Genomic DNA, 72,089 nt, shown 5'->3' with positions numbered 1-72,089 from the left:
TATGCGTATCTCACCATAACAGATCAGAGGGCACAAAGTTAAAATTTTCAACTACAGAAATCAGTAGGGAGAACAGAATTTTATCTTTTGTGTTCGCAACAATAATCAACATATAGTTTACTTAAAGTGCTTGCAGCATAAATTGTATATAAAATCAAAGTGCATGGGGATACGTCACAGAGCCAGATATTTGCCATAATAGATTTAAGGAGGTCACTGTAAACCTAAATCAGGTAAGCCTGATGGTGATTTGAAGTACTGTATGGTAACTTCGTAAGAAGAAAATAGTGGGTAAGCCGTAACAAACATTATCTCAAACAATGGCCTGTATACGTCCACAAAATACATTGTGATTGATACATATCTGGTTGCACAAAGAAGGAGTTTTGTGTTATGAATGGCTTCCATAGCAGTTGACATTTGTTGCTAATAAGTGAGATGCCTTCCAGTCGCAGAGTAATAAATGTAACCTAGAAATTCGGAAATTTGTAGTCAGGTCTTATGGGACCAAACAGCGAAGGTCATCGGTCCCTATGCGATCTGTGAGGCAGCACCAAGGACCCCAGTTGCCAAGCACGTCTGTTGCACATATTTTAATCTGGCACCCTCATGTGGTTACCTTTCTCGCCCGTTACAGATTACACACCAAGCAAGTTTGTTTACTTTTGGCGATTGCACTTTGAATGTGGCCTAACTCAGAATCAACAAATTGCTACATGCATGGGATCGAAAAACTACTTGTTCATCTTCAGATGGTTTTTGACAACGAGATGGTATATACTGTTGACAGTTTCTCAGATATATGTGTCTGTTTTGCTCAATGATCTAACGGGAATCACTGTTAATATGCACTACACTAATGTAATTGGTATCTCATCATAGTACCGTACGAGGAATGGCTATCTTTATTATGTGTGAAATCTTTTGTCACATTTAAGTAGCTTTACCGAACTAAAACATAAATACAACAACGTGGCTGTGAGAATGACTGCTTAATAAAACACAGTATTTAGTGATACAAGTTCATTAACACATCTGTGTATTTTGAGTAGCAGTTCGGCGGTATTTTGTTTCTTACCTCTAGATGTACTGGTTACTGAACGTAGCCAGACGTCTTACAACAGCAAAATTCCGAAAGATGTCGTTCTGAGTTCGATGTAGCTGTTTCTAGCTCTCTCACACAGGAGATAAAATTTTCCTCTCGTACCAGTTACGAACTGAGAGCTACTGCCTCTTACTCTTTACGGTGCGTCGACATTTTCATGGGGCAAGCGAACTACTGAAGCGTTCATCGCATCCTCATTGCCCTTGTGATGGCTCATGCTGATAATTTTGCAATGTAGACAACGAGATCAGTTGTAGTTGCTGTCTGAGGGTAATCTCCCCTGTCCGTAAACACATATTTGGTAAATCGATGATACACCAAAGTAGAATTTATTTAGAATTCGTGGTACACCACCAGTATATCAAGTGAATCTTGCAAGATAATTCTCTGTCGTTCTAGGTAGTGATAGAAGCATCACAGCGTCACCAGACATGTTACAGTATGTTGTCAAGACTCTATCATAGTCGTAGAAGGACTATTATGTTCCTGCAGGAAATGCCTTTCTTGAGTGGGTTAACAGTTTAGGAGCACATCTTGTGCATCAACGATGCAGCTGCTTAACTACTTTTCCAACGATGTAAAGTGAAGTATTCTAGTATCTGTGGTGAGGGTGAAGAATGGAAAGTTGCACAGACCACCAAGAAAGAGAGTAAACGTAATCCACTGAGTTACAGATCCATGTTATTGACATCCTCGTGTAGCAGGACATGTGAGCAAATGTGTTTTGATCCAACTTTATGAAATACCCCGAAATACGTCACCTGTTGATATCAGACCAGCATGGGTTTGGGAAGCATCACTCTTGTCAGACACAGTTGGCACTTTAACCATACGGCGTACAAGAGCTCTCAAATTGATTCCGTATTCATAGAGTTCGAAAAAGGCTTCTGATATCATTTGTCATAAGCGGCTTCCAATCACTTTCTTGTGGACTACCGTCTCAGTTGTGCGACTGGATTCGATCTTCATTGCGAAAGGTCACAGTTTGCAGTAACTGACGGGAAGTCACCTCATGGAACGGAAGTGATTTCACAATAAAGTGATGCAGACCTTCTGTATTTCTAGTATACATAAACTACTTAGCTGACAATGAGAACATTTCTCTTAGATTTGTGACAGGTAATGCTGTCGTCTAGTAAACTCCTCAGAAGAGCAAAGCGAACTGCAAAACGATGTTGAGAATATATCTTCACAGTGCAAACCGTGACAGTTGACAAACAATAAAATGTGTGACGTTCTCCATATGAACACCAAAAGAGTTCCGTCAAAGTTTTATTAGACGATAAACTTCTCACATTTAAAGATTGTCGATTCAACTAAATATCTAGGAGCTACAATTACAAAAAACATAAATTTGTATTGTTGTAGGGAAAATACTGTGGGGAAGGAAACCTGAAGGCAGCGTTTTATTGGTAGAATACTTCGAAGATACAACAAATCAATTGAAGTGTCCACCCACAACACTCTTATGTGTACTTCTCGTGCGTATTCCTGGATTATACGTGATCCCTATGAGGCAGGACTGACGGAAGATATCGAGAATGTTCAAAGAAGGGCAGGTCGTTTTGTATAATCACGAAATAGGGGAGACTGTGTCACGGGTATGGTAAACGAGTTAGGAGGGAAATCATTGAAACATAGGTGTTTTACATTTCAGTGAGGTGTTTTAACTAAATTCCAATTGCCAACCTACTACACTGAATGCCACAATATTTTGTTTACCCCGACATACATAGGAGACATGACCATTATGATAAGATACATCAGTGCTTTCACCGTAAGGTTTAGTTGCTCAGTATTTCCACGCCCTTTTTGAGAGTAAAACGGTAGAGAAATAATGTTGCAGTAGTTCAAAGAACCCCGTGCCAAGCACTTAACAGTGAATTTCAGAGTATTCATGTAGATGTTGATGCTGATGTCAAGGGAGCAGGAATGAGGGAGAGATCTAGGAATGGGTAGGATTGCAGAAGTGCAAAATACAAGAGTGAAAAGGTTGCAAAGTATTCTTTACTTAGACCCATGCCGCAGTTGGTTATACCTTAAGACAGAGAGAAAAGGAAGGAACGTCTTCAGAACGGAGAATGTATTACAGATAAGGGGATATTAAAGAACACGGTTTCATAGGTTTCGAGAGGATTGGTAGATGACAGTAAGGAAAAAATGGTTCAAATGGCTTTGAGCACTATGGGACTTAACATCTGAGGTCATCAGTCTCCTAGACTTAGAACTACTTAAACCTAACTAAGGGCATCACACACATCCATGCCCGTTGTAGGGTTCGAACCTGCGACCGTAGAAGCAACGCGGTTCTGGACTGAAGACAGTAGGAGAGCAGGAATAATACGAGAACGTATAGTTTCAATGGAACCGCTAGATTTGTTTATAATGTTTTGAGAGTGTTTAGTAAAAGAGTAACTGAGATGGTAAGCTAACAGAAGCGAGAGACAGTGTGAGGGAGAAGGGAGGAGAAATTAACAATGAATAAATGTAGGTCGAAATCATTTGCATAATTTTTAAAGGACAGAGGATATATTAATGGATGGAGGGGACGAGAGAGATGTATACGAATACAAACGTCTCAAAAATGAAATCGACAGAAAGTGCAAAATGGCTAAGCAGGCATGGCTAGAGGACAAATGTAAGGATGTAGAGGCTTATCTCACTAGAGGTAAGATAGATACTGCCTACAGGAAAATTAAAGAGACCTTTGCAGAAAAGAGAATCACTTGTATTAATATCAAGATCTCAGATGGAAACCCAGTTCTAAGCACAGAAGGGAAAGCAGAAATGTGGAAGGAGTATATAGAGGGTCTACACAGGGGCGATGTACTTGAGGACAATATTATGGAAATGGAAGAGGATGTAGATGAAGATGAAATGGGAGATATGATACTGCGTGAAGAGTTTGACAGAGCACTGAAAGACCTGAGTCGAAACAAGGCCCCGGTAGTAGACAACATTCCATTAGAACTACTGACAGCCTTGGGAGAGCCAGTCCTGACAAAACTCTACCATCTGGTGAGCAAAATGTATGAGACCGGCGAAATACCGTCAGACTTCAAGCAGAATATAATAATTCCAATCCCAAAGAAAGCAGGTGTTGACAGATGTGAAAATTACCGAACTATCAGTTTAATAAGTCACAGCTGCAAAATACTAACGCGAATTCTTTACAGACGAATGGAAAAACTGGTAGAAGCCGACCTTGGGGAAGACCAGTTTGGATTCCGTAGAAATATGGGAACACGTGAGGCAATACTGACCTTACGACTTATTTTAGAAGCTAGATTAAGAAAAGGCAAACCTACGTTTCTAGCATTTGTAGACTTAGAGAAACCTTTTGACAATGTTGACTGGAATACTCTCTTTCAAATTCTGAAGGTGGCAGGGGTAAAATACAGGGAGCGAAAGGCTATTTACAATTTGTACAGAAACCAGATGGCAGTTATAAGAGTCGAGGGACATGAAAGGGAAGCAGTGGTTGTAGCCTCTCCCCAATGTTATTCAATCTGTATATTGAGCAAGCAGTAAAGGAAACAAAAGAAAAATTTGGAGTAGATATTAAAATCCATGGAGAAGAAATAAAAACTTTGAGGTTCGCCGATGACATTGTAATTCTGTCAGAGACAGCAAAGGACCTGGAAGAGCAGTTGAACGGAATGGACAATGTCTTGAAAGGAGGATATATGATGAACAACAACAAAAGCAAAACGAGGATAATGGAATGTTGTCTAATGAAGTCGGGTGATGCTGAGGGAATTAGATTAGGAAATGAGACACTTACAGTAGTAAAGGAGTTTAGCTATTTGGGGAGCAAAATAACTGATGATGGTCGAAGTAGAGAGGATATATAATGTAGATTGGGAATGGCAAGGAAAGCGTTTCTGAAGAAGAGAAATTTGTTAACATCGAGTATAGATTTAAGTGTCAGGAAATCGTTTCTGAAAGTATTTGTATGGTGTGTAGCCATGTATGGAAATGAAACATGGACGATAACTAGTTTGGACAAGAAGAGAATAGAAGCTTTCGAAATGTAGTGCTACAGAACAATGCTGAAGATTAGATGGGTAGGTCACATAACTAATGAGGAGGTACTGAATAGGATTGGGGAGAAGAGGAGTTTGTGGCACAACTTGACTAGAAGAAGGGATCGGTTGGTAGGACATGTGTTGTGGCATCAAGGGATCACACATTTAGTATTGCAGAGCAGCGTGGAGGGTAAAAATCGTAGAGGGAGACCAAGAGATGAATATACTAAGCAGATTCAGAAGGATGTAGGCTGCAGTACGTACTGGGAGATGAAGAAGCTTGCACAGATAGAGTAGCGTGGAGAGCTGCATCAAACCAGTCTCAGGACTGAAGACCACAACAACAACAACAACAACAACAACAACATGTTCCAAGTGAACCCCCACTGTCTCTCAACGAGGAAAAATGAAGAAACAGTCGACATAACGAGACGTTATAAGGATTCTAAGATTTTATCCGGGGTCCCACATTGTTTTGTACATGCGTCTTGACATAGAATCTATAAGCTGTTGGACGTAAACGTCTGAATAAGCAACTTTCCTCCAGGCCTCAAGAACGCAGTCCCAAAGAGAATTGGTTGGTTTCACGGCCAGTTGTCCGTTAATGGTCTGGTGACCTCAGCCCATATTTTTCCAATAGAGTTCTTATCATCAACGCGTGGCAGCCACTCATTGAAGTTGACACCAATCGGACTGGTGAATGGGAGAGTTGTCTTCTTGTAATGTGAAGTCCCCTTCTCCATACAGCATCACACTGACGGAAGCATCACATTTCCCGGCTCTCCAGAGTTCCTTGTGTCCTTTGAAGAATTCATGCTCCTCTCGCTGAAATCCATCCCCAGCAGAAAACTGAAAGCAAAAAGTGGTTCAAATGGCTCTGAGCACTATGGGACTCAACTGCTGAGGTCATTAGTCCCCTAGAACTTAGAACTAGTTAAACCTAACTAACCTAAGGACATCACAAACATCCACGCCCGAGGCAGGATTCGAACCTGCGACCGTAGCGGTCTCGCGGTTCCAGACTGCAGCGCCTTTAACCGCACGGACACTTCGGCCGGCAAAACGGAAAGCCGCCCACTTCTTCTCGTCGTGGTTACGTATTCGTGTCGATGGCGAGCCCCTTGCAGCCTATAAAATACTGTTGTTGCTGATAGAAAACAGCTTCTCGTCACTGAAAATGACATTGTTCCATGATACATTCACAAATGGCATCTGGTATAAAACATTATCTTTGCTGAGCTGTTGTTTCACAGCGGATGGTTGTGCAGTCCAGCGTCCCTCAGCCTTCGGGCAATCGTGGCACTGGAGCCGGGGATGTTGGTCTCTCGCCACAACTGCTTCACATTTTGCTCTTAGAAACTAGCTCCCTGTCCTCCTGCAGTGATGAGATCACTCACCTCCTATCTGAGCCAGGAGCTCTGTTGGTAGTGCCTCTCTCAAAGCAGTTACTCCATCATTTCGTTGCAGTGCTATGTGGCACGCCATACCTACTGCCAGCTTCTCTGATGGAACATCCAGCTTCTTCAGTAAGAGCGACGACTCTATCTCGAGTTGATCTCTCCCGGTGAGCCATTGTAGCTGATGGCCTGTTGTGTATTTCTGTTTGCCGCTCTTACACTGTCGCCAGCAGAGGAAGTAAACATATTTACGTCAGAAAGAGCGGCAGAGGCAGAGCCATGCGCTGCGGCCGTGATGGCCGGTGTCTGGAGGGGGGGTGGGGTGGGGAGGCGGGGGGCTGTTGCCGACCACCGCCGGCTCCCTCCTTTCGGTCTCCCCTCAGCACCAGACTGCAGTTGGCCGGCCAACCCGTCAGCCATCCAGCCTGGCTGCCCGGAAACTCGCTAGCCGTCGCTGGTACAAGAAAATGGCTCTGAGCACAATGGGACTTAACTTCTGAGGTCATAAGTCCCCTAGAACTTACAAACTACTTAAACCTAACTAACCTACGGACATCACACACATCCATGCCCGAGGCAGGATTCGAACCTGCGACCCTAGCAGTCGCGCTGTTCCAGACTGTAGCGCCTAGAACCCCTCGGTCACTCCAGCCGGCGCTGGTACAGGACCAGGACGTAAAGCCACTATCATCCCTTGAAGTGGCAAACGTTTCATCTACCCTATCTAAGCTGTAGTATAAACTAAGGCAGCTAGAGCTTTTCGGCTACAGCCTAAGTAGGCATATCTACTTTTGACGTTTCATTCAGATATTTAAGGGAAAAATGTATGCACTCATGATATAGATACCATAAAATATTTCAACTGGCTATCATTCGCAAGACACAGGACACTATTCTTTCTTGCAAGCTCTTTGCATTAGATCTCGCCTTAAGAAAATATGTATTCTGCCAAGATAACTAAGCGAATTGTAAAAATATGCAGTTTTTGCGGTCAATTGCCAAGTAACTGTGTATACATAGCATATCATTCACATTAAGAGCACTTGTAAAGTGTACTCAATGTCTCTGAAATATTAAGTGCTGGACGACAGAAATTACGTTTTGCTGAGGCACTTCATTTACATCGCAATGATACATCATTTTGCTGTAATTCGCAGTTAAGTATTTCGTAAAGGGCTCACAGAATAGCTTCAATTTCTTGAGCGTTCCCCTAACGTAAGAAGCTCGAGAAAAACGAGCACCAAAATTTTTATATGCCGGTTCTAATTTCTCTTATGTTATTACAGCTGTAATATCATCCTTTGTACGGCGGTGGCAAAAAAAGAGTGTTTGCATTCGGTGGACAAAGATGGTGCTTGAAATGTGGAAATAACATACCGCAGTGAAAAAGTGTTTGATTTAAATTGCATCCCCAACTCGTCCGCTTGCCCCCCCCCCCCCCCTCCCCCTTCCAACCTCAAGGAAAATAAGAAAAACATCCTTGACACTCTCTCCTCTAATTGGTATACTACAAAATTAGCTGCTTTCTATTAACGTTTTCGATGTTCTCTGTCAATCGCTTCAGGTAAGGATCACACAGTACTCAGCAATATCCCAGAAGATTTCGAACAACCGTGGTGGTGGAAGTCTCCTTAGCAGACTTCTTGTGTCTTCTAAGGCTTGTATCCATAACCCAGTATTTGTTTCACCTTCGCCACAGCATGTGGTGTTTCCCAGTTACATTGTTTATATTCGTAACCCCCTGGGACTTTCGTTTTGTCTATAGCTCTAAGATTTGTTTCACTTACCGGTTTGTAGAAACTTGAAGAAACCCTCTTAGTAATCATGTGCATAACCTCACACATCCTATTATTTCGAGTCAACTTTTCACATTTTGCACGGCGAAGATGTATTTTCAACATAATGTTGCAATTCGCTTTGCTCTTCTGAGGAGTTTACTAGTCGGCAGCAGCACCTGCCACAAATGTAAGACAAATGTTCTGATTTTCTGCTAAATAGTTTATACATGTTAGAAATAGCAGAATGGCTACATCGCTTTACTTGCAGAATCACTCGTCAATTCCGTTTCTCTAGATGACGTACCGTGAGATAGTGCGAACTGTAACCTTTCATACAGTAAATTACGAATCCAGTCGCACAACTGAGACGGTAGTCCATACGAAAGCAATGTGGATGGAAGCCTCTAGTTGCGAATGGTATCATAATCCTTTTTGGAACTCGATAAATACAGCACCATTTTGAGAGCCCCTGTCACAACTTCTCATTGTCACCTCCATCTCTGGCGCTAGTACCGCTATCTCAACCCAATAATTTATTAACACCAACAATGAATCACGTACATACCAAATTTGGTTCAAATGAGTCCAGGCGTTCCTGAGATATGCTTTCATGTCACACCTTTTCAGACCAGACCCTCAGCTAGCGGTGTCATCACGCTATCACTGTAAATTTGCCCTAGCAGCAGATGATACATGTCCCAGTTTTGATAAGAATTCCTTCTTGCGTTACAAAGATATGCTGGTATGTCACTGTGTTTGTAACCTTTCTCCCCCCACCCAGCTCTAGGGGTGAAATGTCGCCGTGAAGGCCACCAGTAAGTCCTACGACCAGAAAGTTACAGATTGGATACTAATATCGGTTGTTATAAAATTTCACGTCTTCTCACCCTGTCCCCAGAGCTGCAGATTTTTGGGGTAAATTAGCACCACAATATTTTTATGCCAATAATTATACGTGTAAAGAGTTGTGCTTGTACTAAATTTCAGTGTAATTTCTCCAGACACTCCTGAGTTACGCTAGTATGTCATCTCATTTTCACCACCGCCCCTATGGTTTGTCGGTGGTTCTTACCACCGTAATCTTGGTGGGTATGCGTAGAAAAACTCACTAAAATTTCGTTGCAATGGGATGAATAGTATAGGAGATTATGGACGACGAATTAACGGGTAATCATTTACACAATGAGGTGACACAAGTCATGTGATATCTCCGAATATCATGCCGGATCTCCTTTTGTTGGGGATAGGGCAAAAGCTCGACGTGGCATGGACACAACATTTCGTTGGAAGTCAACTGCAGAAATACTAATGCATGGACCCTCTTTAGCCGTCGGTAGTTTTAAAAGTGATGCTGGTGCGGGATGTTGTGCATGAACAGACCTCCAGATTCTTCTTCTTCTTTCGCTTACGCCATAGTTCCGCAGCGATTGCAGGGTCCGCGTGGTTATAACGGATTTGGAAAGGTTAGATTTAGCGGTGGCCGGATGTCCTTCCTGCCGCCGCCCCATACTCCCAGGGGTGGAATCAGTGTACCCCAGCTGTCTGCATCTAGTGTAAATCGTGAAATAGTGCGAACGTGTTTCAAATGTGTGCGACGCTTGTAACTGAGGCAGAACGTTGGGACCAGCCCGGTATTCACCTAGCGGGATGTGGAAAACCGCCTAAAACCCACATTCAGACTGGCCGGCACACCGGCCCTCGTCGTTAATACACAGGGCGGATTCGATCTGGGGCTGGCGCGCATACCCGAGTCCAGGAAGCAGCGCGTTAAGTGCTCTCAGCTACCCTGGCGGGTGAACAGACCTCCAAATTATGTCCCATATATTTCCAATTGGATTCATGTCGACCGATACGGATAGAAAAATAATTCACCCGAGTGATTCAGAACGTTCTTCAAACAAGTCGCGAACAGTTGTGGCCCAATGACAGGGTGCATTATCATCCATAAAAGTTCCATCGTTGTTTGAGATCATGAAGAACATAATTGGCTGCAAATGATACCCAAGCAGCCGAACATAACCATTTCCAGCCAATAATGGGTTCAGCTGCATAAGACGACCCAGGCCATTCCACGTAAGCACACTCCACACAGTTATGGATCCACCACTAGCTTGCAAAGTGCCTTGTTGACAATTTGGGTCCATGGCTTCGTGGAGTCCGCACCACACTCGAACCCTACCATCAACTGTTACCAACTGAAGTCGGCACTCATTTGACGAGGCACGGTTTTCCAGTCGTCTTGGGAACAATCGATATGGTCACGTGCTCAGGAGAGGCGTTTCAGACGATGTCGTGCTGTTAGCAAAGGAACTCACATCGGTCTTCTGCTGTTATAGCCCATTAACGCCTAATTTCTCTTTACTGTCCTAACGGAAATGTTCGTCGTACATCCCACGTTGATTGTCGGTAGTTGAGTGAAGGCCGTCGACCACTAAGTAGTCCGCGCTGAGAGGTAATGCCTGAAATGTTGTATTCTCGGCACATTCTTGACATGAATCACAGAATATTGAGTTACCTAACAATTCCCGAAACAGAATGCCCCGTGCATGGATCCCCAACTACCATTCTGCTTTCAAAGTCTGCTAATTCCCGTTGTGCGGTCATAACCAGGTCGGAAACCCTTTCACATGAAGCAGCTGAGTAGTAATGACAGCTCCGCTCCTGCATTGACCGTCTATACCTTGTGAACGCAGTGCTACTTCATTTGCGTATATGCATATCGCTATCCAGTAATCTTTGTTGCCTGAATGTATAAATTATAATAAACCAGCTAAACAGTTAAAGATAAGGAGATTTCATTCATGATTCGTTGGAATATTCACTCTGAGATATTATTTCATCAGTTTTTATCCACATCTACTTCATGTACTACATCTTCCACTCGTAGATCTTGTGTAGCTATTCTATCGAAAAAAGAAAACGATAAATTAGTTGAAAAACAGAAAATAATTTTCAGCAGTTGTTGCATTTAATACTATTCATCATTAAGAAGTTCTCAGGATACGAAGGAGCGGATATAGACTTACATCACGATTTAGTAGAGATGAAGAGCAGGCTGAAATTAAAGTGGTAATCGGGAAGAAACAATGCGCAATGAAGCGGAATACGATGTACTTAGTAATGAACAGATACGCTTGAAGTTCTCTGAGCCTATATATATATATATATTGTGATAAGGAATAGCTTAATAGGCAGTCCAATTGAAGAGGAACGGTCGTATCTAAAAAGAGCAGTCAGAGAAGTTGGAAAGAAAACGTAAGTACAAAGAAGATAACTACGAAGAAACCATTGGTAACAGAAGTAATTCAGTTGAGCGATGAAAGAAGGAAGTACCAAATGTTCAGAGAAATTCAGTAACGCATAAATAGAGGTCACATAGGAAGAAATAAGTAGGAACTGCAAGGAAGCTAAGGCATAAAGACTAAACGACAAATGCGAAGAAATCGAAAAAGAAATGATTGTCGGAAGAACTGACTCAGCATACAGAGAAGTCAAAACAATCTTTGGTGAAATTAAAAGCAAGAGCGGTAATATTAAGAGCGCAGTGGGAATTTCATTGTTAAATGCAAAGGAGAGAGCCGATAGGTGGAAAGAATACATTGAAAGCCTGTATGACGGGGAAGAGTTGTCTGATAACGTTATAAAAGAAGAAACAAGAGTCGATATTGAAGTGATAGGGGAACGAGTATTAGAATGAGAATTTGAAACAGCTTTGGAAGTCTTCAGATCGAATAAGGCAGTAGGTGATAGAAAACATTCCATCATAATTTCTAAATTCATTGGGTGAAGTGGCAACGAAACGACTATTCACGTTGATGCGTAGAATGTATGAGTCTGGCGATATATCAACTGACTTTCACAAAAACATCATCCAAACAATTCCGAAGATTTCAAGAACCGACAACTGCGAGAGTTATCGCACAATCTGCTTAATATCTCACGCATCGAAGTTGCTTACAAGGATAATATACAGAAGAATAGAAAAGAAAATTGAGGTGTTATAGATGATAATGAACCTGACTTTAGGAAAGGCAAAGACATCAGAGAGGCAGTTATGATGTTTCCGTTGATAATGGAAGCAAGACTAATGAAAAATCAAGACACCGTCACAGGATTCGTCGACCTGGCAAAAGCATTCGATAGTGTCAAATGGCGCAAGTTTTCGAAATTATAAGAAAAATAGGTGTAAACTGTAGCATAAGACGTGTGATATACAATTTGTTCCGAAACAAAGAGGAAACTATAAGAATAGAAGACCAAAGAGTAAATGCTCGGATTGAAAACGGTGTAAGACAGAGATGTAGCATTTCGAATTTACTATTCACTCTGTGCTCTGAAGAAAGTGAAGAAGAACTACAGAATGTATTGAGTGGAATGAACAGTCTAATGAGTAGAGAATATGGATTGAGAGTAATTCGAAGAAAGACGAAAGTTATGAAGAGTGCGAGAAATGAGAACAGCGAGAGACTTGACATTAGGATTGGTGACCGCGAAGTCGATGAAGTGTAGGAATTCTGCTACTTAGGCAGCAAAATAACCCATGATGGACTGAGTAAGGATGACTTCAAAAGAGACCGACAATGGCAAAAAGGGCATTTCTTGCCAAGAGAAGTCCGCTGATATCGAAAATAGGCCTTAATTTTAGGGAGAAATTTCTGAGAATGTACGTTTGAGCACAGCATTGAATAGTAGTGGCATATCGACTATGGGAAAACCGGATCAGAAGAGAATGGACGCTTTTGAGATGTGCTACAGAAGATTGTTGAAAATTTGGTGGACTGAAGTATACAATGAGGAAGTTATCCTCAGAATCGGCAAGGAAAGTAATCTGTGGAAAACACTGACAAGAAAACGGGACAGGGTGGTAGGTTGTCTGCTAAGACATGATGGAATAACTACCTTTGTACTACAGCGAGTCATAGAGGCTAAAAGCTGCAGAGGGAGGCAAGGACTGGAATACATAAAACAAATAATGGAGGACGTTGGTTGCAAGTGTTACTCTGGGACGAGAATTTCTTGGCGGGCCTCATAAAACCAGTCAGAAGAATCCCGAAAAAAAAAAAAAAATTGTGCAGTTATCGGAGTGGAGATCGTCATGAAGGAGCGACTCAAGTATAAGTTGAGGCTATGGTGCCAATGTGAGAATGATGAAATCAGTGAGTTAGTGCGCATCTCCGTGCAGCGGCCACGCTTCAAATGTTCAGATGTGTGTGAAATCTTATGTGACTTAACTACTAAGGTTATCAGTCCCTAAACTTACACACTACTTGGCTTAGAGTATCCTAAGGACAAACACACACACCCATGCCCGAGGGGGGACTCGAACCTCCGCCAGGATCAGCCGCACAGTCCATGACTACAGCGCCTGAGACAGCTCAGCTAATCCCGCGCGGCCGGCCACACTTCCCGTGCACGTTGTGGAGGAGCATATAGGTAACGTTAGTAAGGCGGTAGCGACTTGGCCGTAGACAAGAATGTCGAACTCTTGTAAGGTATGCTTCATCTCGATCGTAAATTTATCACCTTCATGCGCAGTTTGCGCACCTGTCCAGCCGAGTGGGGAACTTGAGATCCTCAGTTTCCGACGTTCCCTCCAAAACAAAAGTGCCGGTAGCGGTAATGCGAAGAAAACTAAGTGCCATAGAATGAGACCCAGTGTTCCAAGAGGATGAGAGGAATGGCACCTTGGAGGAGCGTCAGGGGGGAGAAACTCACAGTTCCGTTGAACGAAATGTGCTTAATGAGGTGGCGTGTTTTGCCAAACTTGCCAATCCGCTTATCGTCGTGGTTAAAGGCATAAATTATTTCAGTACATACAGTTAACCAGTTAGCGAAATTTTTATGATTCTCTGCAAACTTAGAAATTTGAAAATTCGTGGTAAGGTCTTATGGGATCAAACTGATGAGTTCATTGGTCCCTAAGCGTACCCACTACTTAATGTAGCTTAAACTAACTTACGCTAAGGACAACACACACACACAACCACCCATGCCGGAGGGAGGACTCGAACGTCCGACGGGGGGAGCCGCGCGGACCGTGACAAGGCGCCTCGGACCACGTGGCTACCACGGCGTATTTGGGATTTTGTGTTTCAGATCATTTACCCCATGTTGAAAAGTTCGTTAGCTGAAATGGTGAGCAGTGTCCTGATCCGTTGGCGTAATTCGCATGAGCTACGCTCCATGATTCTCCAGAAAAGACTGTCTGGGCGGTTCAGAAACGAGTCGATTAACAAATATTTGTTCTGTGTACAGCAAGTAGGGAAACCCCTTACTGACTACATGCGGGAAGTGCGTACTACTGTCCCTGTGTTCGACATGCAATTTCCGAAGTGCTACAGCCACAATTGTGCATGACATCAATCCAGAGCATCGCTGTCGGATTTTATTTTCGGGAAAGCCTACTACGTATCAGGATTTAGATCGTCCGGCTTCTGACGTCATTGAGGTTGCTCAAGCCGATGCTAGAACAGGGCACGCTAAGCAAGTCTGACGTGATAGGTCTACTGTTAGTATAACGTTACTCGCAGTAAGGGACAGTGGTTCCATTATGAGGAGCCCATAAATGTAGCCGCTTGTGTTATCGAAAATCTAAATCGGTTGAAAACAGCTGTCTCCAGAGGACACACAGACTTCGACACACTCTCTCTATTCCTAGCACCTATACTCATCTAAAAGCCGCTAGTTTGCATTCCCTCCCTTACACTTGTGCTTGTGTTAATCACGAACCAGTATGTGGTCTTTTTCAGCCTCGTTGCTCGGTATCTTTACTGAGCTGCGACTGGTACCTCAGACAATAGGCTATTTGTACGTTTACACTGTTATGACCTGTGAGTACCAGATGTCGTATGGTTAGCAGGCAGTAACTCTCCATCCATGGCTCGTTGCGCATTTGTTGTTGGGCGAGAGACTTTTCCTGGCCCCTCCAAGTTACGGTCATTAGAGGTCTGCATGTTGTTTTCCCGCTGGTCTCTGATTAGTACGGCCGAACTTCTCTTTGATTATAGTCAAGGACACATCTATTTCAAGTACGCGCCCTCATAAGTTTTGCTTTTGTCAGCGTGCTAACAAGTCAGCAGTTCATTCGGTGGTGGCAGCGTATGGGACGTTTGGTTGGGACAATCTTTCGGTTGATGAGGCTCAGCAAGTGCGAGCGATGTTGAGGCAATTTCCTCTTCTAATACACTTACTGATAAATTGGGTATGACGAACAGATTAGGAAACTACTGCGAAAGCAAAGAGAGCTTCACTCCAAATTTAAACGCAGCCATAACCTCTCAGACAAACAGAAGCTAAACGATGTCAGAGTTAGCGTAAGGAGGGCTATGCGTGAAGCGTTCAGTGAATTCGAAAGTAAAATTCTATGTACCGACTTGACAGAAAATCCTCGGAAGTTCTGGTCTTACGTTAAATCAGTAAGTGGCTCGAAACAGCATATCCAGACACTCCGGGATGATGATGGCATTGAAACAGAGGATAACACGCGTAAAGCTGAAATACTAAACACCTTTTTCCAAAGCTGTTTCACAGAGGAAGACCGCACTGCAGTTCCTTCTCTAAATCCTCGCACAAACGAAAAAATGGCTGACATCGAAATAAGTGTCCAAGGAATAGAAAAGCAACTGGAATCACTCAACAGAGGAAAGTCCACTGGACCTGACGGGATACCAATTCGATTCTACACAGAGTACGCGAAAGAACTTGCCCCCTTCTAACAGCCGTGTACCTCAAGTCTCTAGAGGAACGGAGTCTTCAAGGAGGGTCGTCGAGCAGATGCTCAAAACTGTAGACCTATATCTCTGACGTCGATCTGTTGTAGAATTTTAGAACATGTTTTTTGCTCGAGTATCATGTCGTTTTTGGAAACCCAGAATCTACTATGTAGGAATCAACATGGATTCCGGAAACAGCGATCGTGTGAGACCCAACTCGCTTTATTTGTTCATGAGACCCAGAAAATATTAGATACAGGCTCCCAGGTAGATGCTATTTTTCTTGACTTCCGGAAAGCGTTCGATACAGTTCCGCACTGTCGCCTGATAAACAAAGTAAGAGCCTACGGAATATCAGACCAGCTGTGTTGCTGGATTGAAGAGTTTTTAGCAAACAGAACACAGCATGTTGTTATCAATGGAGAGACGTCTACAGACGTTAAAGTAACCTCTGGCGTGCCACAGGGGAGTGTTATGACCATTGCTTTTCACAACATATATAAATGACCTAGTAGATAGTATCAGAAGTTCCATGCGACTTTTCGCGGATGATGCTGTAGTATACAGAGAAGTTGCAGCATTAGAAAATTGTAGCGAAATGCAGGAAGATCTGCAGCGGATAGGCACTTGGTGCAGGGAGTTGCAACTGACCCTTAACATAGACAAATGTAATGTATTGCGAATACATAGAAAGAAGGATCCTTTATTGTATGATTATATGATAGCGGAACAAACACTGGTAGCACTTACTTCTGTAAAATATCTGGGAGTATGCGTGCGGAACGTTTTGAAGTGGAATGATCATATAAAATTAATTGTTGGTAAGGCGGGTACCAGGTTGAGATTCATTGGGGGAGTCCTTAGAAAACGTAGTTCATCAACAAAGGAGGTGGCTTACAAAACACTCGTTCGACCTATACTTGAGTATTGCTCATCAGTGTGGGATCCGTACCAGATCGGGTTGACGGAGGAGATAGAGAAGATCCAAAGAAGAGCGGCGCGTTTCGTCACAGGGTTATTTGGTAACCGTGATAGCGTTACAGTGGCACGTAAAGTGCCCTCCGCCACACACCGTTGGGTGGCTTGCAGAGAATAAATGTAGATGTTTAGATGTGTAGATTTGAATATAAGATCCAACTGACAGGTGAGGTTCCCATTAGCCGTACACCCACATGACCGAAAGTATCATAGCTAAACCACCCTTTCTCCACTCTGCGAGTATCATTGCAAATGTAGATACATGACTGTGCGGTACATCCATTCATTGTTTATTCTTGAACACATACATCATCAAAATATACCAGACAATGCTCTATCTAACACTTCGAGCATAGTGCTTAATTTGAGATATATCTCTATACCGATGGCAGTGACAGAGCATTCTCGCAGTCTTAGGGTAAAATTAGAGAATGAAAGACCCCCTCACAATGTCACTGACCAACTCGCCCTGCAGCACCGTTGCCGATTTGATCTGCAGCCGACCAGAAGCAGACAGCTACATTCCACGTCTCGAGAATGAATGGACCTTCCCGAGTCCTCGCCCTCCAAGTGCTCAAGATTTCTCGAGATGCGTCCATGTTGAGAGGTTAGCACTCCTTATCGATGTGTAGTAACAGATTTTTGAAATGTTATGATGTAATAGCAGACGGTTAAGAAGAACAAGAAACGGGTGATTTTTATGTGTGATGGAGCTGAAGATGGATGGAGTTCCAAGCATTTTTACGTAAATCAACTGAGCTATCAATTTTAAAGTATTATTCTAGTGTCTAGGATCAGTACCTGGAAGACAGAAGAGAGAACATAAACACATGCACTCCTAAGGCTATAGCGTTCCGCACTTAAAACAGGCTATAATGTTAGATTACTTGTGTTTCCCACCTATCAGTCGCATGGAATGCAGCGCTGTTAATATTCCAATGTAAGAAATATATTCCAAGCGCAAGACATACATCCTTATTTCCAGTTTCTCTACGATAAACTATGTTATCGAAGAAACGAAGAAACTACTTCCTTAAAACATAGGCTCTGTGTGATACGAGCACAATATAGCTTTCCAGAGATGTATAATGTCCACTGTTGAAATCCGATCACATTTCAGAAATTACACTATATCTGCATCAGTCTTATATAAAATGATCGTTATTAATGGGGAATAGCTCTTAAAGGAAAACAGATAAACGCATAGCAGCAGCGTCTGACATTTGAAATTACAAGTTATTCTGCCACTAACTCTGAAAACAGCACATCTGTCAGGCATATGTATACACGGGGACTGCAGTACCTCACAAACACCTGTTGCTAACTTATCACAGCTTTGAAGCTGAAGTCTCAATTTTACACCCAAGATGCGACCGGGGGATGGAGTACATCGCGCAAATCATAGTTCGCTCAGGGGAATGTGTCAAGTTTCATAACACCTGAGAATGGAGTCCTCTGATGACAGACGGGCTTGCCAATAACGATCGAAAGTTGACAGTGCTCTAAATCACATTCAGAATACGTGGTTGTTTACGAGTTGCGCCTGATGCATCCTGACAGAATAGCAGAGTAATTGACCTGCAGCAGCTTCTCCCTCTCTAGAATGCACCATCAGTGTACCATTAAAATGTACCTCGCTACAGATCCATCTCAATCGATCACCCCGTCTACTCTCTGTTATCCTTTAACGGAGATTAATGTAATTTTAGAGATGGATGGTTCTCTGCCTTCCAGAAAAGCGTCAGATACAGTAGTCAACTCGCGTCTATCACTGTTACCTCAATAGAATACAGTATAATGCTGCCTCAAAGGAAAAAAAACTGACTGCTTCCTTGGTTCTCTTCGCTTCCATGTCGACATTTTCTTGGATTCCTCTTGCTGTTGCATACTTGATCCCATGTACAAATTGTTCTCCACCAAACAGAAGGTACGCAAGTACTTCCTCAATGTCCCTGCCTTGTGATGTATATTCGCTCAATTTATACGTATTCTCCTGTCATTTTTCGCAATTCTGTCGATTTTACGCCAGTTCTGTCCATGCGATCATGACATAACCTCTCGTTCTGTGTTCTAAAATTGCTTGTAAAAGTAGTACAGCTTCCAAAAAATGTTCAAATGTGAGTGAAATATTATGGGACTTAACTGCTAAGGTCACCAGTCCCTAAGCTTACACACTACTTAACCTAAATTATCCTAAGGAAAAACAGACACACCCATGCCCGAGGGAGGACTTGAACCTCCGCCGGGACCAGCACAGTCCATGACTGCGGCGCCTTAGACCACTTTTTTTTTTTTAATCTCATTTTGTTCGTATTCGTTCGTTGTATCTGCTTTGGGCGGACGTCGAAAGACACCCATTTCAGTTCGTTGTTGTTCCACTAACTCAGTTTTTTTATCACAGAGCGCAGCTAGCCCTCTGACCGAACACGCTGAGCTACCGTGCCGGCTGACCGCTCGGCTAATCCCGCGCGGCTACAGCTTCCAACACCTAGCCAAATTGCACTGATCGGGAGGCGTAGTATAACACTGGACTCGATTACATCCAGTCGCCTCCACATTTCGAAAGTGTTTGCTCTGTTTTTTGTATGTCTGTGTATATGCAAGTGTAGCTGTATAATGTGACCCCAAGCATGTCAGGATGAGTGTTTTGTATCAGCGTATAAATAAACTATGTGAAGTCCGTCACTAAATAAATTGCTCCAAAAATAAATAAAGTACACTCTTTTCTTTCTCCAGCAGGCCAGAACAGGTTGATTCCTTTTCACATCAATTTTCCCCCTCCAGACCGCCGGCAGGGTGAGTGATTTTTCTATCAGCGTGATAAATAAAGTAGGTGAAACACGTGCCTAAATAAATTGTTCAGAAAATAAGTAATGCCAGTTTTCCCCTCCACACCGCCAGAGGGGTGGGGCAGACGTGTAGCTGAGAAAAACACATAATGTCCTCATGTTGCTGTGCTCCTATGGATTGAAGTCCACTATCATGTGACCTCTAGCGGTGAACTAGAGGACTAGTTCAGTTCTTTGGTCTGATGGATGGGAAGCAGTAGTCTCTTGTATGGTGGGAGCATACAAATGATAGACAATTCCAGCAGAGATAAATGTTTCCATGCATTGTGTAATGCATCTTTAAAGCAAAGCACTTATTTGCATGACCGTATTCTTCGTGTTCATATATTCGAGCATTACTGCTCGCTTCCATTCTTCATGCAATGAGCTGTGGATGCACTCCTCGGCTGAATGAGTACATGTAATACAACAATTAAACCAACCCTACCCCCCGCCCCCCAATCTGGCATCAACACATCGCTAATTGAACACAGACAGCTCAACAAGCACTGATAGACACTTGTGGTTGTAACACCAAACTAAGCCGCTACTGCTTAGGTAGATAATAAATTTAAACAAATTCACACAAATTCAAACAAATTATATTCGAACTGAATGACATCATAAGCAGCCTCTAGTGGGGGCAACACCACACTAAGTCCATCAGCTGCAGGAGTAAGTTCTTAGAGCAAAATTCCTTTCATAATTCGAAATTCCCGCCCATTTTCCATAGGATGACGCACCAGGACCCCATGGTGAACACATTTGATTGTGGTACTACCTCTAATTGTTTAAATAAAGACTGAAAATAAAATGTCCAGCACAGGCCGAGTCCTTTTCCCGCCAGTTCCTAGGAAGAGGTGGCGGTCGGGTGACTGAGGTTAGTGAACCCAAGTCCCCTTTTTTTCCAGCCATTTTCTTAGGTCAGTAGAGGTAGCCCAATTGAGTTATCTTCGAAGTCCCCGCCACGGAGGCATTCACTTTCACGCCAAAAGCCGCCATCTGGAGTAACAGTCATCAGCTGACGACTCGGCCGCCATCTTCGATGACCTCAGTAGGGCAGCACGAAGGTTGTGCCCCTACTACTGTCGTCGAGATACAATAGTATCCAACAAACAGTGCTGTACACATAAACTTTATGTACCTAACTGATATGTTTGTTTACGTGTTTGCCGTTGGACGCCGCATTTGGTGCACTTATATTCTTCCGTGTAGTAATGCGATTTCGGCAGTGAACGGCAATTGTTGCTACGATACATAACAAGTGGTTCCTGCACGTCAGTTCCTTCATGACACTGAAGTGTGCACATCGGTAGTATGGCTTCACGAGTAGAAATATCCATAGAAAAACGTGCTGCAATTGTATCACTTAGCCAATCAGGTTTATCTATTCGCCAAATTGCGAAACAGTGTAGTGTGTCTATAGGGGGAGTACAATACGCCCTTCACAGCCAGAAGACAACAGGTAGCAATAAGGACATACCACGAACAGGACGACCTCGTAAAACAACTAAAAGTGGTGATAAACATATCAGATTCAAAACAGCACCCCAAATTTGTGCAGTATTGGTAAAAATAGACACGATAACAATATCTGTTGCAACAGTAAAAAGGGCACTGACTGTATCCGGCTTGAAAGGATGTGTCATGGCAAGAAAACTCCTTTTAAGGCCCATAAATTATCAGAAGAGACTTGAATGGGCTAGAAAACACCGTAATTGGATATCGGAAGAGTGGACGAAGGTGGTATTCACCGAAGAATCGAAGTTCAAGATTTTTGGAACCAGAATGAGAATATGTGTTCGCCAATTTGTAGGGGAAAGGGTAGCTTAGCAGTGTGTTCTACCTACAGTTAACCACGGTGGAGGTTTTATTATGGTTTGTGGATGTTTTCTGGTGATAGATTTGGCGACATTGTGAAAATAGAAGAACGTATGGCTCAGAAGCAGCACCACCGCATACTTCAGTATCGTGCAATACGAAGTGGATTGCGCTTAATAGTGAAAGGGTTCACCTTACAGCAAGATAATGACCTAAAACATAGGTCGGCATGCCGTACGAACTACATTGCATCGACGGAAAAACAGAAAGTACTGAATGATACGATATGATATGGCTGTACCAAAGCCCCTATTGTAATCCCTTTGAAATGGTCTGGGATGAAGTGGACGGACATATCAAAGAAGTTCATATATCCACTGAGGAACATCTGTCGAATGTTGCTAAGGATGTGTGCAATCATATAGATTCACAATACCTACAACTGATTGCCGCATTTGTGAGGCAGTCATTCAATCCAAAGGAGGATACTTTGATGAAAATAAAATATAAAGATTTTGATTGTATTAGATATGTGGAAGTTTAATATATTTTATATATTTTGAGAGAAATGACGTTCGATTTGTGTTGGAAATCTGAAATACTAGAGTGTATTAAAGTTAATGAGAGGATATATATATATATATATATATATATATATATATATATATATATATATATATATATATGCTTCTGGTAACACAAATGTGTAAGATATTTAATAGAATTTATTTTAAATAGAATTAAACAGAATTACTAGAATTTGTTTTAAAGACATATGCTGCCATTAAATTATGAAGTTGCCTACAATGCTGAAAGCATATAAGATTTATTTAAAACGTGTGTTGCCTGTTAAATAAGAGAATTTTGAAAATAATTTTATTAGTGAATGAAGATATAAAACATAATTAGAACGGAAGTACAAGGAAAAGTGAATTGAATAAAATAAGATTGTAATTTGTAAACTGCAATAAAGAGTAGAGAGGTTTATTATGTCAGAATAAAGGCGAGTGAAACAAAGAGTTGGAGTGTTGTTAGCGAACTGCTTCAGATAGGTCAAAGAAAAGTTTTTCTTTAACTCTAGATGTCCACTGAGTAGAAGTGAAGACTCACTTATGTGACGTATATATATTTAGAATTCTTCTAACGTATTACGCAACATATATTTCAGAACTGTGTGAAGATGTGTATTCCTGACGGAAGTAACAATCTCTTCAAAACACAGCGCTTACTATTACATTCTCCGTAAACAATCTTTTAAAAATTAGACACCTCTCCGGAAAACGATGAGCATGTTTTTCTTATTGTACCTGGTAGTTAACATAATGTACAACAATTAGATTTTCAGGATTACTTTGTCGTTAGTGGCTGGATTATTTATTAGGAGATGTGGACTACATTTTAGAAACATTAAAATATTACGCCTTCTTTTGTGCCACCTTGCAGACTTAACATGACACAGCACATTGTCGCTATGCTAGGTATTACTGCTTCTACCTTCGTTTTTATGTACTGCTAGTTCTATCATAAGTGGACTACTGTTACGCAAGACCGCTATATTTTTAATGGTACTCTCACCGTGTACGATAGCTCACAACCTGAATAGCAAGTTGCACATTGTGCGTGATCACAAGATTTAGTAATTGTTAATTTTTACTATTTATCTCGAGTTGTATATCAAATACACACTCATGACGTGTATTCATATCCTTAAATACATTACGTTGTGTACTTCATTTTATACTCCGATATTTATATCTGCAAAATTGTTGCATACCAAATGCGCATTTTGTCATTTTGCGTGTAAATTCGAAAAATTTTATTTTAGCTTATGGCTGGAATACCACAATAACTACTTTAACGTTTTTATGTACGCATAAATGGATACCAAATTCCACATCTGTTGTACTACATTATTTTATTGAACAGCTAAACATTCACTTATTTTAATTACATTTGTATGCATCGACGCCGACTTGTGACAATTTTTGCCAGTTTCCTTACACCAGATGAACATTAATTACGTAATAAACTTGGTGATGTAATACACAGAATAAAATGTTACTTGCCGTTTAAAACTACATTGCATCGATCAGTTATATCGCTACACCCGTATTCCAAAACACGAAAGTTTCAATAAAGCCGTTTAGTACTGCCATCTGGCGGCTTCCTCACCTAATACGTCGAGGTGTACAGTGGATCAGTTTGCACTCAGATGCCATCAGTTAAAGTAGACCAGATATTTGGTATACATTCTGAAAAACTCAGTTTGTTTTATTTAAAAATGTGTTATAGATATTTTGGTGAGTCCTACTTCTCTTCATTTTTCATGTTATGCGTTTCATGTATGTTATTAATGTTTTACAGTGGGTGCTTGCTTCTTCCTTTTACCCGTAGTACTATACAATTAATAAATAAAGTGCTCAAGAGTTATATCAGTTTTTGAGTGTATTAAAATGACCACAGCATCTCACAAAGTAATTAGCATTTTGCTATCTCCGAATGAGCTTGAACTACTGGAAATAAAGGGTTCTTAAATTGTTTTATTATGTGTTAACACCCTTATTCACTTCCTACAGAGCGAAAAACATCTCCTTTCCGTTACAAAATACCCTGTGCTAAGCATCCAAGGAGATTTTTCTCCCTCTCACTTCGCTGTAAGTAACTTAGCAGACCTCAGCCCATATTTCCATCAACGTCCTGACTGAGCCACACAGGCCCCATCGCCCAAAGCTGGTGACAGCAAATGTACCAGGATGCGACAGTCTCTCTCCGTCGTTTGACAATGTCATTCGGAACACGCAGAGTTACCAGCGTTCCACCGAGCGTCCGTCAGCAAGTTCGGCTGCGCAGTGCCCAGAGTTCTACAGGTCGCATGCTGCATCGCAGCTATCGCTCCTGGAGGCACCTCGCCACGCCGCGCTCGCCGCCCACTTGGCTATGCTGCTCCAGTCGTCCTCCGCAGTGCATTCCATTAGCTGCTCCCACGGTCCTCTACCGGCCAGCCTGCAATGCAGAGTCCTGTGTGCCTCGTCCCAGCCCTCTGCACTCTATTTGCATACGCCCTTCACTCTGAGGCGGTATTACTGTACAGTAAGAAACTGCTGAAAACTAGGCTAAGAGGTATTTGCAGATCAACGATATATCTGTACCAACCTGTATCGTCATACATATTTATTACGCTATTGAACACTCTTTCTGTTGACATTTCACATCACAAAATGTAAGAATTCTGAGTCTCACGGCGATAACATTGAATAAAATGTTCTAGGATTTCCAGCAGTGTCAAGTGATTAAACTGCAGAGATTTCGGCCAAGCACTACTAGGCCATTATCAAGTGATAAGACTGACAGCGTGCTGCTGGTACACCCCCTTATACATGCACTAGATGACAGCTGTGACGTCACCGGTGCTCGCGACATCTCCGTATAGGAGCATACGTTGATTCGGCGTTCAGTGGTCCCGCTTTAAGGACGCTATCACTGGATGCCACACTGTCCTGAAGTGCAGACCACCGCCTGTTGTAATTACACAGTCCCAGAAGCTGTTAGTGCAACCCATGTCGGAGGTTTTGTCAAATTTCATCCGGTGATCGTTTTATAAAGCATGCTCAGCGACAGCAGATTTCTCGGATTCGCGTACGCGATAAAGGTAAATCGTCTCACACTCCTACCTGCGTTGTTTCACAGTGCGTACTGTTTCCCCAACATAAGACTGGCCACACTCGCAAGGTATGTTGTAGACCCTCTGTGTTCTGAGACCTGTTGCGTCTTTAAGTGTTTCCAGTAATTGACGGATTACTGTCGGACGCCTGAAGATCGGTTGATCTCGTGTCGTTCTTGCCTGACACAGAGCCACTGAACGGCAAAGAAAGCGAGTCTTCTTTCCTTCTCCTCGTCTGTGGTCTTACTGCGATAGTTGCTCGAAATTAGCCGTTTTACTGAAGACCTTGCGAAGGTAGCTGAGCTCATGGAGTATGTTATCAGCGTCTGATACCATTCTTTCACGATGCAAAATGGCTCTGAGCACTATGCGACTCAACTTCTGAGGTCATCAGTCCCGTAGAACTTAGAACTATTTAAACTTAACTAACCGAAGGACATCACACACATCCAAGTCCGAGGCAGGATTCGAACCTGCGGCTGTAGCGGTCTCGCGGTTCCAGACTGTAGCGCCTAGAACCGCGCGGCCACTCAGGCCGGCCTTTCACGATGCACCAATGTTTGTAACACAGTGGGCTTCCGTGACAGGTGATAACGGCTGATGGCGTGTAAGGACAGATCTTGTACTACCTCAACGATATAAACAGCAACATCCAGTTCACCATGGAGGTAGGAAAAGACAATGCGTTACTCGTCCTCGACATCCTCGTCTACCGGAAACGAAATGGATATCTTGGTCACATAGTCCACAGAAAACCTACCCACACCGATCTGTACTTGCACGCCATCAATCATCATCACCTGGCACGGAAGCGCACTTTGTTGCAATCATTGATGCATTATACAAGAATGATATCAGATTCTGATAACCTGCCCAGAGCTGAGCCACTTACGTAAGGTCATCAGGAACAACGGCTATAACGTTCATCAAATAAATGAAATGATTTCAAGCAACAATCGCAATAAGGTCACCGACGCGGAGCAGGAACGGAATCTTGCTTTTCTGCCGTTCTGTGGCTTCGCGTCGGGCAAGATAAGCCGCCTGCTCAAACGACAGAAGATGAAATCGATCGTCAGGCCTCCGACAAAAATCTGTCAGTTACTGAGAATATTTAATGACGCAGCAGGTCTGAGAACACCTGGGATGTGCAAATCACCTTGCGAGAGTAGCCAGTTTTACGCCGGACAAACAGTTCTCACAGTGGAACAACACAGGAAGGAGCATGAGAGGTTCTGTCGCCAACGCTACCCTGAGAAATCTGTTTTAGCTGTGCATGGTTTAGAAAACAATCGCCAGATAAAATCTGATCTAATCTCCGTCGTGGCTCGTATCGTTTCTGGGGCTATGCAGAGGAGAAAGGAGAATGAGGGAGAATGAGGAAATCTACCTCTCGATGCAGCAACCAACAATACTGAAGAGCAAATTCAGTGGGCAGGCCATGTAGGCCGTATTGCAGCAGACAGACAGGTGAAGAAAGCACTTGAGCGGAAACCAAACACAGACGCTCCATAGGATGATCAAGGTGGCGCAGGATGGACGACCTGGGGAAGGACCTGGCCACTCTGGAGGTTGAAGACATCTGGGGTAACCGAGAACAAAACAGAAAGTCGGCTGTTTGTGGTAGCAGGGCTTGGTATGCAGAGCCTGTGACCGCTAGATAAGTGTGTATGTATAACTCGTCAATGCTGTTCCAGAGATTCGAACAGTTTGGTTAGTGGAACGTAATCATATGCATTTTGAAATCTGTTAACACTAAATGTGTTTCCAGATATCTTTCAGATCTCTTTTCTGTCAACTGGCATAGGAAGAGTGTATTATTATCATTACATGATCTGCCTGCTCTAAATCCGCACTGTTCATCGATTTCAACTATTTCTCCTTCGATTTTGTTTCTCAAAATCCGACCATACAGTCTTCCTATTGAGCTGATTACTCTGATACGTTTGTTATTACATCCCGTGTTTTCTTCTTTTGTAAATGCAACTTATTACATAAATATTTAAGTCCTATGTTACCTTTTCACGAGTCCTCATACGTTTGTTGAAGACACGTGTCAATCTTTGTACAATACATGTTCCTTATTCCACCAATGCAATTGCTATGTATTCCTATTCAGCGGGATTATTGTGCATAGTCTGCTCGAATGCCATATCTGTTTCATTCTACGTCACTGGTTCCACATTCACGTTACCTGCATCTCTCATCTGATGTACTGTCTCCTTGTAGTTGTTTCTGCTCTCGATCAGAAGTTATCTCTTGGTAAGCCATCGTGAAATTGTCTCCTGAATCGCCAGCGCCAAATTGAGATGTTCTAGGAAGAGTTTTAGTTTTGAAAATGCGTGTTTACTGCGGGATTTTCTTTTCACGGTGCCTAATGGCACAGAAACTGCAACCACTTAACAATGGGATAACGTAGTCCCTTTTACTCTTTTCTAGCTAGCTCTTTGTTGAAACTACAATATAGCTATTGATCTCCTCAAATATTTATCTCACATCACGTTCTTGCTCTTGAAATTTCTTTTTTAAAGTCTATGCTGCATCTTGCGTAGCACTTTCTATCCTCGCGTCCTGTGTATGTAACCACTTCTGGTATAGATTTTTTCTCTTTCTCTTTGTTCATCATGCTGGTTTCTTCTTATTAGGACTCTCCTTTATTCTTAAGGCCTCTCGTGCTGCTGTATGAATGTATCCATCTCATTGTACAATGATGCTGATGTGGATTCATTGGTGTTCCTAATATTATTTAATTTGCAGGCCTTTTCGTCTTGTATGGGAATTTCACAGAATCTTTTAAACTCCCTAATTAATTCTAGGTGCTTCAGACATTTTACTTTTCTCTTCATTCTTACTATGGGTCTTGATTCTCTTATAGTTTATTAGAAATTGTGCCTTGACTGTAAAATTGTCTGCAGCGCATTCTGCACTTCTGTGGACTCTAACGTTTTGCGTATTGAATTTTAAAGTTCCTGTTCTATCATAAAATCTACTGTAGGTTGCATCCAGGTATATGTTTTTAGACCCTTCTGGCTGCGCATTATAGTCTCTCATAAGGCATATCTCTTTCTGTGGATTAACTTCAATTACAACATCCGTCAAATCCTTATCAAAAGTACCTTTGACTATGTTACCAGCGTCATCAGTCGGTGCATAAACACCAACTGTTACTATATTCTCTCTCAAATCCTTATCAAAAGTACCTTTGATTATGTTACCAGCGTCATCAATCGGTGCATAAACACCAACTGTTACTATATTCTCTCGCTAACTTCCTTCCATTTTTTTACGCTACCCTTTATTTTTTCATGTACTACGACTGATAAAACTTTTCTCCCTCCTCTTTCACTTTTACTAACTACACTGTAAATATGGATGAATGACTAACTCAATCATTTCCTATACACCTCATTTTTGTGTCAGAACACAAGTGTTGGTTGCCATTTTTTCAAATTTATAAAAGATCTCTTTCTTCTATGTGTTCAGACCTTGTTGTTCCAAGTTGAGAAGTTCGTTAACCATTCCTTTTGGTTGGGTCGTTTATCCAAAATTCTGTCATGTTTTCGAGGCTTAGTGCTGAGATTTTTAGTAGTGATTCATTGTATATCAAGTGATGGGTTACTAGCCCAACGCTTACCCTGGACAACCATAATTTTCTGTAGAGTTTATTCTCTTAGCCAAGAAGTTCCAATTTCAAGGCGCCAGAAACTCGATTTCCGCCCTCTGCCGTCTACATAACGCACACACACCATATGCCATGCGTTGCCTGAAGTAGGGTGAGATGATAATTTAGTATGAATTTGTCGGGGTTTCAGTGTGTGCAGATATCGTCAGTCCACGTAACCACCGAGGACAAAAGCACCAGACTACAGAACACTCTCCATACAGAAATGAACGGATGCAGAGGCATGCCTCACGATCTATGACATAGGTAGTAGTTATGAAATCTGATAATGAATTTGAGCCGCGCGGGGTAGCCGCTCTGTCTCAGGCACCTTGTCCCGGTTCGCACGGCTCCACCCGTCGGAGGTTCGAGTCCTCCCTCGGTCATGGGTGTGTGTGTTGTCCTTAGCGTAAGTAAGTTAGATTAAGTAGTGTGCAAGCCTAGGGACCGATGACCTCAGCAGTTTGGCCCCATAGGAATTTACCAAAAATTTCCAATTTCCAATGAATTTGAACAATCGAAACGTTTCACATACTTCACAAGCTTCTCAATATGCAGCTAGAATAGCTGATACCCGTAGGAAACAAAATTACCAATGTTGTGTACGTCGACAACGTACCATTATTAAACTACGGCAACTTGGCTCCACGCACTCCGTTTGGCTGTAGGATTGCCGCCGGCCGTTGTGGCCGTGCGGTTCTAGGCGCTTCAGTCCGGAACCGCGAGACTGCTACGGTCGCAGGTTCGAATCCTGCCTCGGGCATGGATGTGTGTGATGTCCTTAGGCTAGTTAGGTTTAAGTAGTTCTAAGTTCTAGGGGACTGATGACCTGAGATGTTAAGTCCCATAGTGCTCAGAACCATTTGAACCATTTTTTTGTAGGATTGCCCTGTTGCCATTCGTCGGCTGACGGGCAGCGTTATGGTTTGTCAGATCACACATACAAACGTCCCTCGCCCCCCACTGCCCTAACGTGAAATGCGCAAATGTCGAATATGTCTTGCTGTTTGACTCCACCTCACGTCAGAGGCAGCTTCGCTTCGGAGCACACACACGTCAACTGCAATTTAGTCATACAGTAAGCATGGCAGCGCAGTATTCGTTTGAAGAATAACTAGACATGGTTTTTGTTTATGGACTAGCCGACGTAATGCGCATGAAGCTCGACAGGTGTATGAGGAACGGTACCCAGTAAGACGTCACCCACACCCACAAACGTTTACAGCAATTCACTAGCGACTTGGCGAAACAGGCTCTTGATCAGGATATCATGGTAAAGGTAGAAGGCCACGACGGGAAGCTGCATTTGAAGAGACTGTTCTAGAGTGATTCGAGGATGCACCTACGACAAGTACTCGAGCGGTTGGACACGACATGGGAGTCACTCATCAGTTAATCTAAGAGGTTTTGAGGGATGGCGGCAAACATCCATTTAGTTTCCACCCTGTCCAAGACCTAAATCCTGCGGCGGACTGCCAACACAGGCTTAGGGTTGCCGGTGGTTTCTGCCACGTGCTGAACGAGATCCCGACTTCCTCGTCATTGTGTTATGTACCGACAAGTGCACCTTCCATCGGGATAGCCCTTGAAACACTCGAAAAGTTCGTGGGAAATCCTCGCTTCAGGGTGACCATCTGATTGTGCCGGTCCGTGTTCCTCCTCGAGTTACCGGGGCAAAGTACCTTCACTTTTTGGAAGAAATTCTACCTGGCCTGCTGGAAGACGTTCCCCTGGACATGCAGTTACGCATGTGGTTGCAGCATGATGGAGCGCCGGTACGTAACAGTCGTGCTGTGCTCGGATGTTTAAGTGAACTATTGGAAAGCCGGATAATTGGCAGAGGTGATCGTTGGACACGGCCCCCGCGATCACCAGACCTCTCGCCACTGAAATTTTTCCTGTGGGGATTCTTCAAGGTTCTGGTTCACCCAACGGGACGCGAACCACCTAGAAACGGAGAGGAATTAATGGATCGCATTCAGCATGCCACCAATCACATCAGGGCACTTCGGCAAAACTCCGTTAGACGTAACCAAGCTTTTGTCGCGCCAGAGGGTCACCATTTCGATCACCTGCTTTAGATAAACAATGCCCTAGCTACAGAAAAGGTCCTTTTCCGGACCGGCGTAATTTGTAAAAGACTTTCTGCACGCAAATTAACAGCTGTTGACGGGTTTGTTCCCGGTACGTCTTACCATGGAACTGCAATGGATGTGCCGGCACCCCGGTGGATTCGCCTCCAGGTCCCCAGAGGGGCGCTACCACCGAGCGTGCGGGTCGCCTTGGATACATCGCGATCTCCGGCAGTCAAAGCAGTCGTGGTCATCCGTTGTCCAGAGCATCCGGCAACAGAGCAATCCCGCGGCCAATGGGAGCGCGTCTCGCTAAGTTTCCGTAGCTTAAAAATTGTGCGTTGTCGACCTACACAACATCAGTAATTTTGGTTCCTACTGGCAGCAGCTATCCAGGGTGACGCAATTCTTCTCCATACTATATATTTATAATCTCTTCCCTTTTGAGCTGAAAAAGAAATTTGTACAAGCGCCTGCAGTTCAAATTGTTGATAACAATGATGCTACCCTTAATTGTGGTTATCACAAGGGAACGTCCTCATCGCAACCCCTCCCCCAGATGTAATATGGCCCACTGCCCATCAAAAACTGAACACAGATCAAGCATGAAAACAGTAAGAAGGTGTATTGAACTATGAAAAATACCAAAATAGAAACACTGAACGGTCCAGGCATAGCAACATTGAGGAAAGTGTGTCAGCCGTGGAGTCATGGTTAAGTGTGAAGTCGGCCTTTGGCTGTGGTGAGGCGCGCACGCTTTGTTTGTGTCTCGCCTGCTGTGCTGCTAAAGAGTGAGCGCACGTTTGTTTACCTCCACGTATCAGCTTGTCTCAGAGTCGGACTTCCTTGATCATCACGAAGTTTTCTTGCCACCAAGCCCAATTACATTGAATTCTCCATTAGGTCACGAACGACCGAAGGCGTATCAAGTTGAACGTTTTTTATGGATGAAATGCGTCTCCCGCCACGAGATGTTTTCGGAATACATTTTTCGATCCTCAGTACTACTGTGTACACAAAGCTGGAGAATAACGAACTGTGGGCAGACGTTGTGCGGCGCCACGCTAACGATCTCAAGTTCCGATACACTGACGGATATATGGGGCTGTCGTGGTTGAGCACGCTGTTTTTGGCCTCAGAACGTTGAAGGGTTTCCAACGCCCGTTCGAGGTACCGTCGGACGCTGTGGTGGCCGCTTTCACATCTTACAGCAACGGCGTCAGTCACGTGGTTGAACGTGGAGATTAGCCGGCCTTGGTGGCCGAGCGATTCTAGGCGCTTCAGTCTGGAACCGCGCTACCGCTGCAGTCGCAGGTTCGAATCCTGCCTCGGGCATGGATGTGGGTGATGTCCTTAGGTTAGTTAGGTTTAAGTAGTTCTAAGTTCTAGGGGACTGATGACCACAGAAGTTAAGTCCCATAGTGCTCAGAGCCATTTGAACCATTTGAAACGTGGAAGACATTTGAAACATACTGTGTCTTCAATGGCCTCCATCAAATAAAAATGGAACTACCGAAACAAGTTCCTTCCTACTTGGTTATTGGTGGCTGCAGGGCTGTCGTCATATACAATGGCCAGCCGCGCACCTGTACAGGTTGGGCCAGGAAGGCCATGTCCTTCCTGAATGTCTCCGACGTAGACTGGCTCAGACACCGAACGGAAACGTCACTCTTCCTGCGGCGCACACTATGTTACCTCTGTCTTACGCGTCTGCGGCGGTGCTGCCTGCTACGCCCCCTCTGAATCAGTTGGAACCGGTGTCGGCTCCTCTCGACGACGCGATGGACGTTTCGCTTGTGTCTCATACAGTCCTGTCGGTGGCAATACAAATGAACGACGACCGTCAGCAGGCACCAGCTGTCTGTCCCGACCACATGGTTGTTGATCATGGAGCTGTACTTCCCTCCGCCTTTCTGCCATCAGGCCACATGTCGGACGATAGCCACGCGACACGGAACAGCATGTTAGGAAGCAACGGTCGCCAAGGAAACGGAAGAGAAAACGCCGTACTTCTGATGATTGCGCCCATCCAAGTCTGCACAGGTTGACGGTCCGGCAACTGATGGTGCTCTGTCCTCTGACGCCCAGGCACCTGACAACGCGTCGTCGGCCCCCGCCTCCATCTCCAGTCAGCGTCCATCTCCGGACACTGACCTTCCCCCACCAGCGTCTGACGCGGTTGCCTCCGTTTCTGTGTCTGAGCTACCTGTGGGCGCACCTCTGATGGTGTTCTAATGAATCGGCCCGGTGCCACGTCTGTCTCCAGGGCGGACGATGTCGGTACTGGGGATGGACATTCTGGAGGTGTACAGAACGATGGACCCCCCTTGGTCGAGTCGGCTCCCTCCCCGACTCAGTGATGTGCCGTGTGCCCTTCCCAGGGGGCCTAACAGGGAGTTCCCTGTGCTTCCCCGTGTTTGAATCGCCTGTGCTCCTGGTGATGACAGCTTTCCCGACTTATCGCATAGACGGGGTAAATGTCAACACTTTACTCCACGTTATGCTGTATGCCACGGACGTTGACGTAGCTCTTCTTCAGGAGGTGCATGTTGCAACTTTCTGTATTCCCCATGGTTTTATAGCACATCTCTCTCATGCCACCCTACTGATAGTGGGGGGGGCGATCCTTTTACGTGACGGTATCCTCGCTGATGCAGTTGCTTAGTTCCCTGATGCCAGAGGTATGTGTCTCTAGTTTAGTGGCGTCAGGATCATCTATGTCAACGTTCCACCTTCTTCTCAGTCACGTCTGTCTTCTTAGGTCGGCAGGGTGCACTGATCACGGGAGTCGATTTCAACTGACCCCAGGCACTCAAAGAGCAACTACCACGTCATTCTATTCTCTGTGCGTGGCGCTAGCGACAATGCTCCAACACTTCAGCATAGTGGTTCAAATGGCTCTGAGCACTATGGGACTTAACATCTATGCTCATCAGTCCCCTAGAACTTAGAACTATTAAACCTAACTAACCTAAGGACATCACACAACACCCAGTCATCACGAGGCAAATCCCTGACCCCGCCGGGAATCGAACCCGGGAACCCGGGCGTGGGAAGCGAGAACGCTACCGCACGACCACGAGCTACGGACCTTCAGCATAGTGGATTCTTGGAAGCTGGGAAGGCTTCTTTAATTTCAAAAAGGAAAAAGGAAAGTGCTCACTGTGTTGAACTAGGAAGCGGATGAGCTGGGATAAAAACCATCTTGTGCCATTTATTTTTATTCTTTTCACAACTTTATGATCTATTCGTCCAATCATTGAAATGTTTGGTCTCTTTCTGTAATCTTGGCAGCTGTCATACAATACGTTGGTTATAGAATGTAAGTCATGTGGTAAGAATGCATTACTGTTGCAAATAAATGCGATGAATAGAGCAGGCGAGATACCACATAGACGTCTCACAGAAATGAAAACAACAAATAATCGGATGTGAACTATATTGCAACGAAGGAGTCAAAACTTCCAAAGCTGAACACAACTTCAAAATCGTTAAAAGCACATGTATTGACAGAGTACTGAGAAACTGTGATTGAGAAGCTCTTGCGATCATTTGTTGCAGCTTATGTGACGAAGTACTGTGTTTTCACCATATCCGTGGGAGTGATCACATTCACCTTCATACGAACATCTAAATCGGGTAAGGAGGCATATCTCACTCACTCACTCACCAGGCATACAAATTAGGTCCTATCACATGACACACGTACTGTCACTAATGCCGTGTATGACACACCAGATGTGTTGTCTGGTGGAGGATTCGGTTGACTTGTCGCCTTGTCATCAAAGGTTAGCGGTTCCCCTTCGAAACCCACTTCCTACCTGCTGCTAACAGTGTAGTTGTGCAGAATCAACTTTCATTTATAGGTCCCTTCATTACACCTTCCTGTTACAAATGGACGTTACACCACGGCACAGGCACAAATTTGAATGCAGTGAACAGGGAATAAAATAAAGAAAAGAAGGCACAAGGGAGCTTTCAACACGGGTCGCCCACTTTGCAGCCCCACACGGTCACCCACTTAACCATGACGCCGTTGCTTCTAGGCTTCGCTCAGTGTTGCACTTCTTGCTCTTGGACCATTGACTGTTTCTATTTTGCTATTTTTTTCACAATCCAGTACACCTTCTTCCTGTTTTCATGTATGATTTATGTTCAGTTTCTGACGGGCTTTCCGCTGGGCCCTCTTACCACTAAATCTGAGGGCGGTGAGATGGGGAATTTCCCTTGTCAGGAAATTTCACTACGCTAAACACTTGTGTAGTATATACACATGACACTCGAAGTTTTTGACCATATTTTACCAGCTTATGAACAGCTGTTCTGGCTACGTGCTCAGAACCGCAGAGATTTCTTCACATTCTTTTGCTTTACCGTGTTATGAACGTATATATTCCCTCATATTTCTCCTCGACCTTAAAGCACTTTTTGGACGACGCAACAGGAACACGTCATCCCATTAGAAGAAAATTCCTTCCATCCCATTCTACAACTCCTTTCAGCAGCAAGAAGCAGACCCTCGAAAGAACATTCTTATCATCTCAGAGATCTGAACGACATATGCAATTTCCAAAGATTATTAAAAAAACAACATCGTCTGCCCAAATCCTGCATACACCCCTGACTACATTAAAACTAAGCACCCTACTTTCCTATCAGACAATCCTCATTTTCCAAAGCCTTTCTCCGTGCCTGAAATGAAAAATGCCACTTTTGTACACTTGTAAATTCATTTTATTTCTGTTATTGTTATTAATATTACTATTATTAACCGTGGAAACACTAGCGGTACGTTATTGGTTATTAATCGGTGCTGCTGTCCACTTTGTTAATAGATTCAATCAAATCAATTTTCAAATGATTTTTAATCCGTTTACGACATTTAATGACTATTTATTGCATAAAAATTACCGGAGTTTGTATACAACCCTGGTCTTATGTAAATCACGTTAAATAAATTAATTAATAAAATAAATAACTAAATAAAGTAAATTAATACATGTGTAGCTTGGAGATGATGCCAGTGATTGCCTTGTAATCGTATGTCCATAAGCACTATTGCATGTCTGCCCTTGATAGTGTCAACGGGATAATTAGAGAAGCACAGTGACGCTCCGATGCGTACACGCATGCTGGTGTGCGTGCGTGTCCAGTCTCTCGCGTACTAAGCAGCTGCACCCAGGGACGGCAGCGGAATACTCGATTGTTAGGACCTGAGACGGATCCACCGGTGGAACCTCACTAGAATTCTCACTGGCAACAGCTAGTCGGCTGGAGAAATCGTGTGTCGCGTAGCTGCTATGTCATTCACCGCTAATTTATCGTTGTTATACGGTCCCACGACTTCTTTCACCTGCGGCCTCCAACCTGTGTGATAGCTTGTCGTTTCAATCATTTAACCTTTCGTGCATGGAGTCCGAGCAGGACCCAGTTAGTCCGGCGGACTGCTCCTGCTCGTGTTGTGAGTAAAAATTCGTAAGTAAAATTGAGTATCTGCCCTCTGTCAGCAGTTACGTAACATCCACAAGGAAGAGCCTCTGTATTGTCCTACCACGTAGTTTTAGAATTCTAAAGTATCTATACTCCATAAAAGAGCTTTTTATGTTCCTGTTATGTATTGACTTCTATACAACTTTCGTCTGCTACCTTTGTCTTTGCTGGCCCACTTCTTGCTCTCGACAGAGTGTTCGCACTGAAAAGGTCGGTGATGGAGATGCTTTCGATGCCGTGGAAGAAGAAGTCGGCGATTGCTGTTCAGAAGAGGGAAGTTGATGACTTTGATATTAATCAAGATTTTTTAATGACGGAATACTAAGGTAAGCATTGAATAGCCGCCCGGAGTGGCCGAGCGGTTCTAGGCGCTACAGTCTGGAACCGCGCCACCGCTACAGCCGCAGGTTCGAATCCTGCCTCGGGCATGGATGTGTGTGATGTCCTTAGGTTAGTTAGGTTTAAGTAGTTCTAAGTTCTAGGGGACTGATGACCTCAGAAGTCGAGTCCCACAGTGCTCAGAGCCATTTTAACCATTTTTGAAGTATTGAATAAAATAAAATAACTTAGTGAAGCGTTTGAAATATTGTGCCGCCTAGTTGAACGTTCATAAAACAACTCTTGCAAAAAAGCGCCATATAAAGCGCACCCAACAGGAGTCTCTAAAGAGTGCTCCAATGTCAGTAAGAGCCAGAAAGTAAAAACGTCCCAAACAAATACAGCCTCGAAACTTCCTGGCAGATTAATACTGTGTGCCGGACCGAAACTCGAACTCGGGACCTTTGCCTTTCGCGGGTAAGTGCTCTACCAAGCACGACTCATGCCCCGTCCTCACAGCTTTACTTCTACCAGTACCTCGCCTCCTAACTTCCAAACTTTACAGAAGCTCTCCTGCGAGGTAAATACAGCCTCGCGTGGTCCTAATTATGATGCAGCTCTATGCCTGGATGTTTCCCAACTGACCATACTCACACACATGATGTATAAAAAGAGTGTGTAAGAGTTCTTCTTGAGAATTAAAAGCTTATTCAGTAAAACATTTGATATTCCAACTAACTTCGATATTTCCTTTTTAAGCTTAGACAAACCAAGTTCCATGACTGCAAATGAAACGTTATACACATTCATTCCATTTCAATTGAAAAGTAATGATTTTCGAAAAACATGTCAAAGACAGCAATATAGCTGCTCGAACCAGAGTGACTGAGGTTAGCCTCGAATGTGTTAAAATACTACATTAGTGTACTACATGTAGCTGTACTGCTAGTAAGAAAACATTACGAGACTTACTGTTTCCTGGCTTACATTCTCCATAGATGAGTAGTACCCCTGTTTTTGTACATTGTTGTCACACAAACCTTCAAGTGAAAACAATTGAATGAATGGTCGGTGTGCATTTTCCGTCTTTTTACATTCTTTAGTTTACTGTCAGCTAAAGTATGTGGACAACTATGAGCTACTACAGGAGATTCAATGACAACTTTGTGTTATGTTTTTAATAATGTACTGCTTAAGTGAGCGGTATGTTTGTGAACAGTTCTTGACGTGAGGGTAACAGAACAAAAAATACAGTGTTCATTTTAAGAATGACGTATTTTTGCTCATATCTTCGTAACGATCAAAGGTACAAGAAAGGAAACCGTGGTGGTCAATGTCCCCCAAGTAGTTAACAACATTCGCTTGATATATATTTTTATATTTTCCTCGTGGACAAAAAATTATGTGGGCTGCTCAAGATAAATGTGACACCCTGTTCATTCACAATGCTTCGAGTACCACACTGGAAATGCTTTTGCCAACGCCTCCTCAACCTCTGGTTGCATGAATGGTGACGTGCTTAAAGCTGAAGTGTATGATTTTTGCTAGTCTACGATGTTTCAGGTTCTAAATTTTCTTCATGGGCCTCTCGTTGTGTGCAGGTATGGAGCTCTTCCTGTTTTCCTACGTTATTTTTTATTTATTTATTTTAACTATCATTTTGGCTGCTGGGTGTTGAGCAATTTAACACCAAATTTGTTGCATGTTTCTTGAAGCGGCCCCCTCTCCACTCCTAACAGAGACGTCGATGTTACTTACCTACAGATACAGAATGTAAATGTAATAAAGTGTGGGATATGTACTGTAAGTGTACAATAATCCGAAAAAAGATGGGAGGTGAAATGGCTATCGAGAATGTGAAAAGTCTGGACTTGATCCTTCGATTTCGAAACAATCCTCAGTATAATGACATTGTGCTGTAATGTTGTCAAGCTAGTCATTAACGATAACGAGCCCATAAGCCATCACGGAGAAGGAAACAGATTCCGAACTACAACTGTTCAAAAATGATCCAAATGGCTCTGAGCACTATGGGACTTAACATCTATGGTCATCAGTCCCCTAGAACTTAGAACTAATTAAACCTAACTAACCTAAGGACATCACACAACACCCAGTCGTCACGAGACAGAGAAAATCCCTGATCCCGCCGGGAATTGAACCCGGGAACCCGGGCGCTACTACAACAGTACGGTGTCTGTGTCCACATAATTTTTCTACGCTTACGATTCACTTATTGTACAAGATATCCTTCGAAATACTCTCCTCCACAGCTGATACACCCTCCCAACGCCGTTTCCACTTCCGGAAGAAGTCTTGGTGTACCTCTTGCTGGATCGCGCGAATGAATTTTCTTTTATCTCGTCTATCGTTGCAAATCTTCGTCCTTTCAACGGTGTTTTCAGCTTCGGAAATGAAAAAATAGTCCGCAGGGGCCAGGTCTGGAAACTACGGAGGATAAAGCAGCACGGTGATTTGGTTGTTTGTGCAACAGTCAAGTACCAACAGGGATGAATGAGAGGCTGCGTTATCGTGATGTAAGAGCCATGAAATGTCGCTGCATTTCGGGCCGTTTCCTTCTCACATTTTCTCGCATGTGTCGCGACACGTCCCGATAGTATCATCGGTTAACATTTTGTGCCTGCGCCACGAAGTCAAAGAAAATGTCAGCATGGCTTTGACATATGGCCTGATCGGACAAGCTTTTCGCGGTCTTCATTTCCGGATCCATTGTGAAGATTGAACCTTGGTTTCAACATCCCGTCGCGTTATGATTCTCTTAAGGTACATCTTGCGAGATCCAAAAACTCTTCACAGACTGCGAGGTGAAGGTCTTTCTGGTGTTGACTCATGAACCGTGGGACGAATTTGGCGGCAACACGATGCATTCCAAGACGCTGTGTCAGGGTTTCATGACATGATCCGACAGAAATGTTGCATTCTTCTCAAATATCTCGAACAGTCAGTCTTCAATTGGTACGCACAATTTCGTTGACGTTACTGACATGAGCGTCGTCGGTAGACATAGAAGGTCGTGCTAAACAAGGGTCAGCTTTAACTTCCGTCCGGCCATTTTTGAACCGTGTGAACCATTCGAGTACGGCTTAACCACTCATCACCGAACGCTTCCTATGTCAATTTTTGTCTCCCTATGAAGATTTTCTTGAGTTTCAGACAAATTTAATGCAGACGCGTTGCTCCTCTGATTTTGCCATTTCGAGATTCGAAAACTGTGCGACACAACGTTTTACTCAATATAGCACAGAACAAAAACTAACAGACAAACTGTTATATGAAACTGTCTGTCAGGTCATAAACACAGAGTTCATTGGAGAACGAACACCTATATCCTTCGGTGAGATTTCTGATTTCCCTTATTTTAATATGATGATAGTTTCTCCCTATGTAGTCCGGCGTCAGCAAAATATTTTCGTATTCGAAGAAGGAAATTAGTCATTGAAATTTCGTGAGAAGATCCCACCGCAACGGGAAACGATTTTGTTTTAATGATGTCCATCCCAAATGCTGTATAATGTACGTGACACTCCCTCCCGTGTTTTCCTATAATGCAAAACGTGCTACCCTGCTTTGAACTTTCTCGATGTACTCCGTTAATCCTATTTGGTAAGGGTCCCACACAACGCGGCAGTACGGTACTCCAAAAGAGAAAGGATAAGAGTAGTGTAGGCAATGTCTTTAATAGACCTGTAGCATTTTCTGAGTGTTCTGCCAATAAAACGCCGTCTTTGGTTAGCGTTTCCCACATCATTTTCTACACTGAAGCGCCAAAGAAACCGGTATAGGCATGCGTATTAAAATACAGAGATATATAAACGGGCAGAACACTGCGATGCGGTCGGTAACGCGTACATAACACACGGGTCTGGAACAGATTTTAGATCGGTTACTGCTACTACAATGGCAGGTTATCTAGATTGAAGCGAGTCTGAATGTGGTATTAGTAGCTGCATGAGCGATGGGAAACGGCATTTCTGAGGTAGCGATGAAGTGGGGATTTTTCCGTACGACCATTTCACGAGCATACCGTGAATATCAGGAATCCGGTAAAACATCAACTCTCCGACATCGCTCAGGCAGGAAAAAGATCCTACAAGAACGGGACCAACGACGACTGGAGAGAATCGTTCAACGTGATAGAGGTGCAATCCTTCTGCAAATTGCTGCAGATTTCATTGCTCGGCCATCACCAAGTGTCAGCGTGCGAACCATTCAACGAAACATAATCGATATCGTCTTTCGGAGCCGAAGGGCCACTCGTGTACCCTCGAAATTGCACGAGAAGAAGGTTTCAGCCTCGCCCGGACTGTCAACACCGACATTGGACTGTTGATGACTGGAAACGTGTTGCCTGGTCGGAGGAATCTCGTTCAAATTGCATCGAGTTGATGGCCGTGTACGGGTATGGACACAACCTCGTGAATCCATGGATCCCGCATGTCATCAGGGGACTGATCAACCTCATGGACACTCTATAATGGTGTGGGACGCGTGCAGCTGGAGTGATATGGGACCACTGATACGTCTAGATACGACAGGTAACACGTACGTAAGCAACCTGTCTGACCACCTGAGTCCACTCAGTAATTGTCAATGTCAATAAAATTTGCCAACAGCCGTGTACTTTAAGATATTATTTAATTTTATTGTGAAGGCTACCATTTTCGGAATTTCATTATGCCATCTTTATGCCCCATATAAAATCCAAATAAACGAACTTGTATAGTGCCATAAATCACTGGATATCTTGAATTCAATCGTTATACAATTGCTTCATTTTTAAGACATGACAGATAGTTAGTTTATTTGGATACATTCGTATGGGGTGTGAAGATGGCATAATGAAATCCCGAAACTGGTAGTCTTCACAACAAAATAAAATAATATTTTAAAGTACATTGCTATTGGTGAATTTTGTTGACAATGACAATTACTTAACCAGCCAATGTCCCCTCGCCTTGATGAACCACCAGATATTGCATCTATTCATGTCTATTGTGCATTCCAACGGACTTCGGAAATTCCAACAGGACAATGCGACACCACACACGTCCAGAGTTGCTACAGAGTGGCTCCAGGAACACTATTCTGAGTGTAAACACTTCCACTGGCCACCGAAATCCCCAGACATGAACACTATTGAGCGTACGTCTTGCAACATGCTGTTCCGAAGAGATCTTCACTCCCTCGTCCTCTTACGGATTTATGGACAGCCCTGCAGTATTCATGGTGTCAGTTCCCTCCAGCGCTAATTCAGCCATTAGTCGAGTAAATTTCACGTCGTGTTGCGGCACTTCTGCGTACTCGCGGGGGCCCTACACGATATTAGGCAGGTGTATCAGTTTCTTTGACCCTTCATTGTGTGTGTCCTTTCCAATTTAACTTGTTTGTGATCGTAATTTACGGCATTTAGATACGATTGGTTTACCGTGTAACAGAAGTATACTTTTACCACGTGAATGACCTCACACTTTTCATTATTTAGGGTCAATTGAAAATAATTTTCACACTATACAGATATATTATGAAAATGTTTTGCAGTTTGTTTTGATCTTCTGATGACTTTAACAAACGGCGAACTGCAGCGTCATCTGCAAACAACTAAAAATGGCTGCTCATATTGTCTCCTAAATCGTTTACATAGTAGGTAAGCAACAGCAGAGGGCCTATGCTTCCCACTACCTCTGATAACGTCAGAAATCACTTCTGTTTTACTCGATCACTTTCAGTTATTACGAACTGTAACGTTTCTGACAAGTAATCACGAAATCAGTCGCATAACTGAAACGACATTCCGTAAGCACGCAATTTGATTACAAGCCGCTTGTGAGGTACAATGTCAGAAGCTTTCTGGAAAGCTAGAAATACGGAATCAATTTGGAATCACTTGTAATAACACCCAACGCTTCATGCGAGTAAAGAGCTAGTCGTGTTTCACAGGACCGATGTTTTTTTAATCCGTGTTGACTATTTGTCAATAGACCGTTCTACTCCAAGTAATTCATAAAGTTCGAACACTATATATGTTCCAAAACCCAGCTGCATACCGGCTATAATTATATGGCCTGTAATTTAGTGGATTATTCCTATTGCCTTTCTTGAATACTGGTGTGACTTGTCCAACTTTTCAGTCTTTGGATACAGATCTTTCAGTAAGCGAACGGTTGTATGGAGCTATTGCATCAGTGTACTCTAGAAGGAACCTAATTGGTATAATGTCTTAACCGGAAGGCTTGCTTTAATTGAGTGATTCAAATTGCTTCACTACTCCGAAAAAATGTACATCTAAGTCACTCATGTTGGCAACTGTTCTTGATCCAAAATCTGGAATATTTACTCTGTCTTCTTTTATGAAGGAATATGGATAGGCTGTTTTAGTAACTCTGCTGTAGCAGCACTGTGATCGATAGTATTTCCGTTGCTATTGCGCGGAGAAGGTATTGATTATGTCTTGACACTGGCATACTTCACACACGACCAGAATCTCTTTGGATTTTCAGCCAGGTTTCGAGACCAGGTTTCGTTGTGGGAACTATTATAAGTATGTCGCATTGAAGTCCGCGCTAAATTTCAATTACACACTCAGCAGTGCACGGGCGCGGGCGTTGGACATCAAAAGAAAGCAGAGACAGGCGCGCGACGGGGGAGCGGCAGTTTCAAACGTGGCGCCTGCCCCAGGCGCCACCTGACGTCACCGGTGCTGCCACGGGTAATAGCTCCGCTAGCTGCCCGGGTCGACTTACGCGCGCGCGCCACATTGGGTCTATCTGATTGGCTACTGATGATGTCATCATGCCCATACAAGCGAGTAACCGTAGCAGCCCCGGCAGTCAGTGAACTCCTGACGACGATGGCGGAGATGGTCTTCGAAAGCTCGAGGATTTCATTAGAATTGACGCGGCTTGAAAACCGAGAAAGTTTTATTCCCATTCTATGAGACTGGTGTCTCGCCTATAAATTTAATTTTCACAAACATCTCTTTTGCTGAAAGTTATGTGTGTGTTCTCTTGGACCTTATGGTTCTCATTTCTCAGTGCCTCTTGTACTCGTATATTATTTATAAACCAATATTCTCCACTCCCCGTTATTTCTTATCCAGAACTTTGCCCAGTCTATGTCACAGCAATTCTTATGGACGACGTGCTCTTAACTATTGGAACTAGACTGCACATGTTTGGTACGTTGATATGTTTCCATGACGTGAACAGCTTTCACGCAGAAACTTCTGTTGACGTCAGTGTGCGGCATTGTTAAGGAGGAGCAGGACAGTGTAGTGCTGAGTGGCGCGACGCGTAACGGTTCCAGTCCACTGCCTTTGCCAGTTCCGCTAGTCTGATTCGACGCGGCCGACAGCCAGCCAGTGCTGTGGGCTACATCAGTTCACCGCGCAGGTGGGTAGTGTCACTGCAGGTGGAAAGCAAGTAATGAAAACGCTGCTACTCACAGAGACCCAGTGTGGGTGGTAATTATCGTATTGCAGCGAAACTTGACAGCTACTGTAATGTGTTAACGCTGGGAAAAAAATTAGGTCGAAGTTTAGCTATCAGGATGATATCTGGTACTGCGAATTCAAGAAAGGCATATAGAAATTTTTCCATACGTAATGGGATGGGAATGGGACGTGGGAAGAAAAGATTAAACTTGTGAGAAAGCCATAACGCTGATTTTATTAATAACCACTGCTTTCACAATTTGTACAATATGAGCATCAGAGGCGTCGAAGAGATACTCTACAGCGCCAGATTTTTACCTGGTTGCCAAAACTGAAACTAATTTTTTTTCTAGCATAAAGCAGTTCCACATTAACACATTAGCGTATCTACCAACTTTCGCTGCCGTACTGTAGTTACAGCCCAAACATGACCTCCGTGAGTAACTGAACTTTAATATTGTAACCACCCGGCACAAGAATTATGGACACCAATCGCTCTCATGGCAGCACACGTGAAATGCGACATGCAGTTCATTGCTCTGTAGCACGCGCGTCTTGCCGTCATCTGCTGTCACTGAATTATTTCCGTATGTAATAAGTTTAGAACAAAGTTACCCGATGTAGAAATAAAACTTCCAATATCACGCTCGCTGGTCAACAATAATGTCGAAATAAATATGGTTTAATTCACAATAAATAAGAAATAATTAGGACAACAGTACAGTTAGATCAAAGGTACACAACAAATATGAGGAATTAATGAAAACATTTTCGCAGTTACTAACAACGGTCAACGAAAGTTATTGTGCTAAAATAGTTTCAGCATTCTTTCCACGTATTTGTCATTCACAGTAGAGTCCCTATGAACAAAAAGAAGGACATCAACATCATCTGGCTCTAAAAGTGACTGAACCGTGTTGAGAGGGAACTAGGTGGAACTATATTTGAGAACCTATATTTCCTCTTCTCTCTCATAAATGATTAAATGTTGTTTCTTCGATCTGATTAGCATAAAGAGTAGACAGAACTATCTTATCGAGTGGAATGAATTTATTAATAAGTTCAGTCTGTGACTGTTGGTCCGCTACTAATAGAGTGATGCATAAGTGAGAAGAAAAATGTGCTAGTGTTAGGATGGGAGAGCAATGGTTCTTTAAATAGATCGGACTTCGACAATCAAAATCTGGAAGAAAACGCAGATTCTTTTATTGATCATGCAGTATGCATTTAAGGCTGCAGCAATGGCTGCTGATCATTTGCATCACCGTATTAGCATTACCAACGTCGATTTCGCTCCTCGATCACTCTTCTGTGAAACACATTCCAAAACAAGATTAGGACAGGAAAAATTAGTAGTATAAACCAAGATTGAGGTTTAGATCAAACGTAATTAATACAAATTTTACAGCAGCATCATTTTCTGATATCAGTGCAGACAGATCAGGCGCCAATAGATAAGAGATATAAAAGAAAGAAGTCAGATTTATCAAATGTTTCTCAGCCAAAAACATGACGACACTATCATAGAGATTGTAATGTCTATAACATCTGAGATCTTGAGAAGCTGACGATTCCATTTTCTTAATCTTTAATATCCTATTACAAACCTGAGCTGGATGCTTGGGCCGGCCTCTGTGGCCGAGTGGCTCTAGGAGCTTCAGTCCGTAACCGCGCTGCTGCTACGGTCGCAGGTTCGAATCCTGCCTCGGGCATGGCTGTGTGTGATGTCCTTAGTTTAGTTAGGTTTAAGTAGTGATGACCTCAGATGTTAAGTCCGATAGTGCTTAGAGCCTTTCTTCTTTATTTTTTTTTATGCTTGATTTTTCAGGTAAGCTTCTGAATAGTCGGACAACTTTTGTCCGTTAGTTTTTAAGTAAGCAGCCAAATTAGCTTCCATTTTACAGTTTTGGTTAAAAATATCTTGCGAACTCGTATGTTGGAATATGACTGTCTTCGGCATCTGCCCACCAGACGAACTTCTTTTACTTCCGCTGGTACTGGAATCCGATAAAAACATTGTCTGTTTATGGCTCGCACTTGGCTCGCATCATAAGACTTTTTACCTGATTAGAAAAATACAATTTTAATATGTTGTTATCTATTAAGCACAAGTATTAATCCTATTCCGAATGTGAACGTGCCATTGAAAACAAAATCAAATGGTTCCTTCTTGAAGACTTTAGAATTGTTTCACGGAACTTCAGGGCTCTGACAGTGTCACTTCCAGATTACACCGGGCAATCTGAGAAACTAATAATGTATTCCCTAACATTATGCATTCATTTTCTATGACAGGAAACTGAGGAAGAGTGTGATAATGCAAACTGGTCCAAATACATTCTCCGCTAGAGATCATAAAAATGGTTCAAATGGCTCTGAGCGCTATGGGAGTTAACAGCTGAGGTCATCAGTCCCCTAGAACTTAGAACTACTTAAACCTAACTAACCTAAGGACATCACACACACCCAAGCCCGAGGCAGGATTCGAACCTGCGACCGTGGCGGTCGCGCGGTTCCAGACTGAAGCGCCTAAGGCCGCTCGGCCACTCACGCCGGCTGCTAGAGATCAGAAATGAGCTCCATATACTCACTTTAAATTTTTCAGCGGGCCCTGTGACGTCATCTTCGAACTCACCATCTCCGTGTGCTCGTAGAGACTACTCGTTAGCCGCCGCAGCTGCCGTCACTTTGTCTATTGTCGGATACGGGTGGACTCACTTTCTCTGTAAGGAGTCTAATGGCGGACTCACGGCAGTTCCAGTACACAGACAACTTTTCTGAAGGAAATTGACGCCATTGTGCTGTAAATTATCACTCATTTATTTCACAGGATCATGTTTTCAGATTTACAGCCATTCTGAAGTGCAACTTGAAATATCACTAAATGTCCAATTTACCTAGATGGTATAAGAAACTGTTAGAAATGATTATTATTATATATCAATGTAATGACTGGTCTGATCGACATAATTAATGTACGGGAGTAACTTAGGAAGTGGAGATGAGGGGCACACTTAGGATGCAAGGTCAAGCGCCCTGTAATGTCACTCCTTAAATAACAAGTACCAAATGCACTGTTTATTCAAAACAGGTGAGAGACAATCAACATGGGCATCTTTTATAAAATATTATAGATATCTTGCTTCTCAAGCAAGACAGCAGATAACAATTACTAACAGAGAGATGACCTACAGAGATTTCAAATAAATTACAGTCTGAACCTAACTGAAAGAAATGGCACAATTAAAAAAAAAAAGAAATTTACAATATGAAGGTGATTTACGAAAAGCATCAGTTCGTTTAGAACCCCCAAAAACCCAACCAGCACAACACGTGGCTATAATTACAATTCACACTCAACAAATTTAAAACCTTTCTTTTTAAAAAAAGAAGTACATGAAATAGGTTATGTTTATCAAACGGGTGGTGACCCCAGGCTACCCTGGAAAAGGGTGACTTAACTGAAATGACGGAAGCAGCAGACCAGCCGTCCAAACAACACCTAAACGCCGAGGCCGAACCGGGAGTCACTTCCCATTAGACGGTACGTCACAGCTTCTGTGCACCGAAGCAGGACGTGGCACCGCACCCACGCACCCCAACTCGCAGAGACTGGAACACAAATAGACCGCAACAGACACGGCAAACACCAACTAAACAACAATCAATATACGTTAATAAATCGATTAACAATAAAATACACAAACCAAGATTGACTCTTGTGTGAGTGCATTCAATAAGTGCACGTATATTAGGAAGTACATATAAATGACTAGATTTACAAATAAAATTTTTACTGATAAGAGAATAACTGGTTGCAATAGAAGTGGGTGAAATTCTTTTTCTTTTACAGCAATATACCAGTGACTTTGCTTGATGGCAATAACCCAAAATCAGGCGCACGACTTCGTGTTTATCTGCTTCCTAATAGTAATCCAGCCAGCGGATTTTAAAGGTAGAAGTAACTGATGGTCTCCAAAATAAGTTCACATATGCCAAGAAGTATATATAAATGACTAGCTTTACCAAATACAAGTTTTACTAATAACAAACTAAGTGGCTACAATAAAAAATGGGTCAAATTCCCCCTTTTTTACAGCAATATACCAGGGACATCGCTTCATGGCAATAACCCAAAATCACACGCACGCCTTCGTGCTAATCTGCCTTTTAATAGTCATCCAACCAGCGGGTTTTAAAGAAAATAGTAACTGCTGGTCTGCATACAGTCAGACTCTGAGGGCTGCTCTTACTTCGACAACACGTACATTAGAACCAACCGACCAACAAGTACACTCGCTGTAACGCAAATCGTTTGACGAAACGAAGGCACCAAAACCACTTACACGTAAGATGGAGAACGTTGTTCGAGATGGTCTCGAGGGATAGGTCTCTCCGAGAAAACAGGCGCCAAAGCAATGCGACGAGCAGCGCCCGAAGTTGGCATCAGACAGGTCCACCACAAACTCGCGACCGTCCTGCAAGGTGGACCTACCGCGCCACCACTGGCTGAGCCCCGTGTTTGCTCCGTCGTCCCCTCAAGCACGTCCTAGCGCCTCGTAGCGAGTCCCACGACCAAACCCCATACCGGTGTGTGTGTGTGTGTGTGTGTGTGTGTGTGTGTGTGTGTGTGTTTCGAAGACAGCTGTAGTAACTTTTTCTTTTTTATTTTTTTTTAAATATTTAGTACCTACTCTGAGAATGTCTGACGATTACGTTGACAGGCGTTACTGATTCTGTAACAACAGAGACAGAAAATATGACATGAAGATGAAGTGCAGTCTCTAAATGGTGATTAGTTATCAAAATAAATTTATAAAAGTCTTCGAAAAATTATAGAAACGAATTTAAGGGGAACCTACAAAACTCGCTGTTAGCTCTCAAACGCAAGTTGCTATGACCAAAAAATACAGAAGTAGCTCGCTTTTTGGTCCCATGGATGTAACACTGACATTAATTTGTGCACAGTTTTCGTCTGACGCAGAGCGTATGTTTTCTCGTGACGAAAGTGGAATAAGCTATGTTGTGAACAACTTCGTACATAACAGTAAGGTGCGCTTCATAGTGGTGCGGCAGCTCTCGTCATAGGACAGCTGGACAGGAGCAGAAGTGATTAGCGAACGAGATAATACAACAAACAGAAGATTTACATATCTTGTATTTATATAAACATGTAAAGACCCGTGTGCCGGACCGAAACTCGAAATCGGGACCTTTGCCTTTCGCGGGCAAGTGCTCTACCAACTGAGCTACCCAAGCACAACTCACGCCCCGTCCTCACAGCTTTACTTCTGCCAGTACCTCGTCTCCTACCTTCCAAACTTAACAGAAGCTCTCCTGCGAACCTTGCAGAACTAGCACTCCTGAAAGAAAGGATACTGCGGAGACATGGCTTAGCCACAGCCTAGGGGATGTTTGCAGAATGAGATTTTCACTCTGCAGCAGAGTGTGCGCTGATATGAAACTTCCTGGCAGATTAAAACTGTGTGCCGGACCGAGCACTTGCCCGCGAAAGGCGAAGGTCCCGAGCTCGAGTCTCGGTCAGGCAAACAGTTTTAATCTGCGCACACTCCGCTGCAGAGTGAAAATCTCATTATGTAAAGACCCGTTAGTAATGATCAACAAGAAATAGAGTCCACCTCACACAATAACAACTAGGATGAGATTCACTGTCCTAAGCAGATATGTACAAATTCTCCTTCCAGCTTGCCTGCCCCTGTCTTCGACGCAACCATTCAGCAGTTCAGCTGGTCGCGATGGAGAAGCCAGAGTAGAAGTGTTCTGAGACGCAGTGGGTAAAGCAGGCCAGTTTTGGTTTAAGCAAGCCCGGCAAGCTTCATGGAACCCTCTCAGCCTGCTACACCAGACAACACGTTGCGCTATCAATCCAACGTATCTAGCCAGGTGTATGTTGGCGTAGGCAACTTCACTGCAGCTCATTAATCACAACGATGGGAGCAGCAAAATGAACAAACTTAAAGAAGATTCGAGAGAAATTAAAAATTGAGCAATGTATACCAGTCATGAAACAGAGCCCAAGTCTAGCAGGGGAAAAACTGTCAAGTGTTTGTGAGGCAATTTCAAACAAATCGGTAGGTATCTTGCAATAGAAACTGTGTAAAAAGTTACTAAACACTCATTCGCGAACCTCAAGTTTGTTAAGACATATTTGTAAATTTGACAGTCATTGTCCTCACTCCATAAATATTTTGAAAGACGACAAAGACTTGGTGGCTGACAAGTGTGTGGAAATATATGCTAAGCTAATTTAGCAGTAGCTTTCGAAATTTAGCCGAAATATTGACTGAAACAGGAAAAAAATGGATTTTAAAACCCACGTTCTCGTGATATGCACCACAGTGAGAAGAAAGCTTAGTGTGGACGAAAGGCTTCTCCTGTCAGACATGTAGTTTTTAGGTTAACATGAAATGAAAAACGAACTTCGTCTTTGCTAAAATGCCTTTGGTGAATTTAGAATGAAATGTTTTCCAACGAAACCGCTGAGCCGTGGTGCCTTTGAATTAGTAGACTGTTCTGTTTGGAAAGGTTTTCAGAAATTACTGCAACCAGTCGCCTTTTATGTAGATGTATTTTATTTAACCATGACCGGTTTCGAGCTGCCTAGCAACTCATCATCAGATGGTATATACATTTAGTGCTTTTTTGTACCCATTGTGTGGGTGGTTGAGTATCTGTGGCTAGACAGAAACGATCTTTGGCTTGTTTATAATGTGTAAATCCTGTATTCGTATCTGTGGCTAAGTGTGTTCAGCGATGTTTACGAAAAACAAGATATATGTTTCCAACAGTGCCTCATAAAAGTAATATACATCTAGTGAAAGTTTTAACTTGTGAAATTGTGAAAAACAAGACACAATGGTTTCAAAAATACGTCCTAAAAGAGATATATATACCTGCAGAAAGATTTATCTGTAAGTAACACCTCAAAACGTAAATTAAACTGTAAATATTTCGTGTAACTGTACCACATGTAGTGATTATTTGCTCTTATACGTTAAACATAAATTATGCTGTAAATATTTCGTGTTACTGTACCACATGTAGCGATTATTTGTTCTCGTTTCTGTCTAGCCACAGATACTCAACCACCCACACAATGGGTACAAAAAAGCACTAAATGTATATACCATCTGATGATGAGTTGCTAGGCAGCTCGAAACCGGTCATGGTTAAATAAAATACATCTACATAAAAGGCGACTGGTTGCAGTAATTTCTGAAAACCTTTTCACACCACAGTCGCAGTGTTCCACATCCACAATGGATAAAAGTCTTGTTCTGTTTGGCACCACTGGCCCAGGTGTTGTATCGACTATCCTTCTTGCGGCCCTATGAGGAAGAGTTGGTATCTGTGGGCTGTGTCCTTAGAATGTCTTTGCTTGCCGATGTACAGGGTGCAGCGAAATTCGCACACTCGGGCTTCACAGCGCTACTCCTCACATGCCAGCGGTAAAAAATGTCTGTCGCAAAATTTCGTCAGGCAGTACATCCGGTAGAAAATGGACGTTAAAGAGTGGCAATTTTGCAACACTGTAACCACATGTATGGTAATTACCTTTGTTTTCAAATATCGTTTGTACTGCACAGGTGGTGCAATGTGTAGAGTTTTGTGTTAGCATGCAGGAGGTCTTGGCTTCGATTCTCAGTTGAGGTGCATTTTTTTTATTTCCTAACTTTATTCTGACATATCATACTGTAATATAAGCTGTTTCTTAGGTCACATCTATACTAATTCTACAACATTTTGTGACTCTGAACGTGTAAGTAGGCTGTTTCTATGAAAGTAGGCTGCTTAGGCTTTTATGTTGGTAACGCCACGTAGCGCTCTGTATGAAAATCATTGACTGTACTGTGTGCAGTCTGTGGCTGGTTGGCATTGTTGAAATGTTCGCTATTCTAGTGTTGGGCAGTTGGATGTGAACAGCGCATAGCGTTGCGCAGTTGGAGGTGAGCCGGCAGCAGTGGTGGATATAGGGAGTGAGATGGCGGAGTTTTGAGAGCGGATGATCTGGACGTGTGTCCGCCAGAAAGAGTAATATATATAAAGTGACTTTTGAACACTATTGAGGTAAATACATTGTTTGTCCTCTATCAAAATCTTTCATTTGCTAACTATGCCTATCAGTATTTAGTGCCTTCAGTAGTTAGAATCTTTTATTTAGCTGGCAGTAATGGTGCTCGCTGTATTGCAGTAGTTCGAGTAACGAAGATTTTTGTGAGGTAAGTGATTCGTGAAAGGTATAGGTTACTGTTAGTCAGGGCTATTCTTTTGTAGAGATTATTGAAAGTCAGATTGCGTTGCGCTAAAAATATTGTGTGTCAGTTTAGTGTTGTTCAGAATAAGTAAAGAGAGAAATGTCTGAGTACGTTCAGTTCTGCTCAGCTGTTTGAAAATCAAATAACGTAAGACACGCATAAAGACACGGAAATGTGTACTATAATAATAACATAGCTACTATCTCGTACTAAGGTCAATAAATTGACTGATATTCTGAGAACCAAGCGACGGCAATGTTGTGTAAAACATGCTCGGACTTCTCGCCGCGTCAATTCAGGGTAAAACCTCGAGTTTTCGACGATTTCCACCATCGTTTCGTCAGGAAGAACGCTTTTGATCAGTCAGTTGCTCCAGAGGAAGGTGATGGTGAAAATCATTGAAGGTTCGAGGGTTTACCCGGAATTGCATGGTAGTAAGTCCGAGAATGCTTTATATAACTGATATTTTAACTCTACAAACTTTATTTCCAGACGTAATTTCTATTATTCCTTTGCACCCCGATGGTTGCTGTGTTAAATCTAAGTTTCGTATAAGTTTCTCCATTACAACTATATTATTCATTTTTTTAGAAAATGTACACTACAAATATACAAATGTTCATAACTTAAGAATAATTGCAGAATGTGATGCCACACAACGTGGCACTACAGAAAACTTGCACTAATAGCATAGGCACGTAGGGAACACACACAACACACATCTGTAAGTCCACGATATTGAAGTTGAGAAAACCGTCCCGAAACACATGTGCTACAAAACGCCAATATGGTATATGATCACCATGCACACGTACACAAGGGGCTGGCATACTCGGGATCAGGTGGTCGAGTAGCTGCTCGGGTATAGCCTCCCATTCTTGCACCAGTGCCTGTCGAAGTTTCTGAAGTGTTGTAGAGGTTTGAAGACGTGCAGCGATACGTCGACCGAGAGCATCTCAGACGTGCTCGATGGGGTTTACATCTGGAGAACAGGCAGGCCACTCCATTCACCTCATATCTTCTGTTTCAAGGTACTCCTCCACGATGGAAGCTCGGTGGGGCCGTGCGTTATCATCCATCAAGAGGAAGGTGGCACCCACTGCACCCCTGAAAAGGCGGTCATACTGGTGCAAAATGACGCCCCGATACACCTCTGTCAAAGACATGCAGGGGTGTACGTGCACCAATCATAATCCCACCCCACACCATCAAACCACGACCTCCATACAGGTCCAAGGACATTAAGGAGTTGATACCCGGTTCCTGGTTTGCGCCAGATGAAAACCTGGCGAGAATCATTGTTCAGACTCTACCTGGACTCATCCGTGAACATAACCTGGGACCACTGTTCCAATGACAATGTACTGAGTTCTTGACACCAGGCTTTACGGTCTCCCCTGTGACCAGGGGTCAGTGAAATGCATCTTTCAGGTCTCCAGGCGAATACACCATGTCTGTTCAGTCGTCTGTAGACTGTGTCTGGAGACAACTGTTCCAGTGGCTGCGGTAAGGTCCCGAGCAAGGCTACCTGCAGTACTCCGTGGCCGTCTGCGGGCACTGATGGTGAGATGTCGCTCTTCTTGTGGTGTTGTACACTGTGGACGTCCAGTACTGTAGCGCCTGGACACGTTTCCTGTCTGCTGGAGTCGTGGCCACAATGTTGAGATCACACTTTGTGGCACACGGAGGGCCTGTGCTACGACCTGCTGTGTTTGACCAGCCTCCCGTCGCCCTAGTATTCTACCCGTCATAACATCATCAAAATGTGTTCTTTGAGCCATTTTCAACACACAGTCACCATTATCACGTCTGAAGACTACACACTCACTCGCTGCACCGTACTCCGACATGCACCAACACACCTCTGCGTATGTGGACTTCTGCCAGTGCAACTGTGCGACGACCGCAGGTCAAATGAACCGCATAGTCATACCACGAGGTGATTTAAACCCGCTAACCGTCCACCAGAGCGTTGTTTCACCATGTATCAGCATTATCCTTAATTTATGAGCACGAGTGTATGTCAGTTTCTAAGCAGACTAGGGGCCTCATTCAGCTTCGCCGCCCCGGCATTCCAGTGGGTTTACTTAGCAACTTCTCCTGCATGTTTCAGTAAGAGAGAATGAGTCGACGAGTCTGAAGCGTCCACAGCGCCACGGTTCTCAGACGCGTTATTCTCGCGAACCTACAGCGGGAGTGAAGGAAGCCCGCAACACAGTCTCGTACTCGCACCGTTTCTAACCTCTAAGCGCCGCACCGCTCCAGTAAGCACTGCCCCATACTCGCCATTCATAGACTGCAGCTCATAAAGGCGACCAGTGCTATTACCACCTTAGCGCTCCAGTGCTTGCGAGCAACACAGCCTGGCCCTAGCGGTGACGTCACGGGCTCGCTTCGTCCGAGACTGTTGAAACTCATCTCGGAGCTGTGCGGCCGCTGCCCGCGGTCTTTGGCCTTTGTAGACAACTCTGGCGTAGAGGGCGGTTACCGTAGGCGGTGACCGCAGCCGCGCACTGGCAGCCACAGCTGATGCACCGCCGGCGATAGGACACGGCTGTGGCCAACGCTGCATGTCGAGTGGGAGCACTCGTCTGGCAAACGCCTCGTCTCGCTGAGCTGCTCTCTGTTGTACTGTGAGCGGAATGACACGTCGCCCTGGGCCAACTACAGCACCAGAGGAAGAACGCTTCTATTGAAGCACAAAAAAGATGAATAAACTTCTGTTTCAAGGACTCTCGCTGAAAAGTGGAGTACCAGTTGCCTCATTCTAACTTCCTGAGACGGTGGCAGTGGGAAGGAGACGGAAAAGTAATAAATACTGGCAGATAATAGACAGTGGCTATGGACAGAAAGATCGAATGAGACAATGGCAGTGTGAGAGACAGGGAGACAGTGGCAGTGGAACGTAGTTGACAGAACAGTGATAGAAAAGAGGGAGGAGATACTGCCAGTGATAGAGTAATAAAGAAATAGGGAAAGTGAAAGGGGGTGAGAGCAGAATCTACGACACTGAGAAGGGACTCCATCAGTGGGAATGAATGCGATAGGAACAGTAAGAGAGAGAAAGAGGAAGACAGTGACAGAGGAGACGGTAGTGGCAAGACAGAACGAAGGAGACTGTGGCTGTGAGATAGGAGACAGTGAGAGTGAGATGTAAAGGAATAATGACAGTGAGTTGGAATGTGTTAGTAAACGAGAATGGGCAAGTGGGAATGGATGGGTATGAGCGTCTTAAGCGGCCGACTCGTTGGTGTGAGGGAGTTAGGGGTGCTTCTGGATGTGAGAGGTGACTTGCATTTGAAAAGAGCACGAATATGTTCGCATGCCGAAATGTTTGGGAAAATTTTTAAAGATAGTGGGAAAGGCAGCTAGTACCTCACCTTTCCGTCAGTCTTTTAAACAGAAGCATAGTCACCTTTTATGTGCTCCGATAGAATCATTTGTTCGCTGGTTCCTTTCTTTTCCCTGTTACAGCAAGGCAGCTTATTCATATGTAAAGAATTTTTTGTGTATGATTTTAATATTTTACTTTATTGAGACTGAAATAAAACAAAATGAATTTTACACCGGGTTTTACGTGGACAAAAATTTTCCATGTGCTTCAGTAATCAACATGAGGCTCCCAGCACCCTTTTGATGATAACGTAAACACTTGGCAGCACACTTTTTCGTGCTACGTCACTTTATAAACTACGTTTTCACCTCACACCGGATTATACATATAGGGTAAATCTGAATCTAAGTATCTCGGGAACGGATAAAGGAATCTTAGTAATGTATGTTAAAAATTACAACTGTTTTATGTGCATACCCGTCTTATAATTCGCGGCTCGGTTTTGGTATCAAAAAACAATTTTGGGGTGTTTCTCAATAACCGGTAAATATCTTCGAAAACGGCAAGATGGATATTCCTGATAAATGCCTAGGGAATATACAGTTAAAACTTGAGCGATTTCTGTGATTAGTTGTTTGGATATCCGCTGATGACGGCGAAAACATGTTAAAAAATGCTTTTTTTCGTGTTTCCTCAGGAATCGACCACGAACTAAATGGTGCCTGAATAAGCCCTTTAAGGCGCACCGTAGACCAAATCTAATGCAAAAAGAGCCAACTCATTTGCTCCATCTGCATAAGTTGGTGTGTAATATTCACTGTAAGATACAGGGTGTTTCAAAAATGACCGGTATATTTGAAACAGCAATAAAAACTAAACGAGCAGCGATAGAAATACACCGTTTGTTGCAATATGTTTGGGACAACAGTACATTTTCAGGCAGACAAACTTTCGAAATTACAGTACTTACAATTGTCAACAACAGATGGCGCTGCGGTCTGGGAAACTCTATAGTACGATATTTTCCACATATCCACCATGCGTAGCAACAACATGGCGTAGTCTCTGAATGAAATTACCCGAAACCTTTGACAACGTGTCTGGCGGAATGGCTTCACATGCAGATGAGATGTACTGCTTCAGCTGTTCAATTGTTTCTGGATTCTGGCGGTACACCTGGTCTTTCAAGTGTCCCCACAGAAAGAAGTCACAGGGGTTCATGTCTGGCGAATAGGGAGGCCAATCCACGCCGCCTCCTGTATGTTTCGGATAGCCCAAAGCAATCACACGATCATCGAAATATTCATTCAGGAAATTAAAGACGTCGGCCGTGCGATGTGGCCGGGCACCATCTTGCATAAACCACGAGGTGTTCGCAGTGTCGTCTAAGGCAGTTTGTACCGCCACAAATTCACGAAGAATGTCCAGATAGCGTGATGCAGTAATCGTTTCGGATCTGAAAAATGGGCCAATGATTCCTTTGGAAGAAATGGCGGCCCAGACCAGTACTTTTTGAGGATGCAGGGACGATGGGACTGCAACATGGGGCTTTTCGGTTCCCCATATGCGCCAGTTCTGTTTATTGACGAAGCCGTCCAGGTAAAAATAAGCTTCGTCAGTAAACCAAATGCTGCCCACATGCATATCGCCGTCATCAATCCTGTGCACTATATCGTTAGCGAATGTCTCTCGTGCAGCAATGGTAGCGGCGCTGAGGGGTTGCCGCGTTTGAATATTGTATGGATAGAGGTGTAAACTCTGGCGCATGAGACGATACGTGGACGTTGGCGTCATTTGGACCGCAGCTGCAACACGGCGAACGGAAACCCGAGGCCGCTGTTGGATCACCTGCTGGACTAGCTGTGCGTTGCCCTCTGTGGTTGCCGTACGCGGTCGCCCTACCTTTCCAGCACGTTCATCCGTCACGTTCCCAGTCCGTTGAAATTTTTCAAACAGATCCTTTATTGTATCGCTTTTCGGTCCTTTGGTTACATTAAACCTCCGTTGAAAACTTCGTCTTGTTGCAACAACACTGTGTTCTAAGCGGTGGAATTCCAACACCAGAAAAATCCTCTGTTCTAAGGAATAAACCATGTTGTCCACAGCACACTTGCACGTTGTGAACAGCACACGCTTACAGCAGAAAGACGACGCACAGAATGGCGCACCCACAGACTGCGTTGTCTTCTATATTTTTCACATCACTTGCAGCGCCATCTGTTGTTGAAAATTGTAACTACTGTAATTTCGAAAGTTTGTCCGCCTGAAAATGTACTGTTGTCCCAAGCATATTGCAACAAACGGTGTATTTCTATCGCTGCTCGTTTAGTTTTTATTGCCGTTTGAAATATACCGGTCATTTTTGAAACACCCTGTAGTTACAGTAAGACGATCCTTCTGTTGGGTATACAAATGGTCCCTAGCCCAAAGGCTGTCCAAAACACTTGACCCTATCTTTCCATCACCAACAGAATCCGACTTGTCAGCCCCGCAAAGATCGACTTCTTACGTGCATCGGGCTTTGCAACATATTGGTGGCGCATGCTGTCGGTTGCGTAGCGATGAGCGCTAGAAATCAGGCTGGTTCTGGACGTTTGAGAACTTATTGACAACTCGAGACACTTAGACAGATCTCAAGATGTCAGTAGAATGGAATTCAGAGAAATGAAATTAATGAATGACTGGGAATCAGTGAAGGTGGAGTGATATGAAATCACGTTAAGAGGGGTAACCACATTAGGAGGCTGTTTGACACTGATCTTTTCGGATTTTTTTGAGTGACAATAATTAATTAGAATTTAATCAGTTTCTGACGTAATTTCATTCATATTTCGAACAGTTTTTGTGAATGTTTTGGAATAATGTTAGTCAAAAATATAACAAAATTATGCTGTGATGTCCACTTAAGGTTGTGAATATAGTGTAATTCTCCAACTGCGTGCAGTGTAGCCATGCCGATTTTCATCTGAAATTAAAAAGATTTTGAATTTACATTCATTCTACGCTCACCAAATCTAAACGAATGCGAATTTCGCTTTGAAATTTTAAAAACGTATTCTTGGATAGCTAATCGGCTTTTGAAAAAAAAAAAAAACGGCTTTTTGAACCTCCTAATGTGGTTTCTCCCTTTATGATGCCAGAGGGAAGAGCTGAACAAGAAACTAGCAAAAACTTCATGATTAATTCGTTCCCAACCAGGGGACAGACCCGATTTTCATGCTTTTCATGAACAGTCATCTTAACAATTAGGTTTTCTGAGGATGTATCTTCATTCATCCCTGGGATCCGTTCATTTCATTACAGATAAGGTGATTCCACTGATGTACTATATATAACTTGTCGCTAGGCAAACCATGGTGTTCCGCAAGTTCCACTCCCACAGAGACGCTATTTTCTCATATTAAGAAGGAGTGCTGGTGATACTAGCAATAAACTTTTTCAAGGTATGTGACTGCCTTGTCAGTGTGTAAAATTCTCCAACCTTTTAGCCACTGTTGGAAATGGCCTTCCTCAGGGTGCTGTCCTAATAGTGACAACAGCTGCGGAAGACTAAGCTTATATTTAACTATCGTGATACTGTTATTCAGTTTATGCGTATGATCATTTCTGGAAGTGAGCTTATGTAACCTAACAGATGCCTTAGTAAAGTTAGTTCCACAGAGTACTTAACGTAGAGTACGTAATGTAGAAAGAATGTAACACAGAAAAATTGCTTATGTCGAAAATTTACGACTGGGCATGTTACAATGTTATGATTAAGTTTTTTTTCTACGTGAAAGATCTTATGTATCTGTGTGTGTGTGTGTGTGTGTGTGTGTGTGTGTGTGTACTTGCGAGGGTGTAAGTAAGAGCGTGCGAGAGTGAATGTTTTGAGCTTATTTTATTCTTTTATTTGTATGTGTGCGTGTGTATTTTTGTGGTATTGGGTCACTGACAGTTCTTTGTTGACAGAGAACAGAGGTCCATTGCAGAGAGCCGTGCATTCGTTTATTTTTTTTTTTTTTTACCTTCTGCAGTGGCTTTCTGAATATGGTGGTAGCCGAGTTCATTTTCGTATTCTTCCTGTTGTATTACTACCATTATGTTGCTCTTGTTATGCGAGTCTCTTTCGCATTGTTTGTAAGTTTATTCATTGTTCTTATGGACGCTTTTTCCTTTCTTATTTTCCTTCTTCATAAAATGTTTCTCTTGTTTCCCTTTATTACGCCTCTAATATCTTCTGCAATTAAACCTCTCATCAGACCTGCACTGAATTTTGTTTTATTATGTATTGACTTTCTGTAATAAGATTCCCCAAAATGTTATGCGTAACGCATGTGTGTTGAAATTGTATTTAAGTCTTTTTGTAGTAGATTTACTTCTTGGTTGGTGAACTGTGTGTCAATTAAGTTGGGCCACACGTTTATAGAAGGTGTAACACGTGCTGTGGTTTCTGTGGCTTTGAGAAAGATTACGTGTATGTGTGGCTGTGTGTGTTTGTGTGTGTGTGTGTTTTTGTGGGTTGCATCGCCTGATAGGTAGAGAACAGAGTTCCACTGCAGAGAGCTGTGTCTTAGTTTCCTTCTACTATGGATTTATGTATAGGTAGTTTTCCCCAGTTATTAATTTATGTGTGAGGCTGTTGCTGCTTGATTTGTTTTTGATTGGTGTTGATGTCTGTGGGGCGGTGGTCTATATACATGAGATGCTGTGCGAAAGTAGAATGATGCTGTTTCTTTTTAGTGCTTTTCTGTGTTTGGATGTGTCTACTGTATATTCACTGTAGAAACAGAAAATGCCAAAAGTTAAATTTCATTTACCCCACCATACATATACGCAATAAACTACAGCAATTCCTGATAGTCAGAAAACTCACCACGACCAGAAAAGCCACACACATAAACTAGAACTGCTCTAAAACTCAATAAACAAGCCAGCTACCGTTATACACTGCACAGACACAATGAATAAAACTACAAAAGTGAACTACAGTTAATCAAAGTTGTGGGCAATGAAGATGACACAAACTGATGCGTACTGGTCGTCTGGGTAGTGGCACAAGTCCTATTAGGCTCAGGTGTTCCGAGGTGGACGAAGAACCTGTGACAGTACAAACAAATTAGTGACACACATATATACATCTTATCGCGCTGTGGTACTTAAGTTGTACAGCAACTGTTTCAATCACTGTAGTAAACACTTGTCCCTATGCGAATGTTGTGGGTGACTCCACTCTCCACTTGTAGTCAAGTGTCTCCAGCTGTTCTCCGCTACAAACTGTAGCTATGAATTGCCACACTGATACTTGGTACTAGAGCTGTCGTATGCCAACGCCGAACATGAATCATCCGTTGCTAACTGTTGTCGCTGCTTATCACAACGCTGAAGTCCATCTCAGTGGCGGCGGCCGTAGTTGTTATTGGCGGCGAACTTCAAAGCGCCTCCCACGGCGCCGGTCGGGAATCGTCTCAGCGTATCAGCTCCGGTTGCGCCCATTGGCGAGAACACAACAAAAACGTTGCAGACAAGCTGAACCACAAAATTAAAACAAAACATAAACCGGGACCTAGCACACAAAAGCAAACAGATCGTCACCTACACACAAACACAGTCACAGAGAAGTCAAAAACACGGGACACACACAATCACAAATGAACAAGACGTACTCACAACAAGACGCAAGTGGTACATTCTGAATTACAGCAACAAAGCAGCTCAGTATACTCACGAGAAAGTGAGAAGTGGCACGCCAGTCTCTCGCTCTGACAACATTGTCAGTCAGATTAATGTTCATATTTTAGATCATGATCTCTATGTTCCACAGTACTACATTTGCAATATGTGGTAATGGCTTTTCACAAGAGGAAAATTGTGGTCAGGATGTTCATACAACTGCATGTGTAATCTGGAGAGAATTTGTACCCAAGGAGCCATAGTGGAGGCGGCGGAGAACAGTGAGAGAGATGAATTGGGTGCCGTAAATACCGAGTGCAGTGACCGGGATGTGCGAGCGATTCTGGGAAGCAGCGCTCAGTGTGTCGTACCTGCAGAGGGTCTTCTGCCCGAGGCCTTCTCAGCCTTCCACTTAGGGTCTGAGAGAAGGGCACCAGTTTGCAAAACATTTTACATGGACTAGGCAGCAGTCAGTCGTGAAGACGACCAGTTGGCGGAAAGTGGGTGGAGAAAGCCGTTTAAGAGAAAGACTGCTGCCAGCTGAGACTTTGTGCAAACAATGGGAAGGTCAGAAAACTCACGTTAGAGGTTGGAACCTTATGGACAGAGCGGTTGATACAAGTGTTTAGTGAAGGTAAGGTTGTAACCCCCCTGATGAGAGGAAGTCACCAAGTTCTTTTGCGAGAGGCAAAAACATATATTTCATGGGCACGACTGTCTTGGAAGTTCAACAGTCTTTCAAAAATTGGAAATGGTCTGCTGGAAAGATCAGATGTGTCTGCAAATGAGGGACTGTTGTAGATGTCTTTTTCCAAAACATGGCCATGCTTATCGAGAGAACGACGCCTCCCTTGTGTAAAATCTTCTTTCTTAAGGCAAGAGAGATTTTGTGTCGTTGATTGGCTCCTCTCAGGATATGCAAAGTGGGAGCTTGATCCTTCCCCCCCTCTCCTCCCCCCTTCCCCAAGGAACCACGGTCCTGTGTCTGGATTTGATGCAATCAATAGGGTAGAATCAATGTATATAGGATAGTTTGATTGGTTTGTGCATTGTGAGGCCGTTTTCATTTTTGCTAATTGGCTCCCGTTTAGAGGTTTGGTTGAAAGTGATTAACATTCTTTGCCTTTTTTCGTCGTTACTTCTCTGGTGTAGAGCTTCAGATGTTTCCCTAATGGATGAGACTTGCAGTCTGTATCTTATGATCGACTACGAGCCAGTGGTAGTTTGTAGCTTTACCGGCAGCGGACTGCATATCATCCCGGCCATACTGTGTGTCACGAGAGTGAACTTCTTCATCCAGAGTCGGCCGTCTGACGTTTGAAAATCCCAGCATGCACCTCATGCCTCTTAGTCGAACTGGTTTTGCCAGACTAGCGAACGGTTGCACCTCACACTGAAATCCGGTAGGAGGGAGTTTCCCTCGTTTTGATAATCAGAGCGCCAGACGCATAGTTTGGAAATTTTTCGTGGACGCAAACGAACATTACAGCTGTCGTAGCGCACCGCTCCTCACCCACAGCGCGCTGTTTTCTGCTGCCGCCTGAATCCAGGTGAGTGTAAAATACTGCTGCACCGGCATACGGTTGTTAAGGGATTTGCACAGTTCCCTGTTCTCAGATGAACCGTAGTTTGTGCTATACTTTGTCGTAGGTGATATCATTTCAATAGAGTTGGCTCTCACAGTGGATTCAGGTAAAGAAAGTCAGATTGCGCTGTAAAAGGGATTAATTCAGGGGATAGTATTTATAGCTTCCACCTCAATATATGCTTTACCAATCAAACATAATTCATTTTCTGATCAGCTAGTTGTACTTACAAGAGGATTAATAAAACTTGTCATTATTTTGTAAACTTAAATACGTCACTGTTCTCATTCATTCTCCTTCAACTACTCATTCTATTTTATTCTGGTGATACATGGGTACAGCAGCAATTTAAGGTCCAGTTTCATTAAGTTAGTTTATGTGATTATTAATTTGAGTTCTGAAAGTGACCACTGCCATAGGCAACAAATGTGCCACGAGTAAATTCACGAATTCATATATTAAAATTAAGGTCGTAGCTCATGATTTGAAGATGATTGTGAAGATAATACTTTTAGTTTTGCAAAAATTATAACATTTAGCTTCACTCATATATTTATGATTAAAGCAAGCGACAGTTTGCAAAAGGACTGACAATGACCTACAAATCAAACACACCCACCAACCCACCCACCCACCCACACACACACACACAAACACACACTCAAAACAGTGTCACTTACACTTTTCAAAGCCTAAAACCAATATAAGATACAGTAGTTTTGTAATAAAAAAAATTATATGTGTTATCCAAGAAACTACAGAGTGGCACTCATAAAACAGTCCCGAACCGGAATGCGAACGCGAGTGAGTAGCACTACTCGCTTGTGGCTTTCTTTGCCACCTTCCAACAGCAGTAGCGTGTCAGTAGTTCATACGGAAGGTAGGCGTTACAAACCCTGTACTTCGCTGTCATACCATACGCCATTGAAGAACGTGTGTTCATTGTTGAAGAATATGTGCGGTCTGAATCCATTAAAGTTGTTTGCGACGCTTTTCATGAAAAGTTTCCTGAAAGTAATATTCCAGCAAACTCAACGATTTAGGACCTAGTAAGAAGGTGGCGTTCGACAGGTAGTGTTGTCAATTCAAAGAGAAATAAGGCACCGGCTGTACGTACACCTGAAGTTGTGGCAAACGTGACGGCACACATTGAAAGGAGTCCCTACAAGTCAACACGACGAATATCACAGCAATGTGGAATATCTCGCAAATCGTGTCAATGCATCCTTCATGGCTTAAAAATGAAACCTTACTGTGTGAGTGTTGTTCAGCAAATAAAATAAGCGTACAAGGGCAAGCGTACACATTACTGCAATTGGCTGCTGGAAAATGGTGCTGTGGGACATCTAGATCCGTTCCTCCTGTTTTCGATGGATGAAGCTTGGGCTACAGCGACTCACCATGGCATACTGCAAAAGCCGGTCCGCAGCTCGTGGTCGTGTGGTAGCGTTCTCGCTTCCACGCCCGGGTTCCCGGGTTCGATTCCCGAAGGGGTCAGGGATTTTCTCTGCCTTGTGATGACTGGGTGTTGTGTGCTGTCCTTAGGTTAGTTAGGTTTAAGTAGTTCTAAGGTCAAGGGGACTGATGACCATAGATGTAAGTCCCATAGTGCTCAGAGCCATTTTGCAAAAGCCGTTACACGATTTAAAAATTGTATGGTTTGCTGTGTCGCCGGCCGGTGTGGTCAAGCGGTTATAGGCGCTTCGGTCTGGAACCGCGCGACCGCTACGGTCGCAGGTTCGAAACCTGCCTCGGGCATGGATGTGTGTGATGTCTTTAGGTTGGTTAGGTTTAAGTAGTTCTGAGTTCTAGGGGGCTGATGACCTCGGTGTTAAGTCCCATAGTGCTCAGAGCCATTTGAACCATTTTTTTGTGCTCTATGTGGTAACAAAATTATTGGGCCATTGTTCTTCAACGAAACTGTCAACACACATGTTTACTGGCAACTCTACAATGAATTTTCGGCTCTGTTAACTCCAAACGAAAAATGTTGTGCATATTTCCAGCAAGATGGAGCAACTTCTCATCCGTAGGATGTGTCCTTAGCTCGTATACATGCTGATCTTACAGAAGGGAGGACCATTAGTAAGGGCTTGTGGCCACCCCGCTCTCGCGACTTTTCACCATTTGACTTTTACTTCTGGGGATTTCTAAAGGCTAGAGTCTACAGCAACAATCCCAGAAGCCGGCCGCGGTGGTCTTGCGGTTCTAGGCGCTCAGTCCGGAACCGCGCGACTACTACGGTCGCAGGTTCGAATCCTGCCTCGGGCATGAATGTGTGTGATGTCCTTAGGTTAGTTAGGTTTAAGTAGTTCTAAGTTCTAGGGGACTGCTGGCCACAGATGTTAAGTCCCATAGTGCTCAGAGCCATTTGAACCATTTTTTGAACAATCCCAGAACACTTGACACATTAAAAAACAACATACGTGAAGAAATTTCGAACATTCCTCAAAGAGTACTGAAAAGTGTTTTCCTTAATATGCTTCGATGTGCACAACTTTGCTTCGATGTTTGTGGAGGTCATTTTGTACACAGACTTTAAATTCCTTTCTAAAATTTGCTAGAAGTAAATGTGTTACTTAAACCGTTAACAATGAAACTGTACAATAAAAATGTACGAAAGCAAAGATGTAAGTTGATTTTCTTCATTCATGTTCCTTTCAGTGCAGGGGCCGGTTTTATGTGCGCCACTCTGTATCTCGTGATTGCATAAGTTGCATGTGCTTTCATGTTGTGTGCTAATACTGCTGCTACTCCCTATATAGAGTAAAGGAAGATCATGCTTGTCACTGTTCGAGATGAACGGTACTTGGGAAAGATGAGAAGACCTGAAACACGTGGCGAGATGTAAACTGGATTACATTATACTTAAATAAGGATTTACAAGTCAGCTGATACCAAAACATAAGTAGGTATTTACGAACTTCCAGCATGCTGGAGTAGCTGTAGGGCAGCAACTTTGGTTAATCAGTAAAACGGAAAAATGGGCAGAGTTGCAAATTTTACAGTTGTTCACTTGAATACTAGTTTCGTGCATGTTCTGTATCTGCTCATTTGCACTTTGTTTTACGTATATATTCGTTATATTGACACCGTTCTTATATTTTGGGAAATATCATTTCGACTACATGGATGATTCGCAAGTGGGTCCCGACCAGAAGCTAATCATCAAGTAAATGATATTGAAATTTGCACCTTTACTGTTTTTCCGTTACATTGACTAGTAGGTACTGTGAAGATCTGGGAAAAACGACTCCAGTGTTAATGTGGGATAATCTGGCAGTCAGAACTAGAAGCGCGAACTGATGCGGATGAACAAACTTTGTGACTGTCACCGAATATGGTTTCGTCCCTGAAACTGCCCAGTCGGGTTGCCTTCTGAAAACAACTGTTACCTCAAATAATATGCATCTGTTGGTGACGTCGATCTTTCCAGTAACCGCTGTATCAGGCCTACAGTAAAGTAAACATACAGTTGCTAGCTCCCTCTCATGAAAACTGATGGCCCACGTGGTGCGCGGCGGAGGTGAGTTGCTGTGTATCGGATTTGTGACTGGCGCCAGGTTGCTCTTGCCGTTTTGATCGCCGAACTGGCGTTGTGCTGCTCGGACATACTAATGCAAAGTTAATGGTTGGTATGTGGGTGGCCACATCAGTGAACTGCAGGTTTTGCAGTTGCAAATTACGCATGAGATGTCTGAGTCATCAGTTTGAAAGTATCGTATTACAGTCATTTGCGGGGCCATTGATGCAAAATGCAGATACCTGGTTCTTGAATGGAGACTTTCTTTATGTTCCATTTTCTTTTCTTGTGTTACCCCTTACGTCTCCTATTAATTGTTTTAGTTAACGCTGTTGTCTTGGTTGGTGCTCATCTTGCGTAGGCACGCTCTTGTGGGGGAAGCTGTGAAGGGCGTGCAGTTAGATTTTGTTCCATCGTTGCTGTTAGTGGAAGCTCCTTTGCTTAGCGTTGTGGTGAGTGTTCACCAATGGCTTCGAGAAAGAATCTTATACTGATAAGAGGTGCTATTGCGAGGGCAGCGACCAGGACCGAAATTCTGTGGAAACCCTTGGGCTACAGGGGCGCCAAAAGCTAACTACGGACTTTCTGTGATGGATCATGTGCCACCATCCACGGGCGCGCCACAACGTCGGTGTTGTATGAGTTTAATGCGATGTCAGGTGTTCCAACGTTGTCGTATGGTACTTTTGGTATTCTGCCTACATCTACATCTACACAGATACTCTGCAATCCACTGTACGATGAGTGCCGGATGGTACCCTGTACCACTACTAGTCACTTCCTTTTCTGTTCCACTCGCAAACAGAGCGAGTGAAAAACGACTTTCTGTATGACTCCATATGAGCTCTAATTTCTCGTATCTTCGTGGTCCTTACGCGCAATCTTTGATGGCGACAATAGAATCGTTAGGCAGTCAGCTTCAAATACCGATTCTCTAAATTTTCTCAACAGTGTTTTTCGACAAGTACGTCGCCTTCATTCCAGGGATTCCCATTTGATTTCCTGAAGCATCTCCGTAACACTTACGTATTCTTCGAACCTAGCATCACGCCTCTGAATTGCTTCTATGTATCCTTCAATCCGACCTGGTACGCATCCCAAACACTCGAGCAGTACTCAAGAATTGGTCGCACCAGTGTCCTATATGCGGTCTTCTTTGCAGGTGAACCACTCTTTCCTAAAATTCTCCCAATAAACCGAAATCTACCATCTGTCTTCTCTACCATGGTTCTCACATGCTCCTTCCACCTCATTTCGCTTTGCAACGTTACGCCCACGTCCTGGTACCGTGCGCCGCGCGATTTGAATCGCCGCCAGACGTGATGGACGTCGAAGACCCCTAGAGGTCTCTGCACCATCGCGCCGTAAGCTGTGGCGGCGCGCGCCTCCTGGCCTGCATTTAGTGTGGGGGCGCCACAGTGGAACACGTGGTCCCAGCGGCCAATAGCGGCGCCACCGATAGAGTATTTAAGCGCCTGCCTCTCACTCAGTCAGTCCTTGTCCTTCCCCCTCCTCCAGTTCCCCCCCCCCCCCCCTCCTCCCCATTTGCCTTTGGCTCGGGAGTCTCATCTTTGTGCCGCCACTTTTGTGCAGTGTTCTACAGTGAGTATTCTACAGTGAGTGTTCGGTGTTGTGTTTTTTGGGAAGTGTTGCGAATGGCTATCATACTGTCGCTGGGTGGGCCTTTTATCTCTTGCAAACAGAAACCAGACTGTCGCCGTGTTTTTTAATTGTGTGTGTACTATGTTACTTGTCTGATTCCTGTGTCTTTTATTAGCGTTGCCAACCCCTTTTGCTTTCTGTTTTAACTTTCCGCATTTTTCCGCCATTTTATACTTGACGTCACCATTTTATCACTTGTTTTTCTTGTTTCTTTTCTTCTTCCGTTTTTTAAAATAAAAGTCTGTAGGCTGTAGAGCAGTGTACTAAGCTGCTGCCAGCCCGCCCCCTTTGGGGGGAATTGAAAATCAATAAAAGAAAAAAAAAAAACTCAGTCAGCGCACTCCACCTCGCCTTCCATATACACCTCCCATCCCCCACGCGGATCCTCTATGATCTCATTCCTTTCCCCCATCTGCTCCTATTCCTCGAACATATCCGCATCCTCTACACCTCCCGCCACCTTGAACCCCCTCACCCCCTAGTTGCTCCTCTCCTCTCCCATCCCCGCCCCCTGCCACATCTTTATTGTTGTGTCCCCCCTACACTCCATCTCTACACCCTACATCTCCTTTCCCAAGGTGGCTTCCATCAACTCCCCCTCTCGGATGATGCCCTCTCTCCCTCCATTTATCCCTCCTATCAACTCTGATCCTCACTCCCCCTCCTTTCCTCTGTCCTTTTCCCGGGCTCCCTTTCCCCCCCTTCCATCCTCTTTCTTCCCCACCTCCCCTCTCTTTGCCCCCTTCTCTCACCCGAGTCCTTTTACATTTCCCTCCTCTGGCTCCTCTCATTTCCTCTCGCGTCTGCCCTTCTCCCCCTTTTTTAATCCTCTCCCTCCCTGGTTCCCCCCCCTTTTTCGTTTTTTTACTTCCTCCCTCCTTGTTCTTCCCCCTCCTCCAGGTTCCCCCCCCCCCATCTGCCTTTGGCTCGGGAGTGTCATCTTCGTGCCGCCACTTTTGTGCAGTGTTCTACAGTGAGTGTTCTATAGTGAGTGTTTTACAGTGAGTGTTCCGTGTTGTGTTTTTTGGGAAGTGTTGCGAATGGCCATCATACTGTCGCTGGGTGTGCCTTTTATCTCTTGCAAACAGAAACCAGACTGTCGCTGTGCTTTTTTTTTTTTTTTTTTTTTTTTTTAAATTGTGTGTGTACTATGTTACTTGTCTGATTCCTGTGTCTTTTATTAACGTTGCCAACCCCTTTTGCTTTCTGTTATAACTTTCCGCAATTTTCCGCCATTTTACACTTGACATCACCATTTTATCGCCTGTTTTTCTTGTTTCTTTTCTTCTTTCGTTTTTTAAACTAAAAGTCTGTAGGCTGTAGAGCAGCATACTAAGCTGCTGCCAGCCCGCCCCCTTCGAGGGGAATTGAAAATCAATAAAGGAAAAAAAAAGAAAAATACTCAGTCAGCGAGTCTAATCTTGCGTACTTCGCCTCGCATTAGACAGCTTACTTACTTTCTTGTTCTGTGTACGAGTGGACGTGGTATTAGCTTTTCTTGTGACTCCGTTCTTTCGATCTTGTTGTTGTTCGTTCTGTTCTCCGTTGGTCGTGTCTGTCCACTCCCGTTGTGTTGTTGTTCGCTGGCCGCTCCGCGGGTCCCGCCGCGCTTTCTGTCACTTCAACCACGCGACCGTTCCGGTCGCAGTTACAACACAGGTATTTAAATGACTTGACCGTGTCAAGCAGGACAATAGTAGTACTGTATCCGAACATTAAAGGTTTGATTTTCCACATTTAGGGCTAGTGCCATTCATCACACGAACTGGGAATTTAGTCTAAGTCGCCTTCTATCTTACAACAGTCACTCAAATTCGACACCTCACCGTACACCACAGCATCATCAGCAAATAACCGCATATCGCTGCCCCTGTTAGCCAAGTCTTTTATGTGTATAGAGGACAACAGCGGTCCTGTCACACTTCCCTGGGGCACTCCTGACGATACCCTTGTCTCTGATGAACACTCGCCGTCGAGGACAAAATACTGGGTTCTATTACTTCAGAAGTCTTCGAGCCACTCATATATCTGTGAACTTATTCCATGTGCTCGTACTTCCGTTAACAGTCTGCAATGGGGAGCCTTGTCAAATTCTTTCCGGAAATCTAGAAATATGGAATATTCCTGATGCCTTTCATCTATAGTTTGCAGCATATAATGAAAGAAAATGGCAAACTGAGTTGCGCACGAACGTTGCTTTCTAAAACCATACTGATTCGTTGATATAAGCTTCTCAGGCCCAAGGAAGTTTAATAAGTCCGAACTGAGAATATGCTCAAGGATTCTGCAGCAAATTAAAGTTAGAGATATTGGTATGTAATTTTCTGGGTCCGTTCTTTTACCCTTCTTATATAATGAAATCACCTGGAATATTCTACAGCAAGTAGAGGGTTATCCGTTATATCTCTCTGTGTTGATTGCTGGAAGTGTGTACTATGGTGGCGTTATACACTCTTGTGCGGGAACACGATGACAGATTTTACGCATGTGTGCCGATAGCGCTAGATTTTATTGCATTTGGGAGTCTTGTTAAGACTCATCTTTAGGGCACTGCACGCGCGGTAAGAGCGGACGGTTTTCCCCGACAGTGGTACCACATGCGAACGTATTGGAAGACTTATGAACCCTGGTGAAAAATACGAACAAGCGTATTTACGATCAAATTAAGCTTGAGCAAAAGACTGACGATTTTCTAAGTGTTACAAAGTCTAGTCTGTGTGGATGCGCTGTACTGGTTGTTAGTGTATTATTTAATTTAATTACAAGCACTAGTATAAAAAATTGCTTTTTTGCCCCCAATAGCGCTGGCCCCTACATTCTAAAATAAGATGTGGACTATGGTCCCTATGGTTAGCGTACTTATTAATTGTGTAGCATAATTGCTACGTATGAAAATCTACGACTGTTATACTGGCCTGGTTGAGAATAAATCTTTCTTAAAGTGTATTAAGCTATTTAAATTCCACTGATCGAAACCTGACATTTTGGCCGCTGATACTATGGCGTCTAGAGAGCGTAGAGCGTGACACTGTACAATTAATGCGGTGCAACGGTCACTGGTAGTTCTGTGTTATGTCTGTGTTGTTCCAGTGGTGACTGATTACCAGGGTCTATTAGTTGTTACAGGCAGGGTAATTTGTTATTGTGAAGTGATTCTCGTTGATGAGAAAAATCTAAACAAACTATGAATTCACTTGCTTCAATTACTTTATGGCTGAAGCCCATTAAAATGGAAAGTTAAGAATTGACATTAATAATCACATATTGAGTGTGTACTGTCACATGATCAAAGCTTAATCTTAGAGGTATGGAAATATTTGGAGAGTTTTGTTAAATCACAATCTGTAGTTTTTAGACAGTTTTTTAAAGGTCATACAAATCTGTTAATATTGCATTTATGAAATGTTAAACGTAGAATCCTTTCAGAGTAATCTTGATACAAAGTTGATTATCATTCGATATTCAGCTCATATATTGTTTTGCGTGCCGTATTTAAAAGGTTAGTGACATTCCGATTGGGTCGTGGTTCTTAAACCGATCTCTGTAACTGGAAAGCCGGTCGGAGTGGCCGTGCGGTTCTGGGCGCTACAGTCTGGAACCGAGCGACCGCTACGGTCGCAGCTTCGAATCCTGCCTCGGGCATGGATGTGTGTGATGTCCTTAGGTTAGTTAGGTTTAATTAGTTCTAAGTTCTAGGCGACTGATGGCCTCAGAAGTTAAGTCGCATAGTGCTCAGAGCCATTTGAACCATTTTTTTTGT

This window comes from Schistocerca piceifrons, chromosome 8, assembly GCF_021461385.2.
Source record: "Schistocerca piceifrons isolate TAMUIC-IGC-003096 chromosome 8, iqSchPice1.1, whole genome shotgun sequence".
Taxonomy (NCBI): Eukaryota; Metazoa; Arthropoda; class Insecta; order Orthoptera; family Acrididae; genus Schistocerca; species Schistocerca piceifrons.
Note: the sequence above shows the minus strand (reverse complement) of the source record.